Genomic DNA, 72089 nt, shown 5'->3' with positions numbered 1-72089 from the left:
AATAACTTATTTTTGAGTCTATTGTGGAACTAGATCCACATGTTTGAAAGAGAAGGCCTTATACCAAAGGGAATGCCTAGATATCTAGTAATCTCCAAATGCCTAATATGCCTCCACTCCTTAAGAATCCACTTTAAAATATACCTAGATTAAGTCATTAAAAAATCAGTCTTATTATGAGCCAACTGAGAACCAAAGATGACACAATATAATTCCAAGACATCCAAGGTATTATATAACTCTTCTCCATAATTTTACAAAAAACAAACATAAACTATCATCTACAAAATGAGAGTTAATAACAACCTTAATTTTAGGAATATTAATCCCTTTGATGAGCTTCATTTGATTAGCACCTTGAAGAAGATAACCCAAAGCATTAGGCGTAAGCACATATAAGAAATGGGATAATGGACATCCCTACCTAATGGACTGTTGTAGCTCAAATGGTGCTATAAAGGTATTATTAATTACAATTTGAGCATTGACATCCTAAAACAATATACATACATGTTTTTGTAATTTAGGCCCAAAACCCAACCGATGTAGCATTTTAAGAATGAAATTCCAACAGATTTTGTCATATGCTTTGTCAAAATGTAGCTTGACCAACAAAACATTTTGACTTGAATGTTGGACCCATTTAAGAGTCTCTTAAGCTAGCATTAGGTTGTCTAAAATAAATCCACCTTTGACAAATCTAGTTTGATTAGGTCTAACCATTTCTTGGACCACAAATTTAATCCTAATAGCCAAAGTTTTTGCAATATTTTTTTAAGAAGTATTTAATAATGTGATTGGTCTTCAACCAGCAATAGAATTTTCATTCTTCCCTTTAGGAATCAACTTGATTATCCCTCTATTGATATAAGGTCCTAAAGATCCATGATGAAAGGCCTCTAGATACAACATATAAAAATCATCCTTAATATGGTTCCACATAATTTGGTAGAATTCAATAAGGAGACCATCAATACCTAGGCCCTTATAGGGTTTCATGGAGAAAATAACACTTTCAATGTCTTATAAGGAGAGAATATGGTCTAAATAAAGACTATATCAAGGATCAATTCTATTAGGGATATACTTCTTGATAATCTATTACAATGTTTGTTGCACATCCATCCAATTTTTCTCCTTGAAAAGATTGTAATTATTTTTTTGGGATCCCATAGAAATATCAATAGGATTGGTATGTAGTCCATGCTCATCTGATATGACACCAATTTTATCCTTTTTATGTTTATAGTTGAGATATTGGAAGAACTTAGACCCTCTAGTCCCTTTCTTGATCCAATGAAGTCGAGTTGTTATCTTAACACCTTTAGGTTTATAATTGTCTAATTTTCGTAGCCAAGCTTCAATGGCAACAATAGAGGTTTGAATATTTTCATCATTAAGTTTGACATTTATCATTTTCTTATTATGTTCAAGCTTCCCAAGTATAGATTTTTCTCTATGTTTTCATCTCCAAGTCATCCTCGACCAAAAGATTAAAGAAAACTTGTACATTGTTTCAAATCAAGACACCACCACTCAATCTAGGAATCTCCCTCTTGGGGTTTAGGAATATAATTCCAAGTAACGCATCCAAGATTCTTAAGGTGAGAGGTATTGAGTTTGAAGGGGTGTTGAAAACATGATTTGTGTTGTCATTGATGTCAAACTTGTTGTCATGAAAGATTATTGATGTTTCCATTGATGTTATAGTTGTTCAGTTGTATTTTCAATGCAATTGTGTTTAGCATTGTCTATCTATTTGTTGCCTAATGTGTATGGTCTAAAAATAAGTGTTCAAATGTTGTTATGACATTTGGTGGTGATATTGAGTGATTATGTGGTGTTTCTAGAAGGTGATAGTATTGAAAGTTACAATATGCAGAAAAGAGTATTTGAAGTCCTTATGGGAGAATGCTTCACATTCCTCCAGTTTCTAAAGGTGATGGCTTGCAATTCTGAATTTAATGTCTATGTTCTATGGATGTTGCACTACTATATTTTCAGGTCCTCATTTGTTCAAGTGTTGAAGTTGGTTGTTGTAGTTTGTTGATAATGAGGTTGTCTATCAAGACTGGTCCTGAGAACGCTCTACAGTGTTAGTTCAAGTCTAGTGGCTTGTAGGAAATGCTCATATTGGTCATGCAATGTTTCAGTTTAGAATTCAAGTGTTGGTTTTCTCTGCAAGTGAAATTATGTTGATCTATTGCTCAACGTTATCTGTTGTGTTGGACTCTAGCCGACTTAGTGGGTTCATCTTATTTGGATCATACTCTTTTTGGTTTGAATATGCATTGAAGGTTGAGTTAAAGTATTGTTATGATTCTTACCATGGTGTGTGAAAATCCACATTGAGTTATTTGCACTGGATAATGTTTTTGGGCCAACTAGTTGGCGCACTTTATTGTTTATCTACATAGTACACTTGCTGCTAACTTTGGAGGTTGTGTTGTTGCATGTGGTTTGTTGGAAGAGAATTAGGTAGACATGTTGTGATGTATTTGGGTCCCATTTATCTCGTAGAGTGGACCACATTTAGCATAGTTGATCATGGTGGCCAGCTTTGTGTAATTTATGCTTATTTTGTTTGTGGTTGATCTAATTAAGTGTTTTAGCGAACAAGTTGATATAAATTAATGTGCAGATGTGTGAATTAGGGTGTGGATTGATTAAGGATCATGTCAAAGTATATGTGTGAAAACAAAATTGTGAATATCAATTTGTGAGATGTTTATGATCAGGAGATTCTACTTAGTTCAATTCATCTTCTCTGCATGCCTATCAAAAGATAGAATCATTTTGGCAACTTATGCAAATCTATATCCTACCTTGGGATCGCGCGTCTCAATACTGCAAGTCCTTTGTATCTTGTCATGGAGTAGTGAGCTTCATTCTATAAGTCCATTGTATCTTGCCCTAAGGTTGTGTGCCTTAGCTTACAAATACAAATCAAGAGTAGTGAGCTCCATTGGCCTTAAGCCTACAACTTTGTATTCAATTATTTATATTGTGAGTGTGATTCTCACTATGGTTTTTGGGTTTTTCCACTTTAAATTCTGGTGTTCAAGTGTTTGGTATTTTTTTTCATCTTGCATTGATGTTTAGTTGGTCAATGATAATTGGTAAGTACTTGTGATTAAATAAGTTTAAGGATTTGTTCAAGACTGATTTACCCCTTTGTTAGCCTTGTGGTGTGATCAACAATTGATATCAGAATGAAGTCCCTCTAAGATAAGCTTAATCTCTTAAGGAAGGTTTGGTATGGTGTGGGAAAATAGTTAGCAAGAACCAAAGTTTGATGGCACAAATTATTCTGCTTGGAAAGCGCAAATGAAATATCATTTGAATTCTTTGTCGCTTGGAATATGGGATATTATTAAGATTGGTTATATTGCTCCAATTGGTGGTCCTTCTACTCTTGATGAGGTCAAAGATCATGAGAATAATGCTAAGGTAAGAAATGTAATTGTCAGTTGTTTGAGTGACTCAGATTTATTGAAGGTCATGGGCCGTGAATATCCAAAGGAAAATTGGGATAAGTTGAGCAACATATATGAAGGAGATCAGAAGACCAAGCAGGTCAAGATGCAAAATCTAAAGTATACATTTGAGACATTGAGGATGTTTGAAGATGAGAACATTGAAGGTTACCTGCACCGAGTGAATGATATAGTAAGTGTAATTAGAGGTATTGGCGAAGAATTGAAAGAAAAATGAAGTTGTAAAAAAAGTAATGAGGACACTGCCTAGATCTTATAAACCTAAGTTGTATGCTATTGAATAAATCCATAACATGGATACTTATACCTTAGATCGACTTTATGGATCACTTTTCACCTTTGAGATATCAGAGTTTGAGGAATTGCACAATTTCAAGAAAGAAGCTACATTTAAAGGCACCAAGAAGATTGAAGATGTACCTAAAACAAGCAATGATCTGAATGATATTGAATCGAACTTTGTGAGGAGACTAAAGAAAGGATCTAGAAAATAAAAGGGTAAGTTTCCCTTCAAATTTTTTTATTATGGAAGAATTGGTCATTATGTTGCTAGGTGTACTTTCAGGGAAGACAACTATAAGAGATCGAATGATGATAATGAGAAAGGATAATTATAGAAGAGATGATAGGATCAAAATAATAGATGACAAAGACAAGCCTAAAATGATTTTTTGTTCAATCAAGACCTATTCCTCTGAAGAAGAAGATTGTGATGATTCAAATGATGAATCATTATTTTTGGCCATAGAAGAAAAGGACAGTGAAAGGTTTGACAGTCCACATGATGAGAAGAATAGTGAAAAATTAATGACTATGATGACTACAATACATGCAAAAGTGGAATGTAAAGCTTGGATATTTGATTTTGGATACTCAAATCATATGACAGATAACAAAAGGAAGTTCATCTAGACTTTGAAAAGTATGATGATAGATCAATGAAGTTTGTTGGTGAGGAGGTTACACCTATCTGTGGTAAAGGAACCATATTTATTGATGGTAAGCATAAGACAAATGATGTTTTTTATGTTAAAGGTTTGAGACATAATCTTTTGAGTGTGATTCAGATGTGCAGTAAAGGTGAAATAGATGAAAAATTAGGGTTTCATGAGATTAGCTATGTAAACTAAGAAATGACCTAACTTTCACATGCATCACATTAAAAGGAGGATGAACTCAATAGATCCAACCTCAATTCTATTGAGAAGAGGGTTTAATGTTGATCTTAGTTCTATTCGCCTTTTGTTTGAGTTGAAAATGTAATTGAAAATCTGTAAATTGATTGTCAAATTTAAGGTAAGAAGGTACAAGCATGAACTAGAAAATTGGATTGATTATGCTAACTGATAATGAAACAAAAACTTCATGACAAGTACAAAAATGGAAGGAGAATCTGGTGGTGCACTTGTAATTGAAATTTATAACTAAACTGATAGGACCAGGGTGCCCAGCACCTTGGTCTAAAAATATGAATTCTGATGCAATCCAAGAGATACCTATCAAATTTGAACCTATTTTGGGAGGACTATGATGCTCGAAATGTCCTAGTCTAGAACATGGTGCCCTAAAGGGTCTTGGTCTTGGCACTTTCTACCTAAATTTGGCTAGATGCTTTGTTTTGGGGTCCTAATGCTATTTTGGTCTCTCTGGCTCCATTGGGTACCTGTAGTTATACACAAGAATAAAGAAAGGGGGTTGTGGATAGGGATTTGCCTTAGGTCAAACTTCGGGTTTGGAATTAACCCTAATTGAAATAGAAATTGAACTTGAACTGAATTGGAACAACTTGCCTTTTGAGGGCAAGGCTGCAATTCTTGAATGTAGATCATGATTATACCTTCAATAGGCGATACAATGCTCTTGGGATAATTTCTCCATGTGTTGATACAATAACATGATAAATCACATAAAATCTATAATAAAATCATAATTGAAACATAATATGAAGATGCCTTGATGTAGTTTTATTGCTCCTTGAATTAGATTTTCTCTTGAGGAAAAAGAATTACTCTTGAATTGATGATCATGTTAGCATAAGATTGGATTATGAAAATGAATTGAGTGGGATGCCTTATATAGGGATTTTCATAATTAAAATCACCTTTAGGCTAACTTAGAATTGATATATTTTGCACGAAATGGGATTTGGATAGGGTAGGATTACCTTATTAAGCTCTTGAAATTTGGGAAAAAAGTTTGGGACCAGGTAGTATACTACTTGGTCTGACCAACTTTTTTCAGATTTTCTAGGGATGCGGGATATTGTGATTCTAATGCTAAATCCAACTCGGTGGCTCAAACCAAGATGTGTAGATATGCAAAATATACTTTGAGAGTTGAAATTAGGGTAAGATTAGGATTAAAATAATAAAGCGCATGCCTAGAATTAAGGTCCCAAATAAGAGTTTGATGATGTAATAAAGTGGAATAAGACCATAATATTAATTAAAATCAATAAAGGTCCTATAATGCATAGAGGACATGGAAGTACTAAAGTAGGTGCTAAGAGAGTGTAAAATTGGACACACTAGTAAAGGTGTACAATTTACGATGCTACATTTAGCCCCCACTTTAGTGGAGTATGATCTTACAACCATACTCTTGGTAAAGTAGAAATGAAGAGATATAGCATCTAAGAGCAAGACAAACTAAGGATAGGATAATACTTAGGGATGATCAATCCCCCAAGCATAGAATCCTCTCAATCCATGCAAGTAACATTCAAGTATAATCAAGAGAAAACAATGTTAGTACTAGAAACACAAAGCTCCATGTCAACTAGTTGAAGAAACCCCAAAAATCAAACTACCTCAATCGCTAATATCATTCTTGGCATATTATTGCAAGAGAAGAAGTGGACTTATAAAAATAATAATGATGTACACCAATTGAAAGAACAAGACACCATGATCCAACACTAGCAAAGTGTGTTATGCTAGAGTTCATGGGAGAGAAATAAGGAACATGGATTCCATGGGCTAGAAAGCTACATCAAGCTAGGTGATCCATGTTGGGGAGGAAAATCAGAATAGTCTAGTTGTGTTTTGCTAGTTCCAATCACCCTATTTCATATGTTGTCTAGTTTTAGGAGTTAAGCATCTCTTATTAGACTTTGTTTTGTCTGGTTTCAAGCATGCAACAACCTATATAAGATATATAAATATAAATGAAAATGTCTAGTTTCGGGAACATCTCTTATAAGACTTTTTTTTGTTTGGTTTCAAGCATGTGTACCTCATATAAGACAAATGATAAAATGAGGATGAAGCGTGAAGATACAACAATCCCATAAATGATAGATAAAATAGGAATGAAACACAAGTATGCAATAATCCCAAATTGGTAATTGATAGTTTGAAATGAAACTAGGAGACCACATATATGAAATAAATGCACCATGAAACTAATTAAATGAAAACAAAATGACAACAATTTTCTTTTTCAATTGATGCAAAATGTATGACAAAAAGAGATAACAATGTGTAATTTTTATGATTTTTTTCACTAATGCAAGTACATAAACCATGAAAGAATTCACCTTAATTTGAAAATTATATATAAATATTAGATGTAAAACTAAAAATAAAAAATATGCAAGTGTAAGAATGTTGGGTTCACCAAAATGTAATAGATGGAAAATTAGGGTTTCACAAGCTTAACTATATAAACTAGGAAATGATCTACGTTTCACATGCATCACATTAAAAAGAGGATGAAATCAATATATCCAACCTCAATTCTATTAAGAAGAGGTTTGAACACTAATTGTAGTCCTATTACCCTTTTGTTTGAGTTGAAAATGTAATTAAAAAGATGTAAATCGAATGCCAAATCTAAGGTAAGAAGTTACATGCATGAACTAGCAAATTGGAATAATTATGCTAATTGATAATTAAACAAAAAATTCACAACGAGTACAAAAATGGAAGGAGAATATAATAGTGCACCTATAATTGAAATCTGGAACTAAATTGATAGGACCAAGGTGCTCAGAATAGGGCACCCAACGCCTTGGTTTGAAAATCCGAATTCTGATGCAGTCTGGGAGACACCTGTCAAATTTGAACCTATTCTTGAAGGACTTTGGTGCTCCAAAATGCCCTAGTCCGGACCATGGTTCCCTAAAGTGCCCTAGTCCAGGGACTTTCTACTGAAATTTGGCTAGATGCATTGTTTTTGGGTCTTGATGTTGTTCTGGTCTTCTTGGCTCAACTAAGTACTTGTAGCTACACATATGAGGAAAGAAATGAGGTTATGGATATGGGTTTGCCTTAGGAATAACCCTGGGTTTGGAATTAAGCTTAATTGAAATAAAAATTGAACTTGAATTGAATTGGAAAAGCTTGCCTTTCGAGGGAAATGCTGAAATGCTTGAATGCAGATGATTATACCTTCAATAGGTGATGCAATGTTCTTAGAATTAGTCCTCCATGTGTTGATGCAATGAAATGATAAATCACATAAAATCCATCATTAAATCATATTTGAAACATAATATGAAGATGCCTTGATGTAGTTTGTTTCTCCTTGAACTAGATCTACTCTTGAGGAAGAAGAATTGCTCTTGAATTGATGATAATGTTAGCATAGGATTAGATTATGAAAATGAATTGAGAGGGATGTCTTATATAGGGATTTTCATAGTAAAAGAACCTTTAGGCCGACTTAGAATTGATGTATTTTTTGCATGAAGTTGGATTTGGATAGGGTAAGACTGCCTAATTAAGCTCCTAAAATTTAGGGAAAAAGTTTGTGATCGGGTAGTATACTACCTGGTCGGACCAACTTTTTTCAATTTTCTAGGGATGTGAGCTCTTATGATTCTAATGCTAAATATAACATGGTGGCACAAATTAAGATGTGTAGATATGCAAAATATACTATGAGTGTTGAAATTAAGGAAAACTTAGGTTTAAATCAGGATTAAAATAATAAAGGGTATTCCTAGAATTAAGGGCCCAAATAAGAGTGTCATGATGTAATAAAGTAGAATAAGACCTATAATATTAGTTTAAATCAATAAAGGTCCTATAATGCATAGAGGAAAGGGAAAGACTAAAATAGGTGCTAGGAGAGTGTGAAATTGGACACACTAGTAAAGGTGTACAATTTACGATGCTACAAAAGGCTACAAGCTCATATTTCATAGATCTAGATGTGAGATCAAAAAAGCAGGTTCTAGAATGTTAGTTGTAGAAGGTATAAGAAAAAATGGTAATGTCTATTATGTAGAGGAAAACATAGGAAGCATTTTCTATTGGCGCAGAGTAGTGAATGTTGGTTTTGGCACAAAATGATGGGACACATTAAATTTGACAACATGGCACTGAAGATCAGTTTGACTCATGCAGTTAGAGATTTGTCAAAGATTATCAAACTTGCCAATATATTATGCAAATAATGTCAGACATGAAAGCAAACAAGGAACAAATTCAAGAACAAGGTGCATTCTAGTACAATACCTTTGGAGTTAATTCATATTGACCTATGCAGACCTACAAGGACAAGAGGACTAAATGGTGAAAGGTATTTTATGTTGCTCATTAATGATTATTCTAGAATGTCATGGGTTACTTTCTTAAAAGAGAAATCAAAGAACTAGATAGATTTAAGGTATTCAAATATATAGTTAAGAATCAATAGAAGCTAAGATAAAATGTTTAAGGTCTAATAAAGGAGGGTAATTTACATCAAATAAATTTGATAAATTTTGTGAAGAGAATGGTATTAGGAGGCAGTTGTCTACACCTAGGACTCCACAACAAAATGGAATTGTTGAAAAAAAGAATAGGACTATTGTTGAAATCTCTAGAACTATATTGAGAGATGCTAACCTACCTAATGTATATTGGAAAGTTGCCAATACTACTATATATATTCTTAACATGGTACAAGTAAGAGTGAATCACACAAAGACACCTTATGAGCTATGGCATGAAAGATCACTTGTAGTGAAATATTTTAGAATATTTGGAAGTAAGTGCTACATCAGAAGAGATGAAGAAGAATTGGGAAAGTTTGATGAAAGACCTGATGAAATTGTTTTTTTTTTTATACCCTACAATAAGTAAGGCACACTGATGCTATAACAAGAGGCTAAAGAAAATTGTGGCAAATACAAATGTTAGTAAGTGAAGAATGGAATTAGGTTGTACTAGAATTTAAGATTGAGATAGAAGACACCCCTATTACTACAGAAGAGAAAGATGTTCCAAAAGGTAAATAAGAGACAAATGCAGAAGAAGAGGAACCTAAACAAGCACCTAATGTTAGAGTAATCGGGTCTTTACTTGATTAATTAAATAATATTTGTTTAATTCTTTAAGTTCTCTATTATCTCTTTTTACACTTAAGCTAACATTAGGTGCATAATAATTAATTCTTTTATTAATTATTATGTGCAAGCCTAGGTTTTCCCTTTTAGGGTTTCTTGACCTATTAGAGGTTATTTTTCTTTTCCTTGTATCATCATCACATTACACATTTTGTGAATATTGAGCTCTCATCTTTTTGAGCATATTTTCTGTGTATTGCTTTTTGTTATTTGCTTCCTTGCTTCTCCTTGTAACAGGTTATTCAACTTGCATAGATCTTTAGGCTCCTGTGGTGTTGTATTTCTCAACTCTCACATGGTATCATAGCTTCAGATCTGCAGCTATCTGTTCTTATTTTGAATTTTTTTTGCATTGGAAGCAGATCTGGGGTTTTAGGAAGTTTTTTATGTACTTAGGGATAGGCCTTTTTTCTGAGCAATTTGGGCCTAAACGGACCTCACCATTGTGCTTAAAAGGCCCCAAAACCCCTATAGTCATATTAAACTTGCCTAGTTTTGACTCTTGAACATTTGGGGGTAATTTTTCTTCAGTACCAGGTCGTACAACCCTAGCACATACTTCGAGAAATTTTTTTCAAAAAAATAATTTTTTGCCTTTTTACAGCATGCAGGCCGAATTTTTGATTTAAAAAAAAAAAAAAAAATCAAAAATCAAAAGTTTTGGCAAAAGGTGTTGAAAAAAAAAGGTTTTTTGATAAAATCCTTTTTGTAGGGTCCGGAGGGTACTCTGTACCCCTCACAGTCTGGCCAACCAGACCTATCAATGCCAGTCCCCACTAGCCCTTTGGCCCCTGTCGGCTCTGCCCTATCGGCCCTCGTCGCCGGCTTCCCCTTTCCCCGCTGACGCCCGCTTACCTGCCACCGCCGCTCACCGGAGACCTGCCCCAGCCGCCCGCTGGAACCATTCTCTCTGCATCGACCGCTTTGGCACCTCCTGCCACTGCCGTTCCTCTCCGCCACTCTTTCGCTCCTCCCTGGAGCGCCGCTGGCACGCCACCACTGCCAGGTACCTACCACCAGACCTCCATCCTCTTGTCTTTTTAAGGAGGGGTTCATTTTTCGGCCATATCTTGAGAATACAAAGTCATTTTTTTGAAAATGAATAAGCATCGGAATGCTGGTTCTAAGCCAGACCTCGTGGTGTTGGATTTTTTTTCTTGATTTTGCTATTTGACTGTACTTTTTTCCATTCAAAGTTGGGTCTCTTTTCTGCACTTCCGGGGTCGTAGAATGGGCAAACGAACTCCGTTTTTTGAAAATGAATAGGCGTTGGAAATATCTCAGCATGCTCTATTCAGATATGTGATCTTGTTTCTCATAATTTTCATCAGGTACATGAGATTTCAGTTTGAAGTTTGTTTGCTTATGCACTACTTCCTTCTCATTAGTATGTACTAGGGTTTGGGTTTCTTTATTATGGGGGGTGTTTTTTTTCTCACTTTCTGTCATTTATATCAGAAATCAAGAACACCAATACTCTCAAAACAAACAAACCCTTCTACATCTTTTGTCTATTCTAAAAGATCACATAATAAAAAAAAAACCAACAAGAAGGTGTAGGTATAGAGTTTTTCATGGTAGATCCTTCAGTTGAGTTGTTGACTTCACACAACTATCACACTTGGAAGCCTCGCATCACGAGGATTCTCTGGGCATGAGGGGTGTGGTCTTATTTGGATGAGGTTCAACCTCTATTGCAGCGTCCTTATGAACTTCTTCAGCACAGAAATAAGATGGATGAGGCCATGGGTTTGCTCTCTTTGCATGTCTCTGACATTCTTCTATTTCACCTCGATGAGTTGCTCACTCCTCACGCTATGTGGTTGAAGTTTGAGTCTCTCTTCGAGAGGGTTAATGAGATTCAGGCATTACAGATTGAGGCAGAGTTGGTTTCCTTGTCCCCTGATTCCTTTCCCACCATTGAGGATTTTTTGAACGAGTTCAAGACTACCAGATCAGTTCTTCAGGGATGTGGCAAGATCAAGATAGACACAGAGTGCATTCACTTGATTCTTTCCAAGCTTCGGGGTTATTTTTCAGTTTTTTACCTCTTCTTTCTACTCCACCATGGATGGCTTGGGTGCTCATTTCACCATGCCTACCTTTGATGTCTTTTGTGAGCATTTCTCTTGTGAGCACTCTCATCTTTCTCAGTTGGATATGCTCTCAAGGTCTAAGAACAAAGCATTAGTTGCTCATTCCTCTAAGGAGAAGCAAAAGAAGAAACCAAAGCCAAAGAAGAATTCTACAGGCAGTGAGCATTCCTCCAAGCCTCCTCCTAAGTCTGATTCTAAACCACCATTTCCTCCAAAACATGGGAAATCTTCATAGTTTGGTGACTCTTCCTCCAAGACTAAGATGAAATCAAGAGACACTTGCAATTTTTGTGGCAATGAAGGCCATCCAGTTTCCATGTGTTGGAAACACTTAGAGGCTTTAGAGGAAGCCATGCAACAACATCACATCTCCTCACCTCAAGCATCTTCTCCTTCCACAGGGAAAGGTCATGCTCTCACTGCTCGAGCTTCGACCTATGGGTCCACATGGATACTAGATTCTGGTGCTTCTCACCATATGACTCACACTCATCAGTTGGTTACTTCTCTTGCCTCTTGTGGTACTTCATAGATTGCAGTGGGTGACTCAGTTCAGCTTTCAGTCTTGGGTTCAGGTTCTGTCTCTTTGGATGGGGGTACTCTACAGGATGTTTTGGTTGTCCCTGACATCTCAACAAACCTCTTGTCCATTTATCAAATTTTCCATTCTAACTTTGGTAAGACAATTGAGTTCTCACCACATGATGTGGTTATTCAGGACCTCCATGACTCTAATTTGGTTGTGGCTACTGGGAGAGTTGATACTGCATCTTGTCTATACAGATTTGATGGATTTGAGCCCTCTGCAGGTGCAGGTTCGTCTCTTATAGCACATGCAAATTCAGTGAGTAAGCTTTGGCATGAGTGCTTGGGCCATGTCAATTATAGATATCTTCAGTAGATGAGTACATAAGCACTTGTTCTTGGGCTCCCATAGATTTCCTGCACTAATGGTGTTTGTCATGGTTGTGTGCTTGGCAAGCATCACAAAGATCCCTTTCTGAAAGGAAGAGCCCCTCGTGCTTTGGTACCCTTGGAGTTGATTCACAGTGATCTCATGTCATTTCCCACTCCTTCTTTTTCTAGGGCCAAGTATGTACTCACTTTTATTGATGACTTCTCCAGACGCACATGGGTGTACTTTCTTAAGTACAAGTCTGACATCTTTGATTCATTTCAAATCTTCAAGACATTTGTAGAGAAGTAGTCTAGCTATTCTATTCGGTAGATACATACAGATAATGGGGGGGAGTACGTGAATCAGGCTTTCAGAGATTTTTGCATTGAGCATGGTTTGTAGCATCAGTTTACTTCCCTACAGCCCTCAACAAAATGGTATCGTTGAGTGCAAGAACAAAACTTTACAAGAGATGGAAAATTGTATGATTCAGTCCAAGTCCATGGATTCATCTTTTTGGACTGAGGCAGTCAATTGTGCCAACTCTATTCGGAATCAGATGCCTCACAAGGCGATTTGACATATGACTCTTGAGGAGGCTTGGTCTCATGACAAGCCTGATGTTTCTTTTTTCCAAGTGTTTGGCAATGAGGCATGGGCTTTTATTCCTGATGCTTAGAGGAAAGCCATGGAGTGGGAGAGCTGACCCCTCATTTTTGTTGGCTACTATGAGGATATTAAGGCATACAGGTTGTTTGATCCTGATTCTAGAGAGTTCCTATTTCGATGGGATGTTCAGTTTGATGAGCACCTTCCTATTGTGGATACCTTGACTCTAGTGTCTACTCCTCTACCTACTCCTCCCACTGCATCTCTTCAGGATTATTTTGAGGATGATTCTAATGATGGTGTTGATGATCCACCATCCCCACCTCCAACTACTCCACCTCAGATGCCCAAGTGGGCTCACTTTACTATTGAGGCGGCAGGTTCTATGGCCGGTGATCCTTCAGATACTCATCGCACCCATTCTCATACTGTGGGTTCTATTCTTTTGACTCATGCCATTTCAGATGATCCTCAGAAGTTTTTAGAGGCTACAGGACACCCTAAGTGGGATTGTGCTATGGAGGAGGAGTATTCTTCTTTGATGAGGAATCATACTTGGGATCTCTGTCCTCTTCCAAAGGGCAGAAAGATGGTTAGGTGCCGCTGGTTGTATCACACTAAGTATGTTGCTAATGGTTTGATTGATAAGTACAAAGAACATCTTGTTGCAAAGGGTTTCTCGCAGGTTGAGGGTATTGATTACTTCGAGACTTTTGCCCCTATCGCCAAGATGAACTCTATTCACTTTGTCCTATCTCTTACAGCTTCTCGGGGATGGCCTGTTTTTCAGATGGATGTGAAGAGTACCTTCTTGCATGGAGACCTATAGGAGGAAATATATGGAGCAGCCTCAGGGATTTGTGTAGGACAATTCTTTGGTTTGTAGACTTCAGCATTCATTGTATGGTCTCAAACAAGCCCCTCAGGCTTGGTATGAGAAGATGGACTCTTTCTTGCTCTCTACTGGTTTCACCCGTAGACATTTTGATCACACAGTGTATATTCAACTTCTTGAGGGTAAGATCCTGATTCTTGTGCTATATGTTGATGATCTCTTCATCATAGGTAGCTCATCCTATATGATTCAGCATATTCAGCGAGCCTTGATGGACTAGTTTGAGATGATAGATCTCGGTCTTCTGCATTATTTCCTTGGTCTTCAAGTGATTCAGTCTTCTGATGGGATCTACATTTACCAATAGAAGTATGCTCTTGACATGCTTTGACACTTTGGTATGCTTGATTGCAAGCCAGCTCCCTCTCCTTTTCAATCAGGGGTTGTTTTGATTACTACTTGTCCCACTCCTTCAGTAGATTCTACACTTTACAGGCAGTTGGTTGGCAGTTTGTTGTACCTGACTCGCACCCATCCTGATCTTTCCTTTGTGGTTGGCCTTGTCTCTCGATTCTCCCATGATCCTCATGAGAGTCATTTTCAAGTTTCCAAATGTATTTTGCAGTACATTCAGGGCTCTATTTCTCATGGCATTCACTACACATCAGGGGAACCTCACATTGTTGGCTACACTAACTTAGATTGGGCTGGTGATGTCACTGATCGAAAGTCTACTTCTGGCTTTGTTTTCTATCTTGGCTCTGGTCCTATCACATGGGCTTGCAAGAAGCAGACTACTCATGCATTATCCTCTACAGAGGCTGAGTACCAAGATGTTGTGCTTGCCAGTCAGGAGATCTTATGGCTTCGACAGTTGATGACTGAGTTTGGTTTTCCTCCTGATAGTCCCACTATTCTTTGGTGTGACAATTAGAGTGCTATTCATATTTCCCGCAACCCTGTAGAGCACCAGTGGATGAAGCACATTGAGCATCACATGCATTTTATTCACCAGTTGATTCAGGATGGTTCTCTCATTCTGGAGTACATTCCCACTATCGAGTAGGTTGCAGACATCTTCATGAAATCTTTTGCATCGTCGCACTATCTTCAGTTACGCTCTATGCTTGGGGTGAAGGAAGTTGTCCTTGGGGGGTCTTTATGAGGCCTTCCTTCCTTGTTCTTCTTTCAGCATGTTCTTTTATCTCTTTTTGGAGAGGAGTTTTTTCCCACTGGGTTTTCTCCTTTTTCTCCGTTTCATAGAGATTTCATTGTATTTGGGTACCTGATCAGGCCTTGTTGTCGAGACCCATCTTTCCTAATTTTTGTAGCTATTCTAGGTTTTAGTGTCTCCCTAAGTCTAACTTAAGGGGGGGTGTTAGAGTAATCAGGTCTTTACTTGATTAATTAAACAATATTTATTTAATTCTTTAAGTTCCCTATTATCTCTTTTTACACTTAAGCTAACATTAGGTGTATAATAATTAATTCTTTTATTAATTATTATGTGCAAGCCTAGGTTTTCCCTTTTAGGGTTTCTTGACCTATTAGAGGTTATTTTTCTTTTCCTTGTATCATCATCACATTACACATTTTGTGAATATTGAGCTCTCATCTTTTTGAGCATATTTTCTGTGTATTTCTTTTTTGTTATTTGCTTCCTTGCTTCTCCTTGTAACAGGTTATTCAACTTGCAAAGATCTTTAGGCTCTTGTGGTATTGTATTTCTCAAGTCTCACACCTAAGACACTTAGAAAGTATGTGTAGAAGAATCATTCAGAAGATCAAATCATTAGGGATAAAAATAATGGAGTTCAAACTAGAAGAATAATTGTTGAGGCCAATGAACAAGAAATTTTTTGTTTCTTATCTAAGGTGGAGCCATAAAAATTTGCTTCCAGAGATGATGGATGGATAAAGGTAATGGAAGAAAAGTTGAATTAGATAGAAAATAATTAGACGTAGGAACTGGTACCTAGACCAGTGGATAAGAATGTGATAGAAACAAAGTGGGTGTTCCTAAACAAGCTAAATGAAGATGGAGAAGTCACAAGAAACAAGGTAAGACTGGAAAGTCTATTCACAAGTTGAAGGTATTGTTAGAATTAGGGATCACTGAGAGAGGGGGGGGGGTGAATCAGTGATCTACCAGAAATCAAATCCACAAACTTATTCTTTATCCACCAGTTAGCAATGCATAATAGAAAAAGAACATAAACATGCAACAAAGAATCCACAAATTCACAACATTGGAATTTTTACGTGGAAACTCGGAAAGGGAAAAACCACGGTGGGGCTAGAACCCACAATATTCATATACTATGGCCAAGAGTACATAAATATTACTTAGATGGGGAATGCACTTGCATTCAGGCTCATTTCCTAGAGCTCACTGCTCAATTACAATTGCCCGGAAGGCTGCAACCTTTAGGGAAGTCTCACTGACTTACAATTTGATTACAATGAGGAAATACAATGAAATGAACTCTCAAGAAGCATCTGACAATGTAAGAATGAGTTCCGATTGAGTACTGAATCTCTGATTGTCTTCACTCTTTTGAATACTCTGTTACTATCTCAGTCAACTACTAGATTGTCTGAAAGAAAAGTGCGCATGTGAAACTATGCTCAATCGCACCAAAACGGATCACCACACCACTAATACACCAAAAATCAATCACCAATTCGCTCTTATATATCCGATCATAACACAAAAGCAATCTCCTTCAAGTTGGCTTCAAGAAGTGTAACGTGTAGCTCCAAGTTGACTTCAATCTCAAACAAAACATAGCACCAAACCAAAAGAGTGTATTCAAACACTTCCTAAGGATCTTACCATTCACCGAGATCACAAAAACAATCACCAAAATCATCGCAATCATCAGAAATTGTTCCAGACCAAAACATTACCGAGATACCCTATTTTACCATTAATTGCCTATTGGTTAACTCCAGTTTCCAGATAAGATGAATCATGACCACCGGATCGAATTTCCAAGAAGAGTTGCCATCAATGACAACCCTAGATCATAAATCAAGCAACAAAGATCACCAAATGAGTGTCAATTTCCAACAATCTCCCCCTTTAGTATTGATGGCAACACCTGTGAAAAATGTCTAAGTGTAGAAACTTGTGAAACTTGTACACCAGATGAAATAATTAAAGAATTCTAAGGCTCCCCCTTAGATCAACAAACCAAAAATCTGCATTACATCATACTATACACTCCATACATACAATCAACTTGTACACTTTTCACCTCATCTCTCCCCCTTTGACAACAATGCCAAAGATAGGGTGTGCATAAAAATTGCCTGTACATATATACACATTCACCGGATGATCAAATCTATACATGTTTCAGTATATCTACATATGCCATCTTAAGGAACCCAAGATATGTGTTCCATCATGCCTGCAACTTCTTCAAAATTGATAAAAATCATTCAAAACATAAGCATGATTCTATAGCCACAATATTAGTAGGAGTCTTCTGAGACATGCATTGAATGCAGTCCATCTTATGATACACTAAGGTGTCCAAATAGGGACCAATTAGGTTTCGAAGTTCACCTGTTCGCCTGATCATCCTCTCCTTCTTCTTCTCAAAATTCCTAATCTGCTCCATGATATTCAAAACTTGTCCTTCAATACTGCCAGTTAAGTTAGTTGTATGATCATAAGCCTGAGAAATTTGAGCTAAATGTCCTCTACAATTATCTATCTGCCTGTCTATCTCAATAGTAAAATTAGTCAAAATTAGACAAGACTTATAAATTTTACCGCCTTCCGCTAAGGCCTCATCAATTAGTTTTAACTCTTTATCTTGTTGGGCCTTATCATTCTAATCATTTGCAAAAATGTTTGAACTTTAGCATCTTTAAATTTCTCCATAGCTTGTCGTGTTGATGCCTTGGTCAAAGAATCAAACTGGGTGGATATATGATCTATTAAGTTTTGAAGCTTACTAGATGAACTGGTGTTTGGATCAAGTTGCAGTTCTAGTACCACCTGTTCCAAAACTTTAACTGATTTTTCAATGAGTCTCTTCTCTTTATATTTTGACTGTTCTAACTCCTGACTAGCTTGTGCTGGAAGAGCAGCAACAATAATCATCCTCTCTATCGGAGGCATCTGATTGAATGGTTTATCAAAACTGATATTGAACTATGAAAAAATCCCTTGGCTTTGAATTTTAGCTATGTCAATTGCCACAAGGATCAGAGTCTCCGTTGCCTTACTCTTTCCTTTATCCAGTTCTTCTTGTTTCTCTTCTTCCTTCTTCTCAGACTCAACCTATCCGGATTTGCCCTCATTAGGTGCCTCTTGTGCATCGGTGTCACCGCTTGGTGCACCATCCTCTGCCTCACCAGTTTTTAGTTTCCGGATAAGATGAATCACAACCACCATATCAAATCTCCAAGAAGAGTTGCCATCAATGACAACCCTAGACCACAAATCAAGCATCAAAGATCACCGGATGAGTGTCAATTGCTAATAGGTATAGATTTTGAGGAGACTTTTCTCCAATAGATAGGATGGAAGTTATAAGAATATTTTTTGCATTTTCTACTTACAAGAACTTTAAGGTATATCAGATGGATATCAAGTTATCATTATTAAATGTAGAACTTGAATAAGAGGTTTATATTGAACAATCAGATGTGTTTTAGTTGTCAAAAGATCCACATATGGTCTGCGGACTCAAGAAGGCATTTTACGGACTCAAACAAGCTCTCAGAGCTTGGTATGCAAGGTTGGATAGATATTTGTTGCAACAAAACTTCAAGAAAGGTACCACAGATAGTAATCATTATTTCAAAGTTGAAAATGAGAAAATATTGATAGTGGTTGTATATGTTGATGATATCATTTTTGGTGGACATGAAGATGTTTGCAAGAAGTTTGCAAAAAGAATTTGAGATGTCAATGATTGATAAGTTGTCATTTTTTCTTGGTCTTCAAGTAATATAGTTAGAAGATGTTATTTTCATTTCTCAGCCAAGTATATCAAGTGGATACTGAAGAAGTTTGGTATGGAGAATTGTAAGCTAATTGGAACCCCTATGGTTACTAGTTGTCATTTAAGTAAGGATGATGAATCTCTAGAAGTGGATTAGAAGCTCTATAGATCTATGATTGGTGGATTGTTGTATTTGACTGCTTCAAGACCATATATTATGCATTATTTTTGTTCGGTTGCCAAATATCATGTTAATATAAAGCAATCTCATGATTCAACAATGAAAAAGATATTCAAATATTTGAAAGGGACTCCAAATTTTGGTTTGTGGTATAAAAAGAATGATGATTTTGTTGGACATTTTTGCTACTAGGATATGTTGTTCTCATTGATGTCAACATATTCCTTTGATTTATTTCTCCGATGATTGCAGATTGGTTTATTGGGATCATGGTTTGGTGTATGGAGTACTTCTAGTATCATTATATCTTTCTCTATTGGTTTTGGTGATCCGGTTTGTAGTTTAGTTTTTTTTATCAGTGCTTTGTAGAGTGCGGTATTTCCTCCGGTATATTTTGGTGTGATCAGATCTTACGTTGAGTTTTTGGGAGATTGCTTGGGATGGTCTTATGTATCTTCAATTTAGATGGTTTGTGATTTGATGCTCTACAAACTATCTATCTTCATGATAGTTATTGTTGTTTGAGTACTCTTGAGTTTCAGATGTTGATCGATGAAGATTTGATAAGTGGTGTTGGTGCAGCTATTGCTGATGACTCTAACATGCTTGCTGGTGTTTCCTAATTGTGTCCTATTTGTTTTGATGATCTACATTGATTGTTGTGGATTTTTTGGTGAACCGGTGATGTTCTTTGTGTTATGCAGTATTCTTGGTGGTGTAGCATGTTGCGATTGATCTTGACATTATTTCTGGTGGTGTTGTGTATTTGGAGATTTGATTTAGGTCCATGTTATATCATTTATATCATTATATTGGTCTAGTGGTCGATCTTTGTATCGTGTGATGTAATTTTGTAATTGTGAGTTGGGGGTTTGGTCGACGTTGTAGTTAAGGTTGATGATTTGTATAAATAGGTGATATAATCATGTAATTTAGGTTGTGTCTACATTATCAGAGAGTGGTTTATGTGCAAACAAGGGATTCATCTTTCTATGTGGTGTATTGAGAAGAGATTGGTGTAAAGAAGACAAATGTGCTTAACTGGAACTATCATTAGACATTTGTAGATGCTATTATTCCAGTTCATTTCTTTTGGATTGTAGTCTGAATCTTGTTATAAGTCAGTGAGACTTCCCTAAGGGTTGTAGCCTTCTGGGTTATTGTATCTTGAGTTGTGAGCTCTAGGCAATGTGCCTGAATGCTAGTGCATTCCCCATTTTAATTATTTCCACGTACTACTACATAGTATCATCTTATTGTGGGTAGGTTCCCACCGTGGTTTTTCCCTTAATCGGTTTTTCCATGTCAAAATCTTGGTGGTGTGTTGTGTTATCAATTTTATTATCTTTGTTGTTGTTGCAGTTTATCATATTTGTAATTATGGTTGAGTTTGTTAATCCAGTGAAAACTAATTCACCCCTCCCCCCTCTCAGTTTTCTCTCATTATTGTTTCCAACAATTGGTATCAGAGCTAGATCCTCTAGAAGAAGCTTGACTACTTGAGGTGATCTAGGATGGCAACTAGAGGTGTTATCTTTAAGAAGGAGAGTCTGAGATTTGATGGGAGTAACTATGCTATATGGAAGAACCAGATGGAGGTGCACTTGAGATGTCTTGGAGAGGATTACTAGAAGATTACTAAGAATGCCTATTTTGTTCCTCTGAATGGACCGGTTACTGTAGATGAGATTAAGGAAGTAGAAAATAACATTAGAACGAAGGAAGCAATGCTGAGTTCCCTGACTGATTCAGAGATGACAAATGCAATGGGACTTCGGACTGCACATGAGATCTAGGAGAAACTTGAAACCTTGTATGAAGGAGATAAACAAGTCAAAGTTGCTAAGTTGTAGAGTTTGAAAGGGAAGTACGAGATGTTGAAAAAGGGAGAAGATGAGAACATAAATTCCTTTATGGCTAGGGTGAATGAACTTGTCATAGGTATTAGATGTGCCAGTGGAACCCTTGAGGAAGATGAAATTGTTGCTAAGGTGTTGAGATCATTGCCTCCTGCTTACAAACATAAGGTAGCTACTATTGATGAGATCTAGAGTGTAACTACTGTGATAAGAGATATGTTGGTTAGAAAGATTGTTGTATTTGAACTGAGCGAGTTTGGTGAATCTCATGGAAAGTCTGAGACAAAATTTAGAGCATCTGTATCAAGAAAGAAGAAGTATGATCCCGAAGAATGCAAAATATCTAGATATGAAAGAGAATGAAGAGAGATGGAAGAGAAAGAAAGAGAATTGGATGAGCTTGAAGAATTAATTGCCCAGATATTGCCTAAAAGAGCCAGTAAGTATGATGGAAAATTGCCTCTGAAATGTTTCTCTTGTAATAAGATAGGAAATTTTGCTTCTAGATGCCCAGAGAGAATGTCAAAATATGATAGGCATGATAAATTTGATAATCATGATAGGAATGATAGATATGAGAAGCATGAGAAGTATGACAAGCCCTACAAGCCTAATTGGAAGTATAAGCATAAGAAGAACTATTATTATGTTGCTGATGAAGGTGTTGCAGATGAAGAATTAGAAGGAGATGAAGTTGTGTTTATTACTATCAAAGAAGATTGATCGGTACCTGTTGATTCCACAAGATGCCCTATTGAGGAGAAAATTCTAGCTGCTAAAGTTGAAGAGAAAGATGAATGGGTGTTTGACAGTGGTTGTTCACATCATATGACCAATGATAAAAGAAAATTTGTGAGTATGAAAAGATATGATCGTGGAATAGTAAGATTTGGAGATGACAAAGCCTATGTAATCTATGATAGAGGTTCTATTTCCTTTGATGGTAAGCATAACACTGATGATGTCTAGTATGTTCAAGGTTTGAAGAATAATATTTTAAGTGTTGGATAGATGGTGGAAAAAGGTTATGATTTGCAATTCAAGAATGGAAAAAGAAAGATCCTAAATGCCTTTGATTGCATCAGGAACTAAGACTGAAGATAATATCTTTCATTTGAATGCTGGTGAGAAAAGTTGTTTGATTGCTCAGATTGATGAAACTTGGTTGTGGCATATGAGAATGTGTCATGTTAACTTTGATTCAATAATTAAGATCAGTTCTACTCAACCTGTTAGAGGTTTGCCTAAAATTGTTAAGCTTGCTAATCCTATATGTAAGGAATGTCAAATGGGTAAGCAAACAAAAATTTCTTTCAAGAGTAAGCAATATACATCTGATGGATTGCTATATCTTGTGCATACTAACCTATGTGGACCTACAAATGTTAGAAGTGTGCAGGGTGACAAATATTTTATGTTACTGATTGATAATTATTCCAGAATGATGTGGGTTGTCTTTTTGAAGGATAAATCATAAGCATTAGAAAAATTCAAGATATTCACAACAAAGGTTGAGACTGAGACAGGATTGAAGCTGAAATGTTTGAGATCTAATAGAGGAGGAGAATTTTGTTTCGAAGAGTTTGATTCATTCTATGAGAAGGATGGGATTAGAAGACAATTATATGCTCCTAGAACCCCACAACAAAATGGAGTTGTTGAAAGGAAGAACAAAATTGTCTTAGATGTTGCAAGGACTATGTTGATTGAAAGGAATGTTTCAAAGATCTATTGGAGATAATCTGTTAGCACTATTTTTTACACATTAAATCGAGTGCATATAAAAGGTGATACTGGTAAGACTCCTTATGAGCTATGGTTTGGTCATGTTCCTACTGTGAGATATTTCAGATTTTTTGGTAGCAAGTGTTATATCAATAGAGATAAGGATATAGGAAAGTTTGATGCAAGAAGAGACAAAGGAATTTTCTTGGGATATTCAACAAAGAGAAAATCCTACTGGTGCTACAATAAGAGACTGAGAAAGATAGTGGAAAGTGCAAATGTGCAGGTTGATAAGAATTTTGGAAAAAAAATCAGAGCATGTGAATATGATGATGGTCAACATTTTGTTCTAACTCCTATTCAGACTAAAGAATTGAAGCAGAATAATCTAGTAGAGACAATCTGGACATTGTTTCTATCGGTGGAGAGATACAAGAGCCTAAAAGTTAGAATAATCAGAAGACTCTAAGGTATGTAAGATTGAATCACTCTAAAAATCAGATTATTGAGGATAAAAATAAAGGTGTGATGACTAGAAGAAGGCTAATTGCTGAAGAGGTATGTTTGATTTCCAAAATTGAACCTAAAGATGTTGTTGAAGCTTGCAAAGATGAAAATTGGTTAAACTATGAAACAAGAATTAGATAAGATTGAAAAGAACAACACATGCAAACTTGTGCCTAGTCCTAAAGATAAGAATGTTATTGGTACTAAATGGGTATTCATGAACAAATTGAATGAAGCTAGTGAAGTTGTCAAAAATAAAGAAAGATTGGTATACAAAGGATATTCACAGAAAGAAGGAATTGATTATGAGGAGACTTTTGCTCCAGTAGCTAGACTCATAGTTGTTAGACTATTGCTTGCATATGCCGCCCATAAGGATTTCAAGGTATATCAGATGGATGTCAAGTCAACTTTTTTGAATGGTGATCTTGAGGAAGAAGTCTACATTGAACAACCTGATGGATTTTCATTATCAGATGATGGAGACATGGTATGTAAACTGAAGAAAGCTCTTTATGGATTGAAACAAGACCCTAGAGCCTAGTATGCTAGATTGGATAAGTATTTGGTAAAATTAGGATTTAATAAAGGTACTGCTAATAGTAACCTGTATTTCAAGATTGAGAATGATAACATCTTGATTGTTGAAGTCTTCGTTGATGATATTTTCTTTGGAGGAGATAATAACTTGAGTATTAAGTTTGTCAGTGATATGCAAAAATAATTTGAGATGTCTATGATAGGAGAGATGAAATTTTTATTAGGTTTGCAGATTTCATAGAATGGAAAAGGTATTTTTATATCTCAAACTAAATATGTGAAGGAATTGCTAAAGAAATTTGGTTTACAAGATTCTAAACCAGTTGGAACTCCTATGGTGACTAGCTGCAAATTATCTAAAAATGATGAATCTTCGAAAGCTAATCAGTCTTTGTACAGATCTATGGTTGGTGGACTGCTATATCTTACTCATACTAGACTTGACATTATGCATGTCGTGTGCATGGCTGCTAGATATCAAGCTGAACTAAAAGAGATTCATATCAGTATTGTAAAGAGGATATTTAGATACTTGAAAGGAATTGTGTATTATGGTTTGTGGTATTCGAGGAATGATGATTTCATGTTATGTGCTTAAACTGATGCTGATTGGGCTAGTGATGTTGATGACTAAAAGATTGCCTCTGGTGGTGCATTCTTTTTGGGTAAGAAATTGGTTTCATGGGCAAGTAAGAAACATGATTCAGTGTCCCTATCTACTGCTGAAGCTAAGTACATTCCTGCTACTAGTAACTACACTCAGGTAGTTTGGATGAAGCAAATGTTGAAGGATATCAGAGTTATCTATAATGAGCTTACTGCCATATATTGTGATGATTCCAATTCTATTAATATGTCAAAGAACCCGATGCAATGTTCAAATAATAAACATGTGTCAATCAAGTATCATTTCTTAAGAGAAAAAGTCAGTGAAGAGGAAGTGAAGTTAGAGTATGTAGCTACAAATGAACATATTGCTGATATTTTCACTAAGCCTTTGCTTATAGATAAATTTGTCTATTTGAGAGACAAGTTAGGGGTATCTACCCCTCCTGATTGGAACTAGATGCATTAAGTTGCATCAATCCAGTGAACTTCACAGTCTTATCTCTTTGTCTAGATTGATGAGTTGGTGTTGCTACTTTGTTGGAGTAGTCAGTATGTTTTAGGAGGAGAGAATCATGTTTTATTTATCAAAGGGGGAGAGTAAGTTTAGTTTTCTATTTTGAAGACCTTTGTCATTGATGTCAAAGGGGGAGAGAAGCATGTGAAAAATGGATTAATCTTCTTAATCTTAGGGGGAAGTTTATTGGAGATGTTTTCTTTCTTTGCAATGATTGTTTTTCACATTCATGTTTCCATCAATGCCAAAGGGGGAGATTGTTGGATATTGTTGTTGCTACGATATGTTGTTGTCATTGATGTCAACATATTCTTGTGATTTATTGCTCTGGTGATTTCAGATTGGTTTATTTGGATCATGGTTTGGTGTATGGAGTATTTATGGTATCATTATATTTTTCTATATTGGTTTTGGTGATCTAGAAAGCTTAATTGATCATATCATATGATCCGATTTGCAGAACTTAGTTTTTCTGATCAGTGCTTTGCAAATTTCATTATTTTCTCTGGTATATTCTGGTGTGATCAGATCTTAAGCTAAGTTTTTGGGAGATTTATTGGGATGGTCTTGTGTATCTTCAGTTCAGATGTTTCATAATTTGGTGCTTCACAAGTTATCTTTCTTCATGACAGTTGTTGTTGTTTGAGTACTCTTGAGTTTCAGATGTTGATCGATGAAGATTTGATAAGTGGTATTGGTGCAACTATTATTGATGACTCTAACATGCTTGCCAGTGTTTCCTAATTGTGTCCTATTTGTTTTGATGATCGGTATTGATCATTGTGTGAGTTTTTGGTGAACACCAGTCTAAATCAGATTATTACTGGTAAAACACAGTGAGAATGTGAAAGATATAAACCAGTAACCCTTAGCTTTCCATACAATCTAATGTCTCATTTCCACTTCACCCTTATGCATAAACAAGTAATCTATCATAAAAAATATAATGACTGCTAGTTCAACATATTTTACCAGTTTGACATAAAAACACTAAACCATCACATGAAAGGCATCACACATGACACACTGATTTTTCATGCGGAAACCCAACTAGGAAAAACCATGATGGGGATGAATACCCACAAGCTGCTCTTTGAACTCTTTAAACTTTGCTCTATTAGGAGCCTAGTTCAGTTAAAGACTATTACAATAGGTTCTGCTAGGAACCGATCCTGCTAGGGATCACTTGGTTAATGGATGGCTAAATACCCGGTTAAAGGTTAGAACCCTATTAAAGGTTACCTCGCAAGAGGATTTGAAGAGCTCATTGAATTGAGTCACCCTGTTAAAGGATTTACATTAAATCCTATTAAAGCTACTCGGTTAAAATATTTTCCAACTGCTGAAATGGTTAGAAGTCAATAGGTAATACACTAATTTGATAACAATACTCAATGCCAAGGCAGATCCACTTTAGCTCCTTTTTCTTCTGCAATCACACTCTGCAGGCATCAACACACTTCTCCAGTCTACCAAGAATCAAGTATCACCCACTGGGATACACACATAACATTTTCCAACAACTTCAAAATGAAAAACATCATCGACCTTATAGGAAATAGATAGGTCAGTAGCATAAACCCTAAACCCTAAACATTTAGGTTTTACAATCCAGTAGGTTCAATCCTGACTGTTAATCACACTGCATCAAATACAATAGTCTTGAATAGATCTCAAGACGTTCTCCAATGTTCATTCTTTGCCGCTTCAGGAAGCTAATAACTCATCACGTGCTCTCCACCATTTACAGAGACTTCACACATTCCCGAGGTAGATAGGATCAATCTCCATGCAAGATCCTCAAGGAAATCCTTCATGCACACAAGGCTGACATGGCAACACTTATCTAGTCTTTATTACAATGCTAACTCATCACAAGATGTGATCAGTTGAATTGCAGAATCTTGGAATGCATCAACCGAAAACCTTGAAGATGAGACTACCAACTAGTAGTCATGCCAAATCAAACCCCGATACAAAACTTCCATATACCGGTTCTCATTCCAACATACCAGTTGACCTTGAACAAACATACCACTTCACTTTTTCACAAATACCGGTTTACATCATCATACTGGTTCTCTTGCTAGTTTTCTTACTACAACATACCGGTTCATACTTCAGCATATTGACATCAATGACAACATACAATATCATCATGTCATCATTCTTTGCACATATGCCAACAATCTCCCCCTTTGGTATTGATGGCAATATACAAAGATATCTTTCTGCTTCTACTTCACATCTTCTCCCAAATACAAAAGATATCTTTTTCGCTTCACATGTTCTTCCCCTTTGACAACAATGCCAAAGTGGAGGCATACACATCTATGTTCCACTATGTTGCTCCCCCTACGGAGTAGCATCCTTCAACACACCAATCATGAAAAAGATATATCAATGTAAGACCTAACTGATGTGGATCACACACCTTTAGTTCACCTCTTGAAGGGACAACACCCCTAATTCACCTCTCAAATAGGTAAAGGTAGCCTTCAGTAGAGGCTTGGTGAATATGTCTACTAACTGCTCCTTACTGGAAACATGTTCCAATACAACCTCTTTGTTTTGAACCTTCTCCCTCAAGAAATGATACTTGAGCTCGAAGTGCTTGGTTCTAGCATGTAAAACCAAATTCTTGGAGATGTTAATTGCACTTGTGTTGTCACAAAATATACTTACCAGTTAAGATACATGAACATTGAAGCCTTTTAATACATCCTTCATCCAAATTGTCTAGGTGCAAATCATAAATGTTGCAACATACTCTGCTTCTGCTATAGACTGAGAGATACAACTATGCTTCTTACTCATCCATGAGACTAGTCTACTACCAAGAAATAATGCACCACCGATTGTGCTCTTCCGGTCGTCCACATTACCAGCCCAATCAGCATCTGTAAACACTTTCAGGTTGAAATCATTACTGTATGGATTCTCTTGGGCTTTTCTGGAATCGTGCAGTAATGCCCACTACATGTGCAATGTCTAGTCTGCTATGTACTACATAGTGCAACTTACCAATCATTGATTGGTATTCCCTTTCATTTACCAATGTTGATTCATCCTCCTTTGATAGTTTACAACCGGTCACCATCGGTGTACCAACCAGTTTGCTATCTTCCATGCCAAAGGTCTTCAATACCTCTTTGACATACTTGGACTAAGTGATAAAGATTCCATCTTTCATTTGTTGAATCTGTAGTCCAATGAAGAACTTAATCTCCCCTATAAGTGACATCTCAAATTCCTTCTTCATCTCATCTGCAAAGTCATGACTCATCTTGTCATCTCCACCAAAAATTATGTCATCAACAAATACTTCACAAATCAGAATCTGATCTCCTTCTCATTTCAAGTAGATATTTCTATCTTCATTTGTTCTTTCAAATCCAATATTCACAAGATGGGGGTGCAAGCATTCATACCATGCTCTAGGTGCCTACTTTAGTCCATACAAGGTTTTATGAAGCCTACACACCATGTCACTATCTTCTGATAGGGCAAACCCATCTAGTTGCTCTATATACACCTCCTCTTCTAGTATTCCATTTAGGAATGCAGATTTTACATCCATTTGATATACTTTGAATCCCTTGAAGGCTTCACATGCTAGAAGCATACGAACTCCTTCCAATCTGGCTACTTGAGAAAAGGTTTCTCCATAGTCTTCAACTTCTTCTTGAGCATATCTTTTACACACCAGTTTGGCTTTTTTTCTTACCACTGTACCATCTTCATTCAACTTATTTCTAAAAACCTATTTGGTGCCTATGACATTTTTATGCTTAGGTTTGGGTACCAAAGACCATGTACCATTATTTTCTACCTAGTCAAGTTTCTCTTCCATTGCCTTGATCCAGTCTTCATCTTTATGTGCCTCTTTAAATGTTTTAGGCTCAAATTCAAAGATCATGCAAGAATTTTCTCTAACCTTTCTTCTTGTAAGAATTGTTGCATCCTTATCTCCTATGATCTGCTTTGGATCATGATTCAGCTTTACATACCTAGGAATGATCTTAGTTGTTTCCTCTTGCTTTTCTTCTTCATCCTCATCTTCATCAGCATCAGCATCTACCGGTGTAGGAGCACTGTTACTAGTGCTAGGCTATTTTTTAACCAGTTCCCAAAAGGTTAGTACCAGTTCCTCTCCTACTTGCTCACTGTCGGTTTCCTTAGGTTTCTCAAAGGTTTCATCAACTCTAACATTGATGCTTTCAACAATAATCTGAGTCCTATTGTTGAAACATTTGAGAGATTTTCTCTTTGTGGAATACCCTAGGAATATTCCCTCATCACATTTTGCATCAAACTTGCTTTGATGATCACTCCTTTTGATATAACATTTGCTACCAAACACTCTAAAGTAGCTTACTACTAGTGTCTTACCGGTCCAATACTCATAAGGAGTTTTATCCTTACCTTTCTTGATGAGTACTTGGTTCATTGTGTAGACTACAGTGGTCACCGCTTCTCTCCAAAAAGTTTGAGCAACTTTTCCTTGGATCAACATTGTTATGGTTTCTTCAACTATAGTCCAGTTGTTCCTCTTTCCTAGGCCATTCTACTGTGGAGTCTGGGGGGCAGACAGTTGCCTCTTGATGCCATTCTCTTCACAGTACTTGTTGAGTTCACCGGAAGTGAATTCTCCACCTTGATTAGTTCTTAGGCACTTAATCCTCTTACCGCTTTCTTTTTCAACCAGTGCTCTGAAGGCTTTGAACTTTCCAAAGGCTTCAAACTTGTCCTTCAAGAATGTGACCCACATCATTCTTGAACAATCATCAGTAAGAATCATAAAATACCTATCTCCCTACACACTCCTAGTTTTCATAGGACCACACAAATCAGTATGCACAAGATCGAGTAAATTGTCTGTAGTGAAAGATTTACCTTTGAAGGTTGAGGAAGACATTTTCCCCAGTTGACACTCTCTGCACAAAGGATTCTCCAGTTTGCTCAGCATAGGCAATCCTCTAACTACCTTGATCTTACTGTCCTTCACAATATTATCAAAGTTTACATGGCAGAGTCTCCTACGCTATATCCAGCTATCATCAAACTTAGCCATTAGACATGTACTGATGTTTGCATTCAGTTGAAATAGGTTACCTTTGGTCTGCATACCAGTGGCCATCAATTCACCACTCTTACCTTTTATTTTACACACTCCATTTCTAAATTCCAGAGTGAGTCCATTATCATTCAGTTGGGAAACACTCAAAAGGTTGTGTTTGAGATCTTCTACCCAATACACATTATCAACACTTCTTTTTCCATTCAGAGAGATGGACCCTTTGCCTTTTACCATACATGGTGCATCATTACCAAATCGGACCACACCATCATCATACTCTTCTAGAGATAGAAACTTACTCCGGTCACCAGTCATATGGTGAGAACAACCACTGTCAATAATCCACTCATTGGAATTGTGTAGGGGAAAAAGCGAGACTAGGTTAACATGCCCTAATCCTACCTTTTGACACACATTACGAAATACGAAAGAGCCTAGAGGTATCACACAATTGGCTACTTCTTCTTGTGAAAGAGAGAGCCATGGGCTACCTATTAGGATTTCTATTCCTTTATTGAAATTGGAAGATCAAATGATGCAAGTTCAAACCCTAATCCCAAAATGCAAGTATGAACTAATAACAAGATTGCAGAATTGAAATTAAACAATGAACAGCTGTAAACACAAGGACAAAACAAGAATGCAGATGTGTACCCAGAGTCAAAATCTGATTGAAAATGTTTGGGACGGGGGCGCGGGCACCATTGTCCTGATTCTGTCCTGAAAACTGCACCTGAAACTGCTGTTTTGCACTCTGGAAAACTGTCAAAAATGTCGAAAAACACTGTCTGTCAGGAGGACCAGGGCACCCAGCACCTTTGTCCCAGGGACCAGGGTGCCCAGCACCCCTGACCTGGTAGGACCAGGGTGCCCAGTGCCCCTATCCAGGTCTTTTGCTCTGCAATTTGATGTGGAGTGCTGTCTCGACCTGCTCTTCCCGGATCTGTCACCTGCGGCGTCGTCCGAATCCCGAAACCTACACTTATATCTGAAAATGGTATGGGCGGCTATATAGGTTTTTGCCTTAGTCAAACCCCCACTTCGGTGATTTCCACCTCCATGAATAGCCAAGTTGTTTTGTAAAATGTATTGCGTGTGCAGACCTAGTGTGTGTGCAAGGTCCTAAAATGCAAGAAAGCAAACTAGAGCAACCTAGAAAGTAAACCCTAATTGCTTGTAAATGATAATGTAAATGCTCTAAATCAAGATGCAAAGTGATCTAAAGCATGAATAAAGGATATATTGAAGCTTATGCAAAGACATGAAAACAACATGAAATCATACCCAACCCTCAAGGGAGGAGTACAAGCCAATTTTCAGTCGGTAATCTCCTATTGTTCTTCAATGTCTTCCAAGCCCTAAATGGATGAATGAAATTGATAAATGCTTGATAGAGGGATGTTGAATGTTGTTGAAGTCTTCAAAGATCTGCTCTTTCGCTGCATATGAGGTTCCTGAAAACAAAAATTGGATCCCTTCAAATGAAGAAAGAGAGCTCTTATGTAGGAAACCCTAGATCGTAATTTCATCTTTTGGCCGACCTAGAGATTGAATTTCCCGCCAATTTCTTGGGGTTAAGCTTTATTTTATGATTGGATTGTGCTCCTAAAATTTCGGGAAAAATGTCTGGGACCATGTGCACTCTGGGCACCACGGTCTCGACAACTTTTCACTAAATTTTCAGGGCCGTCGGATATGATGATTTTAGAGAGAATCCTGAAGTTACAGGTGATTTTGAGATGTTTTGACCCCCGAAACCAAGCCCCCAAGTTCAAAATAGGACTTAATTAGGGTTTTTGATTGAGTGATGTATTGGAGGAATAAAATGAAAAGGGCACGCTTTAACGAAAGGGCCCAACTTTATGATGTAGAGGCTGATGAAATAGGACCTTAGACCTAATTAATTTGATTAATTAAGTGCTAAAGGAGCAATGCAATGCAAAATGTAAAATGCACTAAGGCGAGTGCTAAACTAGGTGTGAAATTGTACCACCCTAGCAAGTGCGTACAATTTACGACGCTACATTTAGCCCCCACTTTAGCGGTCATATGAGTACTACGTGCATATGCAAGCTAAAGTACAGAAAAGTAAACATCATTTGAAAAAGGATATATCCATAAGTTGTCAGACGAAGCCCCCAGCGGTATCTGCAGTACACAGTTAGGAACCGCACCCTACAAAACACACGTTAAATCACAAAATCACCTAATGCTTACTAAGGAAAGTGATGAAATTTGTGAGTAGCTATATGCCCCCCCCTGTTTCGACTTGCTTATTAGGGAGGTGAAATAGGGTAGCATGTTTACTGACGACAAATTGTGTAAGAGAGTATTGATGAGGGGTGTTCACTGAATAGGCTTCAACAAAGCACTTTTTGGAACATCCCAAGAGTAGGGGAATGAAAATATGATTCCTACGCAATAAACGGTTTGAAAATCGCATCTCCCAAACTCAAGTTATGATGAAATGAGTGATAGAGGAAAATTAGGGTTTCGAAAATAAAGGTAAAGGAATGAAAGTATATACTTTGAAAGTGACATTTGCATTTGTCACTTTGTTGATTTCAGAATACTATTCATTGCAGCGGAGCCCACATAGCCATCATCGTGACTTCATGATGACCGGAGTGTCCCACGAGGATTGAGATCCTGTGCCAGGCCATGATCGATGACGAGCCATTGGACGAGGTGAGTTGACTGAGCTTTGACTTTTGATTTTTCGCATTTTGACTTTCTGTGATTGTTTGCGGGCCCTGAAGTCTGACCCGGGGCCCACCCAGGGTGCCATGGTCCCTGTGGGGCGCCTTGGTCCCCTCAGGGCACCATGGTCCCTGACAGGGCGCCATGGTCCCTTCAGGGCACCATGGTCCCTGACAGGGCGCCATGGTCCCAATCAGGGTGCCATGGTCCCTGACAGGGCGCCATGGTCCCAATCGGGGCTTGGTGAGGGGCTTCAGGGTTAGCATATGATGTTCGACAGTTTACATGAGTAATTTTGATGATTGAGTACTGATTACAGTTATGTTTTTGTGTTGCAGGGTCTCCCATACATGAGAGAGCATATGGCGGGACATATTCTTCGCAGTTTGCGAGATCAGATTCCGCGGCTGACTCAGGTAGAGAGAGACACATTGTTGATTGTGGGATTATGGTATGCGATCCTCATGCCAGCCATTCGGTTCCATCCTACGATGCTGATGGCATTGATGGAGCGATGGGATCCTGACACATGCACATTTCATTTTCTAGTAGGGGAGCTGACGGTTACACTTGAGGATGTGTACCGTATACTTCATCTTCCTATCAGAGGAGCTACTGTTACATATGTGACCGATCGATCAGCAGAGGACCATCAGAGAGAGCAGGTATATTGCATAGGGAGAGTCATGCCGAGCGAGACAAGAGGTCGCATCATGGTCGGCTGGCTCTTACATCCTATAGGAGAGGTGCCCCTTGTGAGATGCCTTATGATCGCCATCATAGCACTAGTCGTCTGCCCTAATGGGTGAGGTACGCATATGCATGGGGGTCTCACATGGTGCATCAGAGTGATGGAGAGACATAGGAGAGTGTATGATTGGGGTCGGAGTATGCTTGCACATCTCTATCACGACCTTGACGAGTATGTGTTTGGACAGGGTTGCAGCTTGATGACATGCACACTTCTGCAGGTGTGGGTATTTGAGCACTTCACATGTACCAGGCCTATCGGCTTTCCACTGAGTATGGTGAGCGAGTGACCTAGGGTGTTTTCTTATCCACTTACCAGCGAGTGGAGATTTGGAGATTTGTTATATTGGAGAGTGATTTTTGATAGACTAACAGCCGCGGTGATCATATGGAGACCCTATCTGTGGATGCACAAATGGGATGGGATGGAGAGACAGCTAGCATGCCTACAGAGGAACCGCCTACTGTAGGGATGATATTCACACATCATAGTCCCATTCTACTTCGACCGAGTACGGAGGCAGTTTGGGCTAGAGCAGTGTGTTCTAGCCAATGTGCCCATCTATACTCGACACTCACGGGTCCTTCCTAGACCTAGAGCAGTAGCGAGACCGATGATAGATGACATCGAGACTACAGATATAGAGGGATCTGATCAGGATGTAGTCACTGATTACTCTGCAGAGCCTGGAGCACAGCGCAGGTATGTTTCATGGTTTATGAGATCATACCCAGGGCCTATCTTTCCACCAGATCACCCGACAGGCCATCCCGGCCCATGGAGACATGGAGACCAAGATGAGGACTAGGAATCCAGGTCAGAGGAGCCAGAGGAGGGAGAGGGTCATGAGGAGGTAGGAGATCCTGATCCACCCACAGGAGATCAGCCTAGTGCCAAGGAGGAGGAGGAGGAGGACACGGATAGAGATGAGGATGAGGAGGATGCAGGTGAGGATGCGGATGAGGACGAGGATGAGGTTGATGAGGAGGATGATGAGGAGGAGGATAGAGATGAAGAGGAGGGGTTAGATGCAGCTCCCCACCATTCAGGAGATGATACCATAGCCCTGGATCCTCCTCTTATTCCCCAAAAGGGGGAACACGAGGTGATACAGAGACCTATTCCTAGTACCACCCAGCCTACACCCATCGTGCACAGATTAGTCGAGCGAGGGGAGCCTAGTAGATCCCAGTCACAGATGCTACCGTATCATGATCCCTACTGGTGTGAGGGAGACCCAGGTATAGTAGGTTTATATTGATTGATTAATGTTTTGATGATATAGAATGGTACTAACAAAAATCTGTTCTACTGCTACAGCTAATGTGCAGGAGTGGCGTTCCCTGATTCAGCAAGTAGTGACAGACATTTCCACGATGGCATAGATCCCCAGTTCCTCACAGATTGCTTATAGGCCTCAAGGGAACGCGGGTCAGCATGAGGACTTGTTCTCCCCATTCCGAGAACAGGTAGACATATGGAGAGAGAGAGAGAGAGAGTCCTATCAGAGGACCTTCAGCGAGCACGGCGAGATCTAGCAGCTGCTTAGACCGAGGCTTCCTCCTATCGCACTATCCTTATGGATAGGGATCGTAGGAGTTCCTCTCGGAGTCACTCGCGGTCTATATCGTGCTACACACCTATGGGTCCACCTGCACGGCCGGATCAGGAGGGAGCATCTAGTCGACACTCTCCAGCCACTAGCCCTAGGGATAGGAGATGATTTTATGATGTAGGATAGGTCACATTTTGGATGTACAGTGACCTATATTTGTATATGATCCACATATATATATATATATATATATATATATATATATATACATGCTTCTCTTTTGTCCCAAATGTGTTATCTTTAATGCTTAAAACAATGTATATTTTGTTTTGATTAAATCTAATACATTTGGTAGATGTACATGTATGTTCAGAATTTAATTTCCATGTGATTGATTTCTCAATGCTCCATGATTAAATTGATACATGTGTGACTTAATTAAAATATTTAATCAAGTACTACATTGATGATAGGGAAGAAATATGCATTAAGTCTAAGAATCATATAACTAATGTGATTTAATTTTGAACTTAAACACGACATGATACGATCCTACTTAACACATAAAACATTGTATAATATGCTAGCATAATGGAAACGTAAATCTTTTACAATTTACATAAATGAATTCAAGACAAACTATGAAGTAAGAATACATGCTTGTCGAGAACGAAGCAATATAGATTAAACACCATAACATTTAATTCCATTTTGCTCTAATTATGTGATAATAACATATTACCCAATGTTGAAGAATTGAAAAGAAGATAGATGAGGAATGAAGAATTAAGCATTATATCTACGCAAGTGCATAGCATTGATAGGTTCTTTAAGAGGCAAACCATCTACATCGGCTATTTTGTAAGCACCTGATCCATAATCTTCAATAATGATGTATGGTCCAAGCCAATTAGGACTAAATTTTCCCTTTTCTGCAGGTAAGGCATTCACATTGCGCTGATTCTCATAAAGGACTAAGTCACCTACTAAGAAGGAACGTTGAATAACCTTATCATTATAGCTTCGTTGTAGAGTTTTGTGATACGCTTGAATATGCTCAAGAGCGTTTATACGCTGTTCATCAAGCATCTCAAGTTGTTGAAGTCGTTGTTCTCTATAAGAATTGTCATCTACTATACCCTTGAGAGAAACCCTAAGTGATGGAATCTCTAACTCTAAAGGCATAATAGCGTCAGCACCATAAACAAGATTATAAGGAGTAGTTCCTGTAGCAATTCGTACACTCATTCGATAGGCCCAAAGAGCATAGATTAGCTGATTACTCCAATCCTTACCATGCTTATTCACGGTTTTACGAAGGATTTGTTCAATTATCTTATTGGATGATTCGGCTTGACCATTTGATTGAGGATAGTATGGTGTAGAAAATCGATGTTTGATATGATACTTCTCGAGGAATTTCTTCACATCCTTGTTCTTAAATGATGTCCCATTATCTGAGATTATAGTGGAAGGTATCCCAAATCGAGAAATGATGTTTTCTAGAAGAAATTGACAAATCACTTCAGCAGTGGTAGAGCGAAGGGGAATAGCTTCTACCCACTTCGTAAAGTAATCTGTTGTAGTTATAATGAAGGTGTGTCCTTGAGATGAAGGAGGAGAGATTTTACCAATGAGATCCAAACCCCATGCGGAGAAAGGCCAAGAAGCTACTTGAGAACAAAGTTCTTGGGCAGGAGCATGAATCAGATTATTGTGTTGTTGACATTGATGACATTTCTTAACAAATGAAAAAGAATCCTTCTGCATAGTTTTCCAATAGTATCCCATACGAAGTAATCTTTGAACCAAGGATTTGCCTCCGAAATGCCCCCCACAGGCACCTGAATGTGCCTCTTCAAGAGCAACGGGGATTTCTGATTGGTTAAGACAACGAAGGAGAAGACCATCATAACCCGTTCGCTAAAGGACATTAGAAAGAATAATATACCTAGCAGACAGCTTGCAGATTCTAGCCCTAGTGTTCCTATTAGCGGAATCAGGAAAGGTACCATCGGTCAAATATCTTACGACATGCGAATACCATTCATCTGAATCTACAAAGTCACAATATGTTACCAAGCTAGAATCATCTACAATAGCTGGAGAAATAAGGTTGTGAATAACAAATTTAAGATCAACCACAGGGTCCTCTAAAGATACAAGAGAAGCCACACATACCATTGCATCCGCATGTCGATTATCTTTTCGAGGAACAGGTTCCATGGTATAAGAATCAAATTTTTGTAATAAAGAGATGGCAAGGTCTTTATATTGTGATAATTTGTCTTGTTTTGCTTGATACAATCCTGTTACTTGTCTTATAATCAATTGAGAATCTCCATAAATATGTATGTGTTTTATGTTCAGAGCTAAGGCTGCTTTTATTCCCGCTATAAGAGCCTCATACTCAGCAATGTTATTGGTACACAAGAAATTTAGACGATAGGATAAGGGAATAGATTTCCTTGTAGGAGAAATCAGGACAACACCTGCCCCCGATCCCGTACGACACTTAGAACCATCAAAGTATAATTCCCAAGTTTCATCTTTCTCTATAGAAAGAATGAAGTCATCAGGAAAAGACTCAGAATTGGGGAAGGAGAAAGGTGAAGGGGCCTCAACTAAGTGATCAGTCAATGCTTGCCCTTTAATTGCTCTTTGTGAAACAAATTTAAGGTTAAATTCAGTTAACATCATAACCAGGCGTCTTGATAAATCAGTTTTAGAGAAAAGATGCTTTAAAGGATCAAACTTTACCATGACGTGGACTTCTGAATTTAAAAGATATTGTCTCAATTTTTGAGTCGCAAACACCATGGCCAAGCATTGTCTTTCTATCACAGAATAGCGGGTCTCATAATCGAGTAAGGTATGACTTATGTAATAAACCAGACATTCATTACCATCTTTATCATGTTGTGCCAACAATGCTGCGAGAGCATGGGAGGAAGCAGCTGTATATAGAAGGAAAGGTTTAGAAGGTTCGGCAGGTTGAAGAATAGGAGGACTAGCCAAATACACTTTTAAATCTTCAAATGCTTGCTGACAATCTTCGTTCCATTGAAAAGTGATATCCTTTTTAAGAAGTTGAGTAAAAGGAAAAGTATGATCTGCAAGTTGAGATACGAACCTATGAATGGCTTGAATCTTTCCTTGTAAGCTTTTAAGTTGAGACACATTTCTAGGAAGTGGCATGTTGACAATAGCATCTATTTTCTTAGTGTCCACCTCAATCCCATGATGCGAAACTATGAATCCTAATAGTTTTCCACTATCCACACTGAAAACACATTTTTGGGGATTCAAGCGCATGTGATATTTATGAACTCTTTCAAAGATTTGACGAAGGATTTTAATATGATCTATGCGAAGAATAGATTTGGCTAAAATATCATCAACATAATCCTCTAAAATCTTATGCATATAATCATGAAAGATAAGGGTCATCGCTTGTTGATAAGTTGCACCGACATTTTTAAGTCCAAAAGGCATCATTATCCAGCAAAACGTACCCCAAGGAGTGGTGAAAGCGGTTTTAAATTGATCTTGAGGGTTAATGAAAATTTGATTGTATCCTGAAAAACCATCCATGAAGGATAACAAGGCATGTCCTGCCATAGAATCAACTATCATGTCAATGTTTGGAAGAGGGAAATCATCTTTCAAGGAAGCCTTATTCAAATCTCGAAAGTCAGTACACATCCTTATTTTGTTGTCTAGTTTAGCCACAACGACAATATTTGAAATCCATGGGGAATAGTCAATAGGGCGGATAAATCCAACCTCTAATAACTTTTCAATCTTAGCCTTAACAAGCAGAGCCACCTTAGGATTCATTTTTCAAATCTTTTGTTTCACGGGCTTAGCATCGGGAACTAAGACAATGTTATGAGTGACAATCTTAGGATCTATACCAGGCATATCAGAGCATGTCCAAGCAAAGATCTCAGGGAATTTGTGCAATAAATCTTCATATTGTTTTTGTTCTCTTCATCCAAACATTTTCCAATTTTAATAACTTTCTCTTTATTGCAAGGGTCCATTTTAACATTAGTGGTGTCACTTATGAGAAGATTACTTTGTTGAGGAGTATCCTTTAACTGAGGGAATTCTTTCACAATCTCATCATTATCGATCTCTTTTCCAAAATAGGCTTTAGTGTTCAAACAATAAGGGAGTCCCCTATTGTGATGATAACGAGGAAGAGTATCATAGGCTCCCAAAAATTCAGCTAAAGCGTCATCGGTAGGGAAGACATCCAAAGCATAGTCACCCGAAGGATCTCCATCAATATACTCAGGGTGCTGCATTGATAGAGATGTAGAAATAGTATTAACACTAATGCATGGTCTTTTAGAAGCTTTAGTACGTTTGCAGGGATTATAGCCAAGTCCAAAGGCATAATTGTGAAAATTAGTCTCTAGAGGAACTTTTATCCCTTGTTCATGAGCACCACAACCTTTTCCATGATACCCATGCTTAGCAAAAATACGAAAACCACGACCATAACGATCAGCCATTTCAGAAAGAGGAGGTGGCTTTTCATAAGACAAATAATCAAACTCTTCATAATTAGAGGTGTGAGGAGAAGAAGTTTGAGAAGCGGCCACAAAATTATTACTCATAGGTTCAGGTAAGATTGATTGATTTTTAGCTTCTTCCTTCTTTTTAACTTTAAGCTCTCTAGAAGGAACCTTATATTCACCCACAAAGGTGGGATTGAAATCAAGAGATCCCCAATCATCTTCTGCGAGAACCTTCTCAGGATCAAAATCCTTCTTATGTGTAGATTCAAGTTGAGAAGAATCTTCTTCAGGAGCTCTAGACTCATCCAAAGAATTTTGATCATCAGAGAGCGAAGACTCATCAATAGGTATCTTGTTTGAAGAGTCATCACTAGACGAGGATGGCTTAGAAGAACCCCCTTTAGAAGTAGATGTTTGTAGACAAGCTTGGAAATTAGTGTCACCTATCAAGGTATATGTCTTATTGTTATAGATAAATTTAACTTGTCTATGCAACGTAGAGGGGACAGCTTGCATACTGTGAATCCAAGGCCTCCCTAATAACAAGTTGTATGTTAAATTTCCCAACATAACATGGATAGGAGTAGGCAAAGTAACAGGTCCCACTGTGAGAGGTAGGGTGATAATACCTAATGAAGTCTTAGCCACATTGTCAAAGCCTCGAATGGGATGAGAATCAGGCTCAATGAGAGATGTATCCACATTCATTTTATGAAATAGATTGATGCTACACACATTAAGGCCAGAGCCATTATCTACTAGTGTTCGTCTTATAGCAATATCTTTCATGATAACCACAATCATCAAGGGATCATATTGTTGTTGAATTTCACTAGTAGGCAACTCATCTTGGGTAAACACAATTTGAGCTTTAGGATTCATCACAGAGTTAACCAAAGATGCTATATTACTAGATGTATTCGATGGAGGAACATTCAAATCTTTCAAGGCATCTTGTAACATTCCATGATGAGCGGAAGAAGTTTGAATCAAATCCCAAAGGGATATCTTAGCAGGTGTAGCTTTAAGTTGTTCTATGAGATCATATTCCTTACCCATAATTTGTGAAATACGGGGAGCTTGTGGAAGAATTGGTTGAGGATTAGGAAGAGAAACTGGAATAACAGGAGGAGGATTAGGCTGCTTATTATTTCTGGTGTGATAAGTATGGGCAACCGCATGATAACTCTCTCTAGTTATTTGCTTGGCATAACTATAAGGACTTATAGGTTTTATTCCTTGTATGGTGATGATTGGTTTATTCGGAGTACGAAAGGAATCATGATCATACCCTCCTTGGACAGTAAGGAGAGGTGATTTAGGACCTTGAAAGGTGGGAGAAGGATAAGCACCTTGGACTTCAAAGAGAGGCTTATTATGCTCATTCAAGTTTATCATGTTAACCAATTTAGAAGTCTTGTTCTTGTTTAAAGATTTCGATAAAGCCACAAAGTCATCAAGAGCATCATCCAACAAAGCATGATCATGTCGATTAAAAGGTTTATCTTTTGATTCAAAAGGAGACATCTCCTCATAGAGGGGATTATTGAACACAACCATGTTACTAGATTCAGTGGAAAAGTTGATAGGAATGTACCCTTGAGAGGAACCATTCGACTTATCTTTCTCATCACATCTAAATGGCATAGTAACAAGGTTTATGAGTTTTTGGTAAAATGAAGGTTTGGCATATTTAGGGTTTAAAAACTCATCTAAAGCTTCATCTAATTCATCTTGGCTATATTCATAATAATCATCAAAAGCACGAACATTTTGCAAATAAAAATCTGACATTTTGAAATAAAGGTTGCATAAAATTTAGACACACAATGCAAAGAAACACACACTTTTTTTTTTTTTCTTTTTAATGAAAATGAAATGAAAACACACTAAATCTAGATCTAGATCTAACAAATGCAATGCAAGAGGAAGCAATGATAGATTCACGTCGGGTTCACCAAAATGTGTAGGGGAAAAAGCGAGACTAGGTTAACATGCCCTAATCCTACCTTTTGACACACATTACGGAATACGAAAGAGCCTAGAGGTATCACACAATTGGCTACTGCTTCTTGTGAAAGAGAGAGCCATGGGATACCTATTAGGATTTCTATTCCTTTGTTGAAATTGGAAGATCAAATGATGCAAGTTCAAACCCTAATCCCAAAATGCAAGTATGAACTAATAACAAGATTGCAGAATTGAAATTAAACAATGAACAACTGTAAACACAAGGACAAAACAAGAATGCAGATGCGTACCCGGAGTCAAAATCTGATTGAAAATGTTTGGGATGGGGGCGCGGGCGCCACTGTCCTGATTTTGTCCCGAAAACTACACCTAAAACTGCTGTTTTGCACTCTAGAAAACTGTCGGAAATGTCGAAAAACACTATCTGTCAGGAGGACTAGGGTGCCCAGCGCCTCTGTCCCAGGGACCAGGGTGCCCAGCGCCCCTAACCTGGCAGGACCAGGGTACCTAGCGCCCCTGTCCAGGTCTTTTGCTCTGCAATTTGATGTGGAGTGCTGTCTCGACCTGCTCTTCCCGGATCTGTCACCTGCGGCGTCGTCCGAATCCTGAAACCTGCACTTATATCTGAAAATGGTATGGGCGGCTATATAGGGTTTTGCCTTAGTCAAACCCCCACTTCGGTGATTTCCACCTCCACGAATAGCCAAGTTGTTTTGTAAAATGTATTGTGTGTGCAGACCTAGTGTGTGTGCAAGGTCCTAAAATGCAAGAAAGCAAACTAGAGCAACCTAGAAAGTAAACCCTAATTGCTTGTAAATGATAATGTAAATGATCTAAATCAAGATGCAAAGTGATCTAAAGCATGAATAAAGGATATATTGAAGCTTATGCAAAGACATGAAAACAACATGAAATCATACCCAACCCTCAAGGGAGGAGTACAAGCCAATTTTCAGTCGGTAATCTCCTATTGTTCTTCAATGTCTTCCAAGCCCTAAATGGATGAATGAAATTGATAAATGCTTGATAGAGGGATGTTGAATGTTGTTGAAGTCTTCAAAGATTTTCTCTTTCGCTGCATATGAGGTTCCTGAAAACAAAAATCGGATCCCTTCAAATGAAGAAAGAGAGCTCTTATGTAGGAAACCCTAGATCGTAATTTCATCTTTTGGCTGACCTAGAGATTGAATTTCCTACCAATTTCTTGGGGTTAAGCTTTATTTTATGATTTGATTGTGCTCCTAAAATTTCGAGAAAAATGTCTAGGACCATGTGCACTCCGGGCGCCACGGTCCCAACAACTTTTCACCAAATTTTCAGGGCCGTCGAATATGATGATTTTAGAGAGAATCCTGAAGTTACAGGTGATTTTGAGATGTTTTGACCACCGAAACCAAGCCCCCAAGTTCAAAATAGGACTAAATTAGGGTTTTTGATTGAGTGATGTATTGGAGGAATAAAATGAAAAGGGCACGCTTTAACGAAAGGGCCCAACTTTATGATGTAGAGGCTGATGAAATAGGACCTTAGACCTAATTAATTTGATTAATTAAGTGCTAAAGGAGCAATGCAATGCAAAATGCAAAATGCACTAAGGCGGGTGCTAAACTAGGTGTGAAATTGTACCACCCGAGCAAGTGCATACAATTTACGACGCTACAGGAATTATCAAAGTAGGAGACAAGAGCCTTCTTGTCTGACACATCTTCTTTTACTACTACAAACACAATGTCTTCACTTTCTTCATCTTCTGATTCCTCATCAGTGACACGTTCATCAACTGCTACAAAACAGTTTGTCCTGTTTCCTCCTTTGAACTTCTTGAACTTCTTCAGTTTGTCCTTATTATCACCATTAGGATAGTTTACAACAATGTGTCCTATCCTATTGCAAGAAAATCATTTCAAAGGGAGATTACCTCTGTATTTACCAGTTCCCTTAGGAAGTCTCTTAGTAAGAAGAGCTTCAAATTCCATCAGGATCTCCTCATCATCCATTTCTTTGCTTTGTCTTGGTTTACCACTGGTACTAGCTTCTTTGCCCTTTCTAGATGGTGTAGCAGATGCTTTAAAGGCTGATTTAGTCTTCTGAATACTGCCATCATAATTATTTAGCTCATAAGCTGTCAACTTTGCAATGATGGAGTCTAGGGATACCTTTGTCTTGTTTATAGACCTCAACTCCTAAATAGCAGCAACCCTTATTGCATAGAACGGTAATAAGGATCTCAAGACTTTTCTAACAATAGTGGAATCATATATTTTACCACCTGCACTCTTGATGTCTCCAACAACAGTTTTGATTGTTATTCCATATTGTTGAATGGTCTCTCCTTCAACCATCTGCATGTCTTCAAACTTTCCCCTAAGGCTCTCTTCCTTAGCTTGTTTCACATGCTCATCACTGCCATAGATATTCTCAAGAGCATCCCATACTTCTTTGGGATTCTCTTTATCATGAACATCAATAAACTCAATGTCAGATAAACTACTGATTAGGGCTTCCATGACTTGCCCATTCTGAATCTCTCTCTTTTGATCATCAGTGAGAGTACTGGTAGGGATAACATAAGCATTCTCAACATAGCTCCAGTGTTGAGCACCCATGCTTCTGATGTATATCTTCATTCTGTCCTTCCATATTTTAAAGTTGTCTTTGTTAAACTTTGGACCTTCCCTCTTCATCATTAGAGTAGGATCTTTTCCTCAAGCGATTAAGCTTACAGCACAGAGGACTTGGAAGAGGCTCTGATACCAATTGATGAATAAATGATGAATAGTTAGTACCAAACTGGTACTGAGATGGGGGTGAATTAGTACAGGCAAAAACACTTTCCCTGAACCGGTTTAACTGCACACACTGAACTTTGACTGGCAAGCAATAACACCGGTCTAAATCAGATTACTACTGGTAAAACATAGTGAGAATGTGAAAGACATAAATCGGTAACCCTTAGCTTTCCATACAATCTAATGTCTCATTTCCACTTCACCCTTATGCTTAAACAAGTAATCTATCATCAAAAATATAATGACTGCTAGTTCAACATATTTTACCAGTTTGACATAAAACACTATTCCATCACATGAAAGGCATCACACATGACACACTGATTTTTCATGTGGAAACCCAACTGGGAAAAACCACGGTGGGGATGAATACCCACAAGCTGCTCTTTGAACTCTTTTGAAGTCCGCTCTGTTAGGAGCCTAGTCTAGTTAAAGACTATTACAATAGGTTCTACTAGGAACCGATCCTACTAGGGATCACCCGGTTAAGGGATGGCTAAATACTCGGTTAAAGGTTAGAACCCTGTTAAAGGTTACCTCGCAAGAGGATTTGAAGAACTCATTGAATTGAGTCACCCTGTTAAAGGATTTACACAAAATCCTATTAAAGCTACCCAGTTAAAGGATTTTTCAATTGCTCAAATGGTTAGAAGTCAATAGGTAATACACTGATCTGATAACAACACTCAATGCCAAGGTAGATCCACTTTAGCTCCTTTTCTTCTATAAACACACTCTGCAGGCATCAACACACTTCTTCGGTCTGCCAAGAATCAAGTATCACCCACTGGGATACACACATAACATTTTCCAACAACTTCAAAATGAAAAACATCATCAACCTTATAGGAAACAGATAGGTCGGTAGCATAAACCCTAAACCCTAAACATTTAGGTTTTACAATCCAGTCAGTTCATTCCTGACTGTTAATCATACTGCATCAAATACAATAGTCTTGAATAGATCTCAAGATGTTCTCCAATGTTCATTCTTTGCCGCTTCAGGAAGCTGATAACTCATCATGCGCTCTCCACCATTTACAGAGACTTCGCACATTCCCGAGGTAGATAGGATCAATCTCCATGCAAGATCCTCAAGGAAATCCTTCACGCACACAAGGCTGATGTGGCAACACTTATCTAGTCTTTATTACAATGCTAACTCATCACAAGATGTCATCGGTTGAATCACACAATCTTGGAATGCATCAACTAGAAACCTTGAAGCTAAGACTACCAATCGGTAGTCATGCCAAATCAAACCCCGATACAAAACTTCCATATACCGGTTCTCATTCCAACATACCAGTTCACCTTGAACAAACATACCACTTCACTTTTTCACATACCAGTTCTCTTGCCAGTTTGCTTACTACAACATACCAGTTCATACTTCAGCATATTGACATCAATGAAAACATACAATATCATCATGTCATCATGCTCTACACATATGCCAACAGTTCTTCATGTTATGCAGTATTCTTGGTGGTGTAGCATGTTGTGGTTGATCTTGGCATTATTTCAGGTGGTGTTGCGTATTTTGAGATTTGATTTAGATCCATGTTATATCATGTATATTATTATATTGGTTTGGTGGTCAATCTTTGTATCGTGTGATGTATTTTTGTAATCAAGAGTTGAGGGTTTGGTCGACCTTGTAGTGAAGGTTGATGATTTGTATAAAATATAGGTGATATAGTCATGTAATTTAGGTATTGAGATTGTGTCTGCATTATCAAAGAGTGGTGAATGTGAGAACAAGGAATTCATCTTTCAATGTGGTGCATTGAGAAGAGATTGGTGTAGAGCAGACAAATGTACTTAACTAGAACTGTCATCAGGCATTTGCTAATACTATTATTGTAGTTCATTTATTCCAGATTGTAGTTTGAATCTTGTTGTAAGTCAGTGAGACTTCCCTAGGGGTTGTAGCCTTCTAGGTTATTGTATCTTGAGATATGAGCTCTAGGGAGTGCACTTGAATGCTGGTGCATTCCCCATTGTAATTATTTTCACATACTACTATAGAGTATCATGTTATTATGGGTAGGTTCTCACCATGGTTTTCCCTTAACCAAGTTTTCACGTCAAAATATTGGTGTTGCGTGTTGTGCTATCAATTTTCTTATCTTTGTTGTTGCTTCAGTTTATCATATTTGTAATTGTGGTTGAGTTTGTTAATCCAATGAAAACTGATTCACCCCCCCTCTTAGTTTTCTCTCATTATTGTTACCAATAGATTTCTAATGTTGATTGTACTAAATGTGATGATGATAGAAGAAGTACAAGTGGTGGTGCATTTTTCTTATGAGACAAGTTGGTCTCTTGGCTAAGAAAGAAGCAAGATTCAATGTCACTATCTACAATAGAAATAGAGTATATTGTAGCAGTAATTGTTGCACTCAAGTTATGTGGATGAAACAATCTCTCATAGATATCAAGGTGATGCATGATGAGGTAGTTTCTATTAGGTGTGATAATACAAGTGCAATTAACATTTCAAAGAACCTGGTGATGCATTTAAAGACTAAACACATTTCTATCAGATATTATTTCTTAAGAGAGAAGGTTCCAGAGAAGAAAGTTATATTAGAATATGTGCACACAAAGGATCATATTGTAGATATTTTCACCAAGGCAATGTGAAATGATACTTTTGAGTATCTCCAACAAAATTTAGGTGTTATTTCCCCTCCTACTTCAAATTAGACCATAGAAGTGGTGCATCTTTCTAGGGGGGTATTAAGAGCCTATCTTTTGTCTCTTGGATTGACGTAGTGTCTGCTCTTAGGGGAGAAGGGTTGTGGCTTCCTGGTTGTAGGAAATTGTCTACAGAAAAGATATCTACCTAGAAGGGGGAGAACTACTTGAAGAGTTACAAAGGAGGAGAGTTAAACTAAAGTTTGAAGTGTTGTGCCCTTTATCCTTTATGTCAAAGGGGGAGAGATATGTTGATGTTTGGAGAGAGTTACAGTTGAAGAGTGTAGCATCCTAAAGAGTACTCGCTTACAATTTTATCCTCACTTAGGCCTCTCTTTGGCATTCCACCCTCCAAGGCCTAATTGCAATACTAATTTTTCTCACACCACCCATTCAATTCACATTCTCACCAATTTCGCATCTTGACCCCCTGTTTGGAGTCCTAATTTATAAGACTAGGGTATACCGTGCCCTAGTCCCAAATCAAGAATAGGGCATACCACATCCTAGTCCTAAATTAGGACCAAGGCGTATATTCCCTAGACCTCCTAATTTGGCCCCAAATTGGCCCCCTCTAATGGTCATCTTTGATGGATGGGAAATCTATGCCTGTGGTGGCTTAGATCAAAAATTCAATCAAATTTTTGATAAGAAAGTATGAAAGGAGGTCTATCCCTCTCATTTAAACCTAACAAATTCAAGATATTACAGTCTAGAAAATTCAAGTGAGCAAGCAACCAGTCTTCTATTAAGCATTAGAGCAGAAGTGAAGTCAAGATTCAAGTATTGGAGATGACATTCATGTTCTATGGTTTATGAAGACAATCTGCATGAAACCCTAATTCGTTAGTGGAGACAAACAAAACTTCATTGAAGGTATATCATTAGTATTTCATTCATTCTCAACCCTTCCCTCAAAAAGAAAGTATTTTATTGTAGTACTTCATTTACATTTTCAATTCAGTTTCATTGTTAATTCCAAAATCGAGGTTTGACCTTAGGCAAAACCCTATTCCCAACATATTCCCCTTTTCAATGTGTACAAGAATAGGTACACAACTATGTTTAGGAGGGTTGACATGATTTACAGATATGAACGGGTTCATCTTTCAACTGAGATAAATTTGGAGGACCATGACAAATTGATATTACCTGGTCTTGAAAAATTAGGTTAAAGTTTTGGGAATGGATCCGAATCATCTTCTTCTTCTCAGATCCAAGTTGGTGGCTCTGTATGACATATGTAGCTTATTGTTTCTATTGGATTGCTTCAATAGTTCACTATCATTCCCTAATCTTCAACAAATCAATTCAATTCGAGTCAAGGAGGATAAAGTTGTATCAAAGGAGCTTAGAATATGATAAGAATATTGGTCTATCAAGGTTAGATCTATTAGATTCCTCTCCTCCTTAATGTGTTGGTTAATTAGGTCATTTAGTGGTTTTATTATCTTAATTTAACCCTAACCCTAATTTTACTCCAATACATTTGGGTGAACCCAACTTCTTGCACCTTAATTTTTTATTTGTGAAATAAAATCTAATTGTTTATATGCATTTTCAAATTCAAATTTTCTTTCATAAGTCTTGTTTTTAATTGAATTACATAAGTTTAGAGGTTAATTTAACACAAACCCTAAGTTATAATTCTAAAATTAAACTTGTGGGTTGCATAATTTTGATTCATTGTTTCAGATCTGATTGTTTATGCATTTTAAAATTCAAATTTACACTCATAGATCTCATTTTCAATTGAATTACATAAATTTAGAAGTTAAAATTCACAAAAGCCCAAATTTATGATTTTAAAATTAACTTGTGGGTTGCATAATTTTTTAAGTCTATTTTTCAGATCTAATCTTTATGACATGTTACTTTATGATTTAGAGGCATTTATCTTTCAAATTCACAGTTAAAAGTACCTAATTAATTAGTTAATGAATACTTTTACAAAAATTGCATTGTTTAATCACAAATTTCAATTTGTACATTCAAATTTGCCTCATTTGTGCATTCAAGTTTTGTTACCATTAGTCCTACCTACAATATTCTTGTGAGAAGAAGTTGTATAATTAAGTCTAACCAAAGTTTAATTACTAAGGATATGGAGCCTAATTTGGATAACTTGTTTCTTGATAATGTTGGTGCTTCCTCCAATAGAACAAATGATGTCATTTATCCCCATTCTATACATAATACTCATGACGAGGATGAATCACTAACTAGGTTTTCTATTGACCAATTGAAGAATATTGACAATGAAATTGAAAATCTTCAACAATGGATGAGTGAACAATGCCCGAAAAATGAGACAATCCCATTGATTGAAGGATAAAAAGAATGACCTGCAAAGTGATAAAATTGGTGTTGATTTGTTGTGTGGCCTTGCTCATATTGTTGAAACTAATATCATGTCAATCAAAAGTTGTGTTGAAGTTCTTGGCTATTCTTGATACACTAGTCAAGCTCATCATTCCATTCCTATGCCTACATCGTTGCCTAGCGTGTCTATCATGACTACTTCCTCACAAAATGTTAATCCTACACATGTTAGTCATGGGGAAAGTACTATCAATCAATTGTTGGAATCAATGAACACTGAGAGGGGGGGTGATTAGTGTTTTGCAATTTCTAATTTTAACAATTTGATCTTTAACCCACTTAATGCATATGAAAATAAGTGAAGTGTAGAAACACAAAGAAAAGATCAACAACACCATAACACCAAGATTTTTACATGGAAACCCGGTTAAGGGAAAAACCACGATGGGATTCAAACCCACAACATTTATATACTCTACTAAAAGTATAAAAATATTACATAAGGGGAATGCACATGCATTTAGGCACACTACTTAGAACTCACTGCTCAGTTACAAGTAAGGGCTACAACCTCAGAAGGATCACTGCCTTACAAAATGTTTGTAAGAGATTACAATGTACTTTTAACTATGAAATAGAATCAACAAATACTTGAGTATAGTTCCAGTTAAACACAAAACACATATTCTTATACTACTTTGCAACTCTTCTCTGTTTTGATAGTCTGTATTATACTATAGCTCAAATATTCATCTTTTGCATGAGAAGCTACACAAAATCAATTTGCACATCTATATAAATCTAAAAAATGATCGTATAAACCTTCCTTCTATATCTGCATCACAGATTTAGGTCACCACTATGTCCGCTTCAAGAACATGACACAAAATAAGAAACATGCTCACAAGTCGACTCAATTCCATCTCCAATGCATATGCAGACCAAAACAAAATGTCCACATGCTTCCCACATGATAAATCATCAACCTCTAACACAATCAATCACCAAAATCAATCTGCAATATCCGCAAACAAAATCACCACACATTACCATAGATATGCACTGTTCTTGCCAAAAACATGATTATTGGATCTTCTATCTTGCGCAAAACATCACCGGAGGCTAAAATCCTAGAATAAGGAATATTACATATCTACAAACTTTCTTTGAAATCTACAAAGCACAATACTTATCCAAAATAATCCCCTTGACCAAAACTATACACTCTGTTCTTCTCACTGGACCTCACCAGACTCAATCAATCTTTTGGAATGAATGAGTTATAAACTATGGATACCAAATCTAATATGAGTTCCCATCAATGACAACATCTCAACATGAATTCAATGTTTCTTGCCAATAATCTCCCCCTTTGGCATTGATGGCAACACTTAGTAAAAAATGACTAAGTGTCGGACCAAAACCAAAATATATACACTACAACAAAAAATATGATCACTGGATTTCAAAGAATCAAAGAATTAAAGAATTCCCCCTTAGATCAACATTTTTCACTCCTATACACTCCGTCTTTGACATTAATGACAGAGGTAAGATATTGGACCCAAAATTTCATGCCAAAGAATGTTATACACATGTACAAACTTAATTCATAAAAACTTAAAGGCATCTACATAGGAGTTCTTTAATATGTTCAAGTGATTTGCCCAACCCTTTTGCATATTCTCCAAAACTGTTATAAGTCCACTAGAAAAGGTATGATTGTGCTTTTGTAGTCTTCAGGTCTTCTGGTTCATTTTTGTTGAGAGAATTCTAAGCATTTGTAAGAGAAATAAGCATTACGTCCAATTTAGGAGTAATAAAACTCATAGTCTCTCCAATTTTACCTATTATCTGCTCCTTATCATGATTCAAACTTGTTTTTCTCAAGGAGTGATATCACCTGATTTTAATGACTGCTCAAAGAATTTGTCAAAGGATCAATTGACTGAGATATATTTTCCAACTGATCCTTGAACTCCTGAGACTACTTCTCAATATCAGTAGTAAATTTATTCAATGAAAGACATGATTTATACAGGTTACCACATTCAGTTAATGCATCATGCACACTCTTCACACAATTAGCCAATGTGGCTCTATCTTTCAAAATTATTTTCTGCACAGTGAGGAGCCTCTTTACATTAAACTCACTTTGGGATTTCACCTCTGCAGATTTCTCAAAGGATTCAAGATGAAGATTTACAGAATCAATAAAACTTTTCAAATTACCAAATGGGGTATTGAGGGATCTTTTCGGAATGATGGAATAAGCTTCTCCAAAATACCTAATGCCATAGCTAATAGAAAACTATCCTCGGTATGAGATTTCAATAGATCCTCACTAGCCTTTACCTGCACAAAAGATGCAAGATGAAGCTTTTGAATGGGAGACAAGGATGCTAGATTGATTGGTCCTTGAATGAATTCAAGATCATCTATTGCTTGTTTTCCTTTTGTTGCCTCGATAATGTCTCTTGCTTTGGATTCAACTTCAACTTCAATTTTGACCTGCACCTTTTTTGGTTCAACATTTTGTGCGGGTGCCTTCTGATCATTGACTAGAGGATTTTCTGCTGCTATTTATGTATCCTTCATTTTATCCTTATCTTCTTCTAGTTTGACTAACTACACATTTTGTACCTTTAGAATAAAAGTATCATCTTGTGCTTGTACTTCTGGATTGGATTTATCTTGTGCCTTTACCAGATTCACTTCATATTGGGTTTTTATCAAAATTTTCTTCAAAATTGCCTCTGTTTCCTGTACTACCTCGTCAATTTTCTCAAACATGATCATATTAACTTTGTTCTTGCTTCTAAATTCATTCTTTGCTAGCTTGAGTATTCTAGCTATTTTTTCTTTAAAAATTATTAGAATATAAGTTAACTAATACATACTCCTTTAGTCTCACATCTTCTTTATTTGTCGTATGTCTTCTAGCATCCAAAATTTCATAAAAACTATTCAGAGTTATAGATGATAACTCTATCAAGGATTTACTATATACATTCATATATTCAACTACAACTTCTTCTAATGATCTCTTCCCATTTTCATCAAAAAAATTTATATCATTCAGATAGTGGTTTCAAATTTCCATCCTTAATAGCTGAGTTAACAATCTTGTCTAATGTAATAGGAGGCACAATAGTGTAATTCCCTTGTAGTTTTCCTGACTTCAATGCCTCATCAAGCTCACATTTTGGCTTCTTGTTGGGCCTTGTTCTACCAGATGGTTTCTCCTTAGAGACCTTGGTGGCCTTAGGAGCTTTTGCCTTCACTTCTCTTACTACGTCATCCAATTAAGTCTCTTGATCATTAACAACTACAAATCAGACTGATTTCTTCTTTTGCACATCATTGGATGGCTTAGCTAATGATTTGGGCTTGGGAGATTGAGAAATGGGAGCAACACTTTTGGTTATGGCTTTAGGCTTAGGGACTTCTACTGGATCCCTCTTCACTCTAACTGATTGCTCTTCAGAAGTAATATTTTTCTCTCTAGATTTTTAGACAACCGCTTTTGATATCCCCATGCCCTTAGCGAGAGCTTAAACTTCTTTCTAGAACTTATTCTGAATGACCGGTCTCTTAAACTACTGATGTAATGCAAGGCTCTTCTCCTTATAGGTTTCGAACCTTTCTTCATTGGGATCCACCGGTTGACTTAGAAAATGTTGAGAATATATATCCAAAACTTGTCCATCAGCCTGATAACCCATCGGTAGAATCCATGAAGTTTGTGGTTCTATTACTTCCATTAAACATTGGTTAGTGTCAACCATGAAATAGATTGTCTGCATATTTTTCAACAATAGCTTTAGGGATTCTTTTCCTGTCATGCATCTCCTTTTGAAAATTTTGGAAATAGCCCCATAGGTTTGCATTGTGGGCTTTGGAATCACCGAAGCTATAAAGATACTCCTGGATCTGTACTCTAACTAACCTATCAAACACCCATTATACCAGGTCAACACTTGAAATATCAATCTTGAAATAAAAGAAAATGCATAAGAGTAGAGACCCATACTTGAAGGAATTCTTGTTTTCTTTGATCTTCTTCAAGTTCTTGATGAGCTCACTCCGGAGAAATTCACATAGATCATACCTTTTATCTTCCCTCAACATCTCATATGTGGCATAAATAGTAGTACTGGAAACATAGTTGATTCTACTGGAATAGCATATTTTGTAACCAATCACCATAGAAGAAAACCGGATGTCATCCTCCAAGATGTCATCAATAGTCATTGCTCTCCTATCAAATTTCGACCTAGTTTCATTTGTTACAACATCATTCTTAGCAATTATTAGAGATGATAGCTGACCGGATGCACATAACCCTGTGACTATCTGAACCTAGTTTCATTTGTTACAACATCATTCTTAGCAATTATTAGAGATGATAGCTGACCGGATGCACATAACCCTGTGACTATCTGAATCACACCCTTAGTGATCTTATGTGGCTTGTCTAACCATATGAATTCATTGTGAACATGACTTAGGATGTATTGGATCCATTTCTGCTCATATGCCATTAGAAATTTCACAAATTGAGAAAAACCCTTGCCGTCAAGATCCTTGAATTTAGGTTTCTGTTGGATATTAGAGTTGTTGGAATGTGTTGTTGTTATTGATGTCAACATATTTCTATGTTCTTGTGCTTCGGTATTTTAGAGAGCTAGTTCGGTTGGTATATTGTAGATATGCTCATGCAGATTTAAGGATTCAGAGATTAATATCTTCAATTGATGCAGCATGATTTTTAGTGTTGATCAAGTTATGAGGTCCGATGTGGTGACTGGTGTTTTTGTTGGTTCTGTATTTCATAGTTGTGATTTATGGTTTGTATTTCTCTAGAATTGAGTCATTATGTTGAGTGGATTTTGGAGAATGTTTGGGATGTTCATGTGTGTCCTCAGTTTGAGTAGTTAATGATTTGAAACTTCACAAGCGTATCTTTTAGTTTGTCAGCAAATTATGTTGGTTTTCTTTTAGCTCCAGAAGGGAGATGATGATGATTCTAGTAATCCGAGTTGTTACGGTGGAATTCATGTTGCTTGTTGGTGTTTCCAAATTGTGTTCTATCTATGTCGCTGGTCTGCATTGATTATTGTGTGCGTTATTGAAGATTTTATTGGTCCGATGGTATTCTTTGTGTTATACGACTTTCTAGCTGACCCGATGGTTCTTGCGTGTTTCAGATGATCTTGGTGAGATATTCAGTGGTGTTGCATGTTTGAGGTTTTGATTTAGGTCAATGCTATGTCTTTGCCAATATTGTATTAATCCAACATATTGATTTATGTATCATGTGATGTAATTTTGTAATTAGGTCTTATGAGTTGATCCAACCTTGAAATTAAGGTTGATGATTTGTATAAAAAAGAGTAATATTCATGTAAGATGTGTGTCCCATTCATTGAGAGTTTTGTATGTGCAAACAAGCGAATTGATCTTTTGGTAGTGTGAAGAAGAGCAGTGAAGTGTTGCAGAGCAGATAGGGTGCTTAACCAGTCCCGTTATTAGGCATTTGGAGATTCTATTCTTTCAGTTCATGTAATCTGGATTAGTGTCCAATCTTTGTAAGGTAGTGAGCCTTCCCTGGGTTGTAGCCCTTTTGTTGTTTTTGAGAATTGCACTCCAGTCAGTGTGTCTGAATGCATGTGCATTCCCTATTGTAATATTTACACATACTACTATAGAGTATCATCATATTATGGGTAGGTTCCCATTGTGGTTTTTCCCTTAATCGGATTTTCCATGTCAAAAATTTGTGTGTTATGTGTGTTGTTGATGTGGTGTTTATCTTTGTTCTTTTTGGTCTTGATCAGATATGAAGTTGAGGTTAATTTGTTTAACTTTGGTGAAAACTAATTTACGCCTCCTCTTAGTTTTCTTGCATTGTTGTTGCCAACAATTGGTATCAAAGCTAGATCCTCTAGAAGAAGCTTGACCGCTTAAGGAGATCTGAGATGACAATTGTTGTTTTCAATAAGGAGAGTTTGAGATTTGATGGAACTAATTACACCATATGGAAGAACCGAATGGAGTGTCACTTGAAATGTCTTGGAGAAGATTATTGGAAGATCACGAAGAATGTCTACAATGTTCCTCAAAATGGTCCTGTTACTGCAAATGAGATCAAGGATGCCAAACATAACATAAGAGCCAAAGAAGAATTGCTGAGTGCCCTGACTGATTCAAAGATGACTAATGTGATGGGATTGCAAACTGTTCATGAGATTCAGGAGAAGTTAGAAACCTTGTATGAAAGAGACACACATGTGAAAGTTGCTGAATTGCAGCTTGAAAGGAAAGAATGAATTGCTGAGAATGGGAGAAGATGAGAATATTTTATCCTTTATGGCTAAAGTGAATGATCTTGTGCTAAACATCATCTATGTGCCAGTGGAATCATTGAAGAAGATGATATTGTGTATAAAGTGTTGAGATCCTTGCCTCTTGCTTACAAACATAAGGTTGTTGCTATTGATGGGATCCAGATTGTGACAACTGTGATAAGAGACATGCTAGTTGGTAAGATTTTTTCTTTTGAATTAAGTGAACTTGAAGAATCACACGGAAAAATTGAGACTACATTTAAAGCTAATGTATCCGAAAAGCAGAAGTATGATCTGGGAGGGAGTTCAACTAGGTTTTCTAGATATGAAAGGGAGATGAGAGAGATGGAAGAACAAGAAAGAGAATTGGAAGATCTTGAAGCACTTATTACCAGAAGATTACCTAAGGGAGCCAATAAGTATGAAGGGAAGTTACCTTTGAAATATTTTTCATGTAATAAGATAGGACATTTTGCTTCTGGGTGTCTAGAAAGAGAAGAAAGAGTATCAAAGTATGATAAGCCTTACAAGCCTAAACACAAGTATAGATATTAGAAGAAGTGTTATTATGTTGTTGATGAAGGTGTGACAGATGTTGAGTCTAAGAAAGGGAATTCAGAAGATGAATTTGTGTTCATTTCTATCAAGGAAGATGATTCGGTACCTATTGATTCTACAAGCTGCATTGTTGAAGAGAAAGCCCTGACTACTAAGATTGAAGAGAAATATGAATGGGTGATTGATAATGGTTGTTCACATCACATGACAAGTGATAAAGATAAATTTGTGAATATGGAGAAGTATGATGGTAGTGTAGTAAGATTTGGAGATAACAAAGCTTGTGTAATCTGTGGTAGAGGTTTTCTCTTGATGGTAAGCATAATACTAAAGATGTTTTATATGTTGAGGGTTTGAAGCATAATATTTTGAATGTTGGACATATGGTTGATAAGAGATATGATTTACAATTCAAGAATGGGAAATGCAAGATCTTGAATAGCTCCAGTATAGAAATTGCATCAGGAATTAAAACTAAAGGTAATATCTTTCATCTGAATGTTGGTGAGAAAATTTGCTTGATTTCTTAGATTGATGAAATTTGGTTGTGGCATAGGAGGATGTGTCATGTTAATTTTGACTGTATGGTTAAGACAAGTTCTATCCAAGCTATTAGAGATATTCCTAAGATAGTGAAGCCTACTAATCTTGTGTGTAAAGAATGTCAAATGGGAAAACAAACAAGAATTTCATTCAAGAGTAGTATACATCTAATGGGATATTGGATCTTGTGCATATTGATTGATTTGGTCCTTCTAGGGTGATAAGATTGCAAGGTGACAGATACTTTATGTTGCTGATTAATGATTATTCTAGAATGATGTGGGTCACTTTTGTAAGGGAGAATATGAAGCATTGGAGAAATTCAAAATATTCAAAGATAGAGTGGAGATAGAGATAGGATTGAAGCTGAGGTGTCTAAGATCTGATAGAGGAGGAGAATTCACTTTTGGTGAGTTTAATTCCTTTTGTGAAAAGCATGGAATTAGGAGACAACTATCTGCTCAGTGAACCCCTCAGCAGAATGGAGTTGTTGAAAGGAAGAACATAACTATTTTGGATGTTGCTAGGACTATGATGATTGAAGGTAATGTTCTACATATCTATTGGAGAGAATTTGTTAGCACTGTTATGTACACATTCAACTAGGTGCATATAAAAGGTGATTCTAGTAAGGCCCCTTATGAGTTATGGTTTGGTCATATGTTCCTATAGCTAGATATTTCAGAATATTTGGAAGCAAATTTTATATCAAAAGAGATGAGGATATAGAAAAAATTGATACAAGATGTGATGAAGAAATATTTTTGGGATATTCTACTAAGAGCAAGGCCTATCAGTGTTACAACAAAAGACATAAAATAGTGGAAAGTGCAAATGTGAAGGTTGATGAGTGACATGGGAAACAAATCAGAGCATGTAGATATGAATTTAATGATTAGGATGTTAGTTCAAAGAGTGTACAAACCAAAAGCATAAAGCATAGTAATCCAGAGGAGTCAGTTAATCCAGATGCTATTGGCAGTGAATAAGTTCAAGAGATTGAAAATCAGAACAATCAGAGGACCCCCAGGTATGTAAGATTAAATCATTCAGAGAATGATATTATTGGTGATAAAAATAAAGGTATGATGACTAGGAGAAGAATTGCTGCTGAAGAGACATGTCTGATTTCCCAGATTGAGCCTAAAGATGTTGTTGAAGCTTGGAAAGATAAAAATTGGGTAAAAGCTATGGAAGAAGATTTAAATCAAATTGAGAAGAACAATACATGGGAACTTGTTTTGAGACCTAAAGACAAGAATGCAATTGGTACTAAATGGGAATTCAAGAATAAAGTGAATGAAGATGGAGAAGTTAGAAACAAAGCAAGACTAGTATGTAAAGGATATTCACAAATGGAAGGTATTGATTTTGAGGAGACTTTTTCTCTGGTAGCTATAATTGAAGTTGTTAGATTATTTTTTGCATATGTTGCTTATAAGAATTTCAAGGTATATCAAATGGATGTGAAGTCAACCCTTTTGAATGGTGAGTTAGAAGAAGTCTACATTGAACAACTAGATGGATTTTCATTGACAAATGAAGGATAAATGGTATGTAGATTGAAGAAAGCATTGTATGGACTTAAACAAGCCCCTAGAGATTGGTATGCCAGATTGGACAGGTATTTGATGAAGTTGGGATTCTGTAAAGGTACTGCTGATAGTAATTTATACTTCAAGATTGACAATGATAACATTTTGATTGTTGAAGTTTTTGTTGATGACACTATTTTTGGAGGAGATGATGATTTGAGTAAGAAGTTTGTTGATGATATGCAAAAAGAGTTTGAGATGTCTATGATAGATGAGATGAAATTCTTATTGGGATTGCAAGTTACACAAACCAGTAAAGGCATTTTCATATCTCAATCAAAGTATGTGAAGGAATTGCTGAAGAAGTTTGGGTTAGGTGATTCCAAATTACCTATTGGAACTCCTATGGTAACTGGATGCAAGATGACAAAAGATGATAAATCTTCGAAGACTAATCAAACTTTGTATATATCTATGATTGGTGGACTTCTATATTTGACTCAGACTAGGCCAGACGTTATGAATGTTGTATGTCTTGTTGTAAGATTCTAGGCTGATCCTAAGGAAATTCATGTTACTGTTGTGAAAAGGATATTCAGATATTTGAAGGGAACAATTTATTATGGTTTGTGGTATCCAAAGAATGATGATTTCATCTTAAGTGCTTATACAGATGCTGATTGGGCAAGAGATGTTGATGACCAAAAGAGCACTACAAGTGCTACATTATTTTTGGGAAAGAAGTCAGTTGCTTGGGAAAGTAAGAAGCAGAATGCTATCTCTTTATCTACTGTAGAAGCTGAATACATTATTGCTGATAGAAACTATACTTAGGTACTTTGGTTGAAGCAGACGCTGAAGGATATTAGAGTTCTTTATAATCAGCCTACTGTTATATATTGTGACAATTCAATTACTATCAATATTTCTATGATTCCAATGTTTCATTCTAAGACAAAACATATATCAATCAAGTTTCATATCTTAAGAGAGAAAGTGAATGAGAAAGAATTTAGATTGGAGTACGTATCTACCAAGGAACAGATTGCAGATATCTTCTTGAAGTTTTTGCTTGCAGATACATTTGTATATCTGAGAGAGAAGTTAGGGGTGATTGCCCCTCCTAATGTGAACTAGATGCATTGAGATGCATCAATCCAGTGGAATTTATAGTCTTATCCTGATATCTGGATTTATGAGTGGGTGTTGCTACTCAGAGGGAGTAGTCAGTGTTGTGGTTTAGGTATCCAGATTTGAGATTATTTGGTAAGGGCATGTGATAAACTATCTTATCTAAGGTAGAGAGCTATGTGTGCATGATCTCAAGAGGAGATTGTTGGAGATGATTTATTTCTTTGCATTGATTTTTATTCACATTCATATGTTGCCAACAATGCCAAAGTGGGAGATTGTTGGATATTAGAGTTGTTGGAATGTGTTGTTGTCATTGATGTCAACATATTCCTATGTTCTTGTGGTTCAATGCTGTAGAGAGATGGTTTGGTTGGTATATTGTAGATATATTGATGCGGATTTAACGATTCAGAGATTAATATCTTAAGTTGATTTAGTATGAGTTTCAGTGTTCCAAAAGGTAATTTGATCAAGTTATGAGGTTCGGTGTGGTGACTCGATTTGTAGTTGGTTCTGTATTGTAGAGTTGTGATTTTTGGTTTGTATTGCTCCAAAATTGATTAATTATGTTGAGTGGATTTTGAAGAATGTTTGGGATATTCATGTGTGTCCTTAGTTTGAGTGGTTCATGATTTGAAACTTCATAAGTGTATCTTTCAATTTGTCAGCAAGTTATGTTGGTGTTCTTGAGACCCGAAAGGGAGATGATGATGATTCTAGCAATTCGAGTTGTTGTTGTGGAATTCATGTTGCTTGTTGGTGTTTCCAAACCATTTTCTAGTCTACATTGATTGTTGTGCATGTTATTGAAGATTTTATTGGTCCGGTGGTATTCTTCATGTTGTACGACTTTTTGGCCAACCTAATGGTTCTTTCTTGTTACACATGATCTTGGAGAGATATTCAGTGGTGTTGCATGTTCAAGGTTTTGATTTAGGTCCATGATATGTCCTTGCCAATATTGTATTGGTCTGCATATTGATTTATGTATCGTATGATGTAATTTTCTAATTAGGTCTTATGAGGAGTCGAACTTGAAATTAAGGTTGATGATTTGTATAAATAAGAGTAATATTCATGTAAGATGTGTGTTTGTGTTATTTGAGAGTGTTGTATGTGAAAACAAGCAAATTGATCTTTCAGAAGTGTCAATAAGAGTAGAGAAGTGTCACAGAGAAGATAGTGTGCTTAACTGGAACTATTATTAGGCATTTAGAGATGCTATTCTTTCAGTTCATGTAATCCAGATTGCTGTCTGATATTTGTAAGGCAATGAGCCTTCCCTGGGTTGTAGCCCTTTTGTTCTTTTTGATTAGTGAGCTCTAGGTAGTGTTCCTAAATGCATGTGCACTCCTCATTGTAATATTTACACATACTACTGTAGGTTATCATCATATTGTGGGTAGGTTCTCACCATGGTTTTTCCCTTAAGGGTGTGTGCACCAAGATGGTGTGCAAAAATGTGGACACACTTCCAAAAAAACATGAAAAAACACAAAACATGCACAGGGTATTTCAAATTTAAAATACTTGTACGCGTTTAGGCTCATTTTGTTGAGCCTAACCAAAGCTAAACCACGTATGCGGTTTAAAGTATACTAATATATGATTTTAGTTTGTAAAACACATATGTGTTTGTCTATCAATAAATTTTAAATTAGTTATATTTTATGTATATATTGTCACGATGTTTGAGAGTAGTTCTAGATCTCTAAGAGTTATAATGCAGATTCTAGTTTTTTTAGTATTCTTATAAATTTTAGATAGTCAAATTTCAGTAATCAGCATTCTCATATCAGCATTATCTGTCTCGTCTCTTCCCTACATTCCCCCTCTCTCTTCCTTAACCCCTACCTTTTTGTCTCTTAGGCCTCTCCCTCTCTACTTTCTTCCCTCTCTCAAGTGTCTCTCCCTCTCTACCTCTATCTCTCTATCTCACCCTCCTCCTCTGCCAAGTGTAACTCTTTCCCATGCTCTCCCTACCTCCCCCCTCCCTTTCTCTTTTTCACTTAAGTCTCTCTCTCTCTCTCTCTCTCTCTCTCTCTCTCTCTCTCTCTTTTTATCTCTCTCTCTCCCACATTATTTATCTTTGAAGTCTCTCTCTCTCTCTCTCTCTCTCTCTCTCTCTCTCTCTCTCTCTCTCTCTCTCTCTCTCTCTCTCTCTCTCTCTCTCTCCCTCTCTGCTCCCCATCCCTCTCTCCCTTTCTCATTACCTCTCTTTATCACTCTCTCCCTCTCTCCCTCTCTTCACACCTCTCTCTCTAGTCTTTTGTACTCTCCTTCCACCCCTTCCTCCCTCTCACTTAGAATCTCTCTATCTCTCACCCTATCTTTCTCCCTCTCTCACCTTCCATCCTTCTACTTCTTACGTGTCTATCTCGCCTTCCCTCCATCCACCTCTTAGGTCTCTCTTTCTCTCTCAATCCCTCCATACACCTCTTAGATCTCTTTATATCTCCCCCTCTCTTAGGTGTCTCTATCCCATTCTCTCTCTCTCTGAGTCCCCTTCTTTGTGTCGCCCTCTATATATATCTCTCCCTCTAGTCACTCACTCTCTCTCTCTCTCTCTCTCTCTCTCTCTCTCTCTCTCTCTCTCTCTCTCTCTCTCTCTCTCTTGAGTCCCCTTCTCTGTGTTGCCCTCTATCTCTATCTCTCCCTCTATTTACCTCTCTCTCTCTCTCATTTATCTCGTATCTCTCCCTCTCAGTCTCCATCTCTCTATGTCACTCTCCTCCTCTCTTAGGTGTATCTCTCTCCCATTCCCCCCCTTTCCTCCCCCTCCCTCTCTCTCTAGGGTCATATGGTATTCTAGGGATCCATGCATGTGTCTTAAGGGGTCATAGGACACTATGAGACCCCTTAGGCCACCATATGACCCATAATAACACATAAGGGGTCATATGGAGTCCTAAGGGGTCATAGGACACCATATGACCCCTTAGCACACCATACGACCCATAATGACACCATATGACCTCTTACGACATAATATAGAGTCCTAAGGGGTCATATGGTGTCCTAAGGGGTAGTAGGAGACCATATGACCCCTTAGGACACCGCAAGACCTCTAATGACACCATATGGTGTCCTAGGGGTCATAGGACACCATATTGACACATAACAACACCATATTGTGTCCTAAAAGGTCATATGGCATCCTAAGGGGTCATAGGACAAAATATGACCCCTAACAACACCTAAGGGGTCATAGGACACCATATGATCCCTTATCACACCATACGACCTATAACGACACCAAAAAGTGTCCTAAGGGGTCATAGAACACCATATTACCTCTTAGGATACCATATAGTGTTGTTATGGGTTGTATGGTGTCCTTAGGGGTCATATGGCATCCTATGACCCTTAGGACACGATATGGTATCATTATGGCTTGTATGGTGTCCTAAGGGGTCATAGGACACCATATGACCTCTTAGGAAACAATATGACCCTTAGTGACACCTAAGGGGTCATATGGTGTCCTAAGGGGTCATAGGACCCCATATGACCCCTTAGGAGACTATACGACACATAACAATACCATATGGTGTCCTAAGGGGTCATAGGACACCATATGACCCCTTAGGACACAATATGACTCCTAACGATACCTAAGGGGTCATATGGTGTCCTAAGGGATCATAGAACACCATATGACCCCTTAGGACACAATACAATCCGTATTGTGTGCTAAGGGGTCATATGGCATTCTATGATACCTTAGGACACCATATGACCCCTTAGGACACCATATGGTCTCTATCTCTTTCCCTCACTCTTTTTACCTCTCTACCTCCCAACCCCCTTCTCCCTCTCACCCTCTATCTCTACCTCTCTCTCACTCCCCCTCTCTTAGGTATCTCTCTCTCTCATTATCTCCCCCCTCTCTCTCTTTCCATCTCTGCCTGCCCTTCCCTTCCCCTTTCTCTATATCTCTCTCCCTCTGTCTTAGGTGTCTCTCTCCCATTCTCTCCATTCTTTCCCTCTCTCCCTCCCTCCCTATCCCTCTCTCTCTCCTCTCTCTCCCTCTCTCCCTCTCTCCCTCCCCTTCCTCCCTCATTCTCTCTCTCACTCTCACTCCTCTCTCCCTCTCTCTTAGGTGTCTCTCTCTCACTCCCATTATATCCATTCTTTCTATTCTCTCTCTCAGGTTTCTCTCTCTCTCTCTCCCATTCTTTCCTCTCTCTCTCTCTCTCAGGTGTCTCTCTCTTCCATTCTCTCCCTACCCTTCTCTCTCTATTTTCTCAGCTCTGTCTCTCTCTCTGTCTCTGTCTCTATCTCTCCCCTCCCCTCCCCCATCCTCTATCTTCCCTCTCCCTCTCTCCCTCCCATTCATTCTTCACTACCCTTCTCTTCCTCTATCTCTCTCCCTCTACCAAGTCTCTCTCTCCCCCCCTTTCTCTTAGGTTTTTCTCTTTCCTATTCTCTTCATCTTTCCCTCTCTCCCTCCCCCATCCTCTCTCTTCCCTCTCCCTCTCTCCTTCCCATTATTTCCCTCCACCTCTCTCAAGTTTCTCTCTCTCACATTCTTGCCCTCTCTCCCTCTCTCCCTTTCTCTTTCTCTCTCAAGTCTCTCCATCTTTCCCTCTAACACTTTTTATTTCTCTCCTATTCCCTTTCTCTTTCTCTCTCAAGTATCTCTCCCTCTCAACCTCTCTTTCCCTCTCTCCCTCCATCCTTTCTCTTCTCTCTCCCTCTCTCTCTCCCAAGCCTAACCTAAGAGAGAGAGGGAGAGAGAGAGAGAGAGAGAGAGAGAGAGAGAGAGAGAGAGAGAGAGAGATCTAAGAGAGATATAGAGACTAAGTGAGAGGGAGGAAGGGATGGAAAATGAGTATGATACTAGAGAAAGAGCCCAGGTGAGAGAGAGAGAGAGAGGTTGATGGAAAGAGAAGAAGAGACTAGAGATATAGAGAGACCATTTGAGAGAAAGGGAGGGAGGAAGCGAGGGAGGAAGGGAGGGGTTGAGAGAGAGTTGAAGTGAGAGAGATGGAGGAAGGGAGGGAGAGAGGGAGGGAGAGAGGGAGAGAGAGATCTCAAGTGAGAGAAAGGGAGGGAGGAAGGTAGGGCTCTCTATTTTTGTCTTTCTCACTTCATCCCTCCTTCCTTCCCTATCTAATTTTCTTTATCTCACACTCTTAAAATCCCTCTCCTTCTCTCTACCTACCACTCTTTTCATCCCTCACTACTTTTAACTCCCATAATTCTCTACATCCTTCCCTTCATAATCTCTCTCTCTAAATATCATCTCCACTTCTATCTATCTACCCTATCTATATCTCTCTCTCCTTCTCTTTGCACCTCTCTCTATCTATCTATCTAGGTATTTAGATAAATATTTTAAGGGGGGAGTGTAAAAAGGTAGGTAGATTATGTAGATAATAAGAGCTTAGTGATTACTGAAATTTGATTATGTTTGAGAAATTATAATATCTAAAGCTTGGGGAGAGAGGAAAGAGTGAGATAGAGAGAGGTGAAGAGAGGACAAGAGAGATAGGAAAATAGATAGGTCTAGAGCTTAGGGGAGAAAAATAGCATGAGATAGAGAGAGAGCAAGTGAATGATGATACAAGCCTACTAATTACTGAAATTTGACTGTCTCAAAATTATAGGATCTCCTAAAATCTAGAATCAACATTATGACTCCTAGAGATGTGAAACCACTATCAAACATCCTGACAATTTATACATAAAATATAGCTTAGAGTATAAGTGACATTTCTCTATATTCTATGTATATATCCTACTGAAAAACCTAATGGAATGCTAAATGAATTGCATACAAGTCCATATTACTAATCTAACTTTATTAATTTGAACCACGTATTCGGTTTGTCTTCTTAAAACCCCGTACACGCTTCATATTCAAAATACCTTATAGGCACATCATATTGAAAATACCCTGTACGCACTTTAGTTCATTTAGGCTTGTGAATAGACTTGGATGACAAAGTTGTGGGTTGGGAATTTGATTTCCCTCCATTTCCCTCCTTTTTGATGTGTTTTGTTTTATCAACTTGGTTACTCGACTTTGTCATCATCAGGTTTACATTTCATCAACTGGGTATTTCTAAAATTGCCACCATATTTTCACCCATCTTTTGAGCTTTCTAACCATATATATATTTTTAAATTTGAACAACAATAACATATTATTCTTGAATTTCTTTTACCAGTGTCTCCATAGTTTCTAGAGACATGTTTACCATTTTTTAAATAACTTTTGATCTACTTATCCAAAATTAAAAAAACTTTATATATTATTGTAGTGCACTTGATTCTTTAAAATTTTTTCTTTTAAATTGCATTTTTGATTATTTTGGTGCAAGTTATGCTTAGCACACGAATAGGTAGCTGATTTTAGGATGTGCTTGATTCAAAAAATCATAGAAAAAATACTCAACAAAAAATCACAAAAAACTACACAGCTTCTAGTTCTCACTATTGAACATAATCTACAACTGAGAGGAGGGTGAATCAGTGGTTCATAAAACTTTTCCTTTTAAACCAAGGCTTGAGTACTGGTTAACAACCTAAACACTAAACAATAAAATTAGTAATATAAGAGTGAATATCAAAAGAGGAAAACACACAAATGCATAACCCACAAGACAAGATGTATGAGGAAAACCCAATATGGGAAAAGACTCAGTTAGAAATGTTGTTGGAGACTACTACTCCAATCCAACCTCACAATAAAACAATGGATTAGAAATATTTAGGGCACCAACAAGGAGCACCAACCCCTGCACCAAGCTCCGACTTGGTGTTATATAAAGAAATACAATTTTGATACAGTGATAACACCTAGTTGCAAATGAGTTCTGCAACACCTGATCAATGGATTTCTGTCGGTTAACAAACTCCTCTTCTTCACTAGTTCTCACACTGTTAGTTATTAGATTACTCTTTCTAATCACTCACCAGTTACTTCCAACCTTTCTTCTCTCTCTCTCTCTCTCTCTCTCTCAGCCTCACACTTCACAGTGTCACTCTTGGATGCCTTTCTAACCAATCACTCATCACCGATACACTTAACTGTTTAGACTGTAACAGTTTACCAGTTACTCTGTCTCTATCAGTTAGACCTTCTCACTGGTTCAGCCTACTAACACACACTATAACTTTTTGAGAATAAACTCTAAGGCAGATAATCTTTCTCCTTTCTCAGGCTCTCTTCTCTCTCACACCTCGCATCAAGCATCAACTGATTTCAGTCTCGAGATGATATATTTATCTTTTAGGGTTCCTGCCAAAACAACATTCAAACAGTGTTGTGTTAGGTTTTTCCTTCATGAACTCGATCTATATTAGATTTGATTCGATCTACTTTTCTGGAGTGATGATTTGTATGTCATTGATCAACACCACCAACACCTAGCATTCCAATGTGCATTTTTTATATTTGGATGTCTACACTATGCTTTTCTGAATTTCTCTATCAAACACCATTAATGGCTTGGCTATTTCCTTTAGCAAATGAGTACAAAGATCAGATCTTCTTGCAGGGTCTGTTCAATCACTTGCCACCTTGTCTTCCTTGAGCCATAACCTTCTGCCATCTTCCCATGATTTGCGGGTTCTTCATAAAAGTCGACCTCCTTGCTGACTGTTACATTGATGAATACTTTATTGACCTTTGTGTGATCACCACCTAGCTTCCACCTGTCATCCTTGTCTACATCCACCTATGCTTGGTTTGCTATGTCGATTTGACATCCTTCACCGATCAAGATTGACTACCGGTTCAACTCACCTTACCTGTATAACCTAACTTTACCGGTTGTCCTTCATACCTACTAACCTATCTCTATCAGTGGATCAACTTGGTCTTCCATCAAACATGTTGGTTCTACTACTCAGTCCATTTATCGACAAAATTAAAATTCTCTGTGTATATCAATTCACATCCAACAGTTCTTCTTTTGCTTGCTTTCTTTTCCTTGCCGGTGGTCTTTCTTTATCGGTAGATGATGCATTTCATGTGTATCGATAACCTACCTTCTATCTTCTTACACACATATGGATTAACATCATCATGTCTTACTTCTCCCATACCAGTCAGAACTTCTTACTCACCGGTGAGCATGCCAAACCAGTTGACATCAATGACAACTTAATGCCAATAATGCCAACAATCTCCCCCTTTGGCATTGATTTTAACTCACTAGAAGAATTCACACTGGTATATTTTTCCCCCTTTGACACAATGATAAAGGGTTAGGGTACTTCATTCTCCCACAATTATACAATGTATTCTCCCCTTTTGGCCACAATCCACTCAACTAGTAGCATAGAAAATTCAAATATGATTATACTATGAGTGCTGCCAAGTGGGAAAGTAGATACTCATAATCATGAAATTCTCTTGGGTATTCCTACAACAATTTCCTTCTTTTGCAGTTGATGGTGTCAGTACACCCATAAGTTCAAGTATGTCAATTCTACATCATAGACACTTGATCTCCCCCCGTGTCCAGCATATGGTTCAAGAGATAGGATATTTTACAGTGAACTCCCCTTGAACCATAGATCTCCTTCCAATCTTGAGTGTATGAGGCAGGTGACACAACTCCCAACTTGTGTCTTAAATACTCAAAAGTGCTTACCGGCAATGGTTTGGTGAAGATGTCTGCCACTTGTTCTCTTGTAGGAACATATTCCATCTTTACTTCCTGTCCTTCAACCTTCTCTTTAAGAAAATGATACTTGATGGCTATATGCTTTGTCCTTGAATGCATTACCAAATTCTTTGATATGTTGATGGCACTTGAATTATCACACCAGATGAGAATAGGATCAAAGATGTTCGCCTGTATATCCTTGAGAGTTTGATTCATCCAAAGCACCTAAGAGTAGCATGTAGCAGCAACAATGTATTCTGCTTCAGTAGTTGATAGGGAGACTGAATCCTGCTTCTTCCTATGCCATGAGACCAACCAGTCACCTAGGAAGAATGCACCACCACTTGTGCTCTTCCGGTCATCAATACAACCTGCCCAATCAGTATCAATATATGCTTTCAATATGAATTCCCCCCTTTTTTACGGTACCACAATCCATAACTGAGTGTCCCTTGTAGGTACCTAAAAATTTTGCTTATGACATTCATATGTGACTGCTTAGGTGTTGCTTGAAATCTAGCCACCATGCACACTACCTGCACTATATCTAGTCTAGAAGCAGTAAGATACAATAAGATGCCTATCATGGATCTATACAATGTCTAATCCACCACCAATGATTCATCATTCTTGCTTAATTTGCTTCCAGTCACCATGGGGGTACTCACCGGTTTGCAGTCCTCCATTTGAAATTTATTTAACATATACTTTGCATACTTGGTTTGTGAGATAAAGATTCCCTTATCTTGATGTGATATCTACAAACCAAGGAAGTATGTCAATTCTCCAAGCATTGACATCTCAAATTTTGATTGCATCTAATCAACAAATTCTTTGCAAAGGTTGTCCTTTTTGCCTCCAAAAAATAATGTCATCTACATATGCAACCACAATGATCATGTGATTTCCATCTTTCTTGATGTATAAATTGTTGTCAGCACTCCCCTTTTTGAATCCTTTCTCCTTTAGATACTGATCTAGCCTTGAATACCATGCTCTAGGAGCTTGCTTTAAACCATACAGGGCTTTCTTCAACATGCATACAAAGGTTTCATCATTATGTAACAGAAACCCTTTAGGTTGCTCCATGTACACTTCTTCCAAATTTCCATTGAGGAAGGTAGATTTTACATCCATTTGATATACCTTATAACCATTGTAGGATAAAAAAGCTAGAAACATCCTAATTTCTTCTAGTCTAGCTACCGGTGCAAATATTTCTTCAAAATCAATGTCCTCTGTTTGAGAGTAACCCTTGCACACAAGTCTAGCTTTATGCCTAATAATTTTAGCTTCTTCATTCATCTTGTTCCGGTAGACCCATTTGGTGCCAATGATGTTCTTGTCTTTCGGTCTAGGGACTAATTCCCAAGTCTTATTCTTCTCAATCCGCTTCAACTCTTCTTCCATGGCATCCATCCATTTCTGACTTTTGCTGGCCTCATTGAATGTCTTAGGTTCTACTTTAGTTATGAGGCAAAAATTGACTTGTTCATCATTCCGAGCAAGTCTTCTCCTAGTCTACACACCATCACTCTTATTACCTAAATTTTTCTCTTTTGGGTGGTTTATCTGCACATACTGGTTAGGGACCATTTTGGATGCTTCTTTCAGTTCATTATCTGACTGAGCTTCTTCACCTTCATCACTGGAATCATCATACCGGTTCAATTGTGCTTATCTTCCTTTGTGCATATCCTCATCAACTTTTACATGCACACTCTCAATGACTATTCTTAGTCTTTTGTTGTAGCATTTATAGGCCTTGCTAGTTGAGTAACCAAGGAAGATTCCTTCATCACTCTTGGAATCAAAACTACATAAACCATCCATATCTATCTTGATAAAACACTTGCTTGCAAATACTTTGAAGTACTTGACTGATGGTTTTCGGTCATACCACAACTCATAAGGTGTCATTTTGATGTTTGTTCTTAGTTGAATCTGATTCAAGGTATATGTAGCAATATGAACCACTTCCTTCAAATACATGTCCAACAAACTTGCCTCATTTAACATGGTTATGGCCATCTCCTTGACTATCCTATTCTTTCTTTCTACCACACCATTTTGATGTGGTGTCCTGGGGGCAGAGTATTGCCTTTTGATTCCATTTATTTCACACTAATCATCAGACTCATTTGATGTGAACTCTCCACCCTGGTCTGATCTTAGACATTTTATCTTGCACCCACTTTCCTTCTCTACCATCTTCCGAAAGATCTTGAATCTATCAAATGCTTGTGATTTATCTTGTAGGAAAGTGACCCATGTCATTCTTGAATAGTCATCAATGAAGAGCATAAAATATCTTTCACCAACAAGAGCTTTTGTCCTAGTTGGACCACACAGATCAGTATGTACAATTTTAAGTGGTCTTGAGGTGTTGTGTTCTTTTGTCCTGAAGCTCACCTTAGTCTGCTTTCCTTTCACACATTCATTACAAAATGTGCTCATCGGTTTGATAATTGATGGTATATTTCTTACATACCCCTTTTTGCTTACTGCAACTAGATTATCAAAATTTATGTGGCCTAATCTTTTGTGCCACAACCAACTTTCATCCACTTGTCCCAACATGCATTGGGTTTCAAAACATTCTTTTAAATTGTATACATTACCATCTGTCCTCTTGCCTTTGGCTACAGTCTGACCGGTACTCTCCTTCTTTATTTGGTAGTGTACTCTCCTTCTTTATATGGTAGCTGATAGAATCAAAGGTGAATTTATAACCTTTATCACACATCTGACTTACACTCAACAAGTTGTGCTTCAGGCCTTCCAGATAATACACATCATGTGCTTTTAGTTTGCCATCAATGTTTAGAGTACATTTTCCCTTTATCTTGATAGATGAGTTGTCTCCAAATCTCACTAAACCACCATTCCAATCTTAAAGCTTGATAAATTTCTTTTTATCACTGGTCATGTGGTTGGAACAACCACTATCTAGAACCCATAGATTTCTTCTTTCAGCATGTAGGGCAGTCTACACTATCAGAATTGATTTTGCCTTGTCCTTTTCTTTCTCAACCCATACCGGTTTAGTATCCTTCTTCTAATCAGCTGCAATTTTGTGCTTCAGCTTGGCTACCAGTTCCTGATCAAGATCTATCCTCTTTTGCTTGATTTTTCCATTCTTACAAAACTTTTCTATATGTCCAAACTCCTGACAGTTATAGTATTTCAAACTTAAATTGAAAGATGAATCTTTGAAACTATTGTAGGACACCAATTTACTCTTCCTATATTCAAAACTCCTATGACCAGATCCATTGCATTGATAACAAACAACATTCATATCCCAGAGTTCAATCTACAATCAACTATCCTATCTACAATCAACTATCCTATGTCCAAATTTGTTACACCGGTAACAATAACCATGAAAGTTTGGAACATACAAGTTAGGTTGCCTTGGTCCTGGAAATGATTGTCTCATCGGGGGTCTTCCTTTCATGCTGCTAACTCTAGTGAATCCCTCATGATCAACTCTTGCATTTCTCATAATATCTGCATTCTGGTACATTACATGTGGCCTCCGGTTCATTGATTATGTATACGAGTTTGTGTGGTGGTTTCTAATAGCTTCTGCATAACTCTTCTTACCGGTATCCTTGCTTATTGTGAATGTCTTCTTCTCTTCACCTTCACTTGAAGAAGTGAATTGTATCTCCTTACAGGTTGTTTCTTTGCTTTTTGAACTTTGTCCTTCTTCAAATCCTAAGCCACCGGTATCTTTAGATTGCTTCTATTTGCTCAACATCTTGTCCAAGG

The sequence above is a fragment of the Cryptomeria japonica genome, chromosome 9 (genome assembly GCF_030272615.1).
Source record: "Cryptomeria japonica chromosome 9, Sugi_1.0, whole genome shotgun sequence".
In the NCBI taxonomy this organism is placed as follows: Eukaryota; Viridiplantae; Streptophyta; class Pinopsida; order Cupressales; family Cupressaceae; genus Cryptomeria; species Cryptomeria japonica.
This window is presented reverse-complemented; position numbering follows the sequence as displayed.